General features: G+C 42.3%; 3 protein-coding genes and 1 pseudogene across 3 annotated transcripts; 2 read left to right on the top strand and 2 right to left on the bottom strand.

Moving 5' to 3' along the window:
- Window positions 1-20,508: 20,508 nt before the first annotated feature.
- Window positions 20,509-21,894, bottom strand: LOC125164769 (tripartite motif-containing protein 75-like). Its single transcript, XM_047857579.1, has one exon. The coding sequence runs from the start codon at window positions 21,892-21,894 to the stop codon at window positions 20,509-20,511; it is 1,386 nt and encodes a 461-aa protein (XP_047713535.1).
- Window positions 21,895-25,586: 3,692 nt separating this feature from the next.
- Window positions 25,587-50,386, bottom strand: LOC125164768 (protein FAM133B-like; annotated as a pseudogene).
- Window positions 50,387-50,476: 90 nt separating this feature from the next.
- LOC125164163 (tripartite motif-containing protein 60-like) lies at window positions 50,477-58,311 on the top strand. Its single transcript, XM_047856700.1, has 3 exons — window positions 50,477-50,565; window positions 50,758-50,909; window positions 56,429-58,311. Exon 3 carries the CDS (start codon window positions 56,716-56,718, stop codon window positions 58,129-58,131), a length of 1,416 nt encoding a protein of 471 aa, XP_047712656.1. The 5' UTR covers window positions 50,477-50,565; window positions 50,758-50,909; window positions 56,429-56,715; the 3' UTR covers window positions 58,132-58,311.
- Window positions 58,312-64,062: 5,751 nt separating this feature from the next.
- Window positions 64,063-65,475, top strand: LOC125164767 (tripartite motif-containing protein 75-like). The gene has a single exon (XM_047857578.1). It carries the CDS (start codon window positions 64,063-64,065, stop codon window positions 65,473-65,475), a length of 1,413 nt encoding a protein of 470 aa, XP_047713534.1.
- The last annotated feature ends 6,364 nt before the right edge of the window (window positions 65,476-71,839 follow it).

The raw sequence follows: 71,839 nt of genomic DNA, 5'->3' as shown, positions 1-71,839 counted from the left end.
GTGTACAGATTTTTTCATTTTCAAAGTTTTTTGTTTCTTTCTGGCCCTGAAATCCTATTGACTTGTTGAAGACATTAGGTCACTGTCTTGTAGATTCACATTGATATGTTGTTTTTTCCTAGAGCCGTTAACCTGTTCCTCCTCTACTCCTGATATTTACCGTAAACTGAAAGGTAGCTACAAAGGCTTGTTGAATTCAGAGTCAACTTTTTTGCAGCAGGATGCTTTATGGTTGATGCAGGATAGTTCATAAGGCATTAGAATAACAAAAAGCCTGCACATAATGTCTAGTTGCTCTAGTGACACTAGAATTGCTCAGTGCATTAGGATGGTGACCGGCCAAGAGCTCAATTGTAAATTCTCAGCGGAGGTGCAAGCCAGCTCAGGAAGGTGACACTTTAGACACTATTAGGTGTCCTGGGGCACCTGGGTGTCTCAGTCAATTAAGCATCTGACTCTTGGTTTCAGCTCAGGTCATGATCTCGGGGTTGTGGGATGGAGCCCCTTGTTGGGTCCTGTGCTGATAACAAGGAGCCTGCTTGGCATTCTTTCTCTCCCTCTCTGTCTGCCCCTCCCTCACTCACACCTTCTCACTCTCTTTCAAAATAAATAAATAAAGTGCTAAAAGTTTTAAGTACTGAAAAGAAGAAAGGAAATTGTCATTATTTGCAAATACTATGACTGTCTTTTAGGAAACTTGGAATCTAAAGAGAAATTATAAAGACTTAAGGGGATTTTAATAAAATTACTTTATTTTAAAAAAATCAACCCATTACATATATTTTAAGTAAACCCATATGTGAGCAACAGACAGAAAAATATAATGTTTACATTTTTTTTAATGTTTACTCATTTTTTGAGAGAGAGACAGAGTGTGAGCAGGGGAGGGGCAGAGAGAGAAGGAGACACAGAATCCGAAGCAGGCTCCAGGCTCTGAACCGACAGCACAGAGCAGCACAGAGCCCAATGCGGGGCTTGAATTCACAAACTGTGAGATCATGACCCAAGCCGAAGTCAGATGTTTAACCAACTGAGACACCCAGGTGCCCCGAAAAATATAATATTTAAAGCAAACCTTTTATGGGGGCCTCGGTGGCTCAGTCGGTTGAGCGTCTGACTTCGGCTCAGGTCATGATCTCGTGGTCTATGAGTTCAAGCCCTGCCTCGGGCTCTGTGCTGGCAGCTCAGAGCCTGGAGCCTGTTTCTGATTCTCTCTCTCTCTCTCTCTCTCTCTCTGCCCCTCCCCACTCATGTTCTGTCTGTCTCTCTCTCTCTGTCAAAAATAAATAAACATTAAAAAAAAAAAAAGCAAACCTTTTATAATTGCACCAAAATGTAAAATAGCTAGGAATGAATCTACCCATTAAGTGCAAAGGTTTCATGAACAAAATCATTAAGCCATTAAATGCAAGTTTTGTGAATAAAATCATAAAACATTTGGTGAAAAAGATTAAAGAAGACCGTTATAAATGCAAAAGCATAAGCATTCATGATTTGGAAGACTTAACATAGTAAAGATGTCAATTCTTTCCAATTTGGATTACAGCCTCAGTGAAATCCCCAATAAAACCCACAAGAATGTTATTAAAATGATAATATGATTTTATTTATTTATTTTTTTGTTTAACTATGTTCAAGGGAGTAAGCTAGAGGGACAAATCACTGTGGAAAGCATTAATCTAGAGCAGTGGATAGTTCATAGGCTCTTCAGAAAATATCTATTATATTTAAACTATTTCCATACAGTCTTTCCCTTAATGTTCGCAACACATTTAAAAACACTGAGATTAAAAAAAAAAACAAAAAACAAAAAACAAAAACCACTGAGGTATATGTGCTGATATAGAACAAAAGTAAATGAAAAATAGGCAGTTGTAGAACCCATAGATTGCTCTCATTTGAAGATATAAAAGGGGAATGTTCTATACCTAATATATAAATTATATACACATTTGCTTTTATATGTAGAGGCTATTTGGGAAGGTTTATCAAAAAGCCATTAAGTAGGATTCCTGTAGAAAGGCGAATAGAGGAGAGGAGTCACTGCATAACATTTCTACCAGGAGAGACTTTTCTATAAAATACAATGTTATCATTTGACCTTTAAAAACTTTTATGGAAGATAGTTCTGGAGTGCAGGCATTTGTGCTTTTGATTCAAGAAAATCTTTATGTTCTCAGAGTAGATGACTACCTTTTTTTTTTAAACCTTTTTTGTTTTGTTTATTTAAGAAAATTTGGAAAATAGGGAAATATATAAAGGAAATCTAAATTATTCATAGAACTTCTAAGAATACTACTGCAACTAACTTTGTATATACTTTAGGTAATTCCACACTCATGTAAACATATATATTTTAAGTGGATCAGATACTTCTGGATCATTTTCCCCCAAAGTCATCCTTAGAACTTCTCTGTTTTGGGGCTCACTCGTGATTTATATTCTCATCATCACGCAACTCCCTACTCAAATCTTCCTCATCCCATGTACTGAACATGAAATAAAAGAAGCAAGGCTAAGGAAGACCCTTGTCTCAGATCATTCTTCTATTCGCAAGAATCATGGCAAATGTATCAGATGGAAGGATTAATGCTGGAAATCGTTAACTCAGTTTGTTCCACGGTTCCATATAAAAAGTATGGTCTCCAGGCTGTACTATGTCTTGTGTCTCAAAACAGAACTAGCAAGCAGGTGGTTTGCTCGAGAAAGCAGAATGTGTGGGTCCCAAACTATTCATTTGCATCTAAATCTTCACTAGAAACTTGAGGATTATCAGTGCTGTCTGGTCCCTTGTTGTTCGCTCCATGCTTGCATATGATCTGACTGAATGTGGGCTATAATCCATATGTGTTAGGGGTCCTTAAAGGGGTCCTATCCTCACGTAAGGGCCCAAACCTTCATTCTGTGGCTCTTCTTCTCCAGTCTGCATTGCAGCTGCCGTAGGTGGGAAAAGGGCTATTATCCTTATGTTCCAGGCTGCTAGTCAGAGTCCACGGACAGTGAGCACCCTACAGGTTTGATGGATGAATATATGAATGATGGAGTTGTAAATGAAGGGGATGTCATACAGGTGTTATACATATTAACATAAGGATCCTGCAAAAGATCACATCTGGAGGTGGAGATTCGGGGTTACTGTACTCCTAAGAGGTCAGGAGCACCAGGAAGATTTATTTAAGTAGCTTTCAAGGGGCACCTGGGTGGCTCAGTCCATTAAGCACGGACTCTTTCATTTATTTATTGATTTTTTTAAGTTTATTTACTTTTGAAAGAGTGAAGAGAGAGTGAGAGACAGAGTGGAAGCAAGGCAGGGGCAGAGAGAAAGGGAGACACAGAATCTGAAGCAGGTTCCCGGCTCTGAGCTGTGAGTGCAGAGCCCGACACGGGGCTTGAACACATGAGGCGCGAGATCATGACCTGAGCGGAAGTCGGAGGCTTAACTGACTGAGCCACTCGGGCACCCCAGGCACGGGCTCTTGATTTGGGCTCTGGTCATAACCATTGTGAGAGAGTCCCAGGTAGCTCCGCGCTGCTTGGGATTCTCTCTCTCCCTCTCTCTCTGCCCACCGCCCCCCCCCCCGCCACCACTTGATCTCTCTAAATAAATACATAAACTTTAATTTTTTTTTTAATGTTTATTTATTTTTGAAGGAGAGAGAGACAGAGCACGAGCAGGGGAAAGGCAGAGAGAGAGGGAGACACAGAATCCAAAGCAGGCTCCAGGCTCCAAATTGTCAGCACAGAGCTGCACTCGGGGCTGGAACTCATCAACACCAGTTCATGACCTGAGCAGAAGTCAGAGGCTTAACCGACTGAGTCACCCACGTGCCCCAAATACATAAGCTTTAAAAATAAATAAATAAATTGCATTCAAAGCCTCCCAAAGCTATAAGCCAACCCCAAAGTCCGATCTGTATGCCCCATGACCTGTAAGCCAATCTCTGGGTCACTGGGTTTGAGGCTGAGAAAGCTTTATTACTGGAAAGGCAGCTCAACTAGGAGGCTGGGTAACTGTCCCAAGTCTGCCTTGTTTTATCGCCCCTGGGAACAGTTTATATAAGACCACCAAAGTGTGTGGAGGTTAGGGCAGGAACAGAATGCACCTCAAAGCTTCTCGAGGGAGTCTTCAAACTTCTCCGGGTGATCTTGAAACTTCCCAAGGTTATGTGCTGTCCTCAGTATCCTGGTGCCACGTCCGGGGACGGGGGTAATGTCCTGGTTCCTTATATGTTAACCTCATGTCTGATATCAGTTCTGCAAGATAGACTTTTGCAGCCGGCATCCCACCCTTGGTCTCTGTAATTAACATCAAGGTAAAGAATGAAAGGACAAGGTTAAGAATTCTGGGCAGGTGGTGAAGGAATGTGCCTCCTTGCAGCGTGTGAAGTTACCATGCAGGGAGAGCTTAGTTCAGTTGAAATGAATACAGAAGCATACACCCGGACTCAAAGGCAAAATTCTAGGCATTCCCTCCAGGGAAGCTGCCTCCTATACCTGTCCTGGCACTGCCCCGTCACAGCCTTCTCCAACATCCCTTCGAGACCCCCACCTCCACAAGGAGCAGGGAAAGGAGAGAAGTTGCATTGTAAAACCAAATCACGTCAGATTCTGAGCGTAACAGTGAACGAAGAACGTGGACCATGTTGTGTCCCGGTCGTGCGTCAGGCAAGACTAAGTGCTCTTCGAAGAAGGAAGGAGCCTGAAGTCCCGGGTGGGTGGAACCGACAGTACCCCCACCCCCCACCCCCCACCTCCCCGAGGCAGCTCCCGACCCAGCACAGAGCCAAGGCCTGAGCGCTTCGCGGGCCACAGGTGAGCGGGGACTCAAGGAAGGGACCAGAAGGAGAGGCGAAGCAGAGCAGGAGCAAGGGCCGGGGCGAGCAAGCTTGCAGACCAGGGACTGGGGTGGCCCGTGCGGGAGCCTCACCGAGGTGGATGAAGGCGGGAATGCGGAAACTGACCTAGTTGCCGTGATCTGGGAGGCTTCAGACAGGTCCGGAAGGGCTCGGTTGGGGTTATTTGTCAAATATTGTCTAGCCTGGAGAGTGGATAATTTAGTGGGTTCAGAGAAGGAGTCAGTAGGGGAAGGGGGCAGCTGTGGGTGTACATGTGACCCGACATCTGCTGCTCACCTGGACCCCACCTGAGGGAGATGTGGGAAAGGCCCAGGAGCTTCTGCTGAGCACCTGCTGTGTGCCAGGCGCCGTGTTCATGGCTGTTCCATTTTCTTTCTTAATATAATCCCTATTTAGGGTTTAATCTATGTGTATGTGTGATTACTTAATTGAAGATAAATATTTGCTGATATTTTCATATGTGCACACGTTCCCTTTTTACCCTGGAGCAAACTATGGAGTTTATTTTGCTGAAAATCATGAAGTGTTCCAAGAATTGAAAGTGAATTTGTCCAATATGAACCACATTTTGACAGTGTTAAGAATGATCAGCAAGTCTACAACTAAACGGTCCAAATAAGGATGATGAAGAATTTTCCAATGCCACCAAGCAATTTTCCAATTCTCAGTGGACACTGTCTGGGTATCCTACATATCTGACTCAGTTCTGACCCTCTCCACCTGGACATCATATCCAATTCCACAGGTTAAGCACTCAATCCACAAGACTGGCCTCACATCAGATGCCATGCACAAGTCTAGTCCTTCTAGGCACGTTGGCTATAAATTTGAGGTTCCTATGACTCCCTCTTCTGGTTCCATTAAGTTGCTAGAGCAGCCTACAGAACTCAGAAACATGTACTTATTATAAAGGATACAGATGAACGTCCGGATGAAAGGGCATCTAGGGGGAGGTCCCTGAGTGGGTCATTAGTGGCTGTGGAACTGGGGTGTGCCACCTTCCCAGCGTGCGGATGTATTCACCAAACCAGAAACTCATCAAGTCTTGCTGAAGATTTTATAATTATAGCCAGCTCCCACCCTTCCTAGAGATCAAGAGAAAGTTCCAACACTCTAAAATCACTTGATCTTTTTGGTGACTAGACCCACCCTAAGTCGCCTCATTGGCATAAACTCAAGTGTGCCCAATAGGGTGTTGTTGGTTTTTTTTTTCAACTACCCACAGACACACCTATCGCTCAGGACATTCCGAAGATTTAGGAGCTCCGTTCCAGTAATAAGAGACTAAGACCAAATATGTTTCTTATTCCACAGAAGAGAAATGGAAATACTCTAGAAAATCTTAAAATCCCTACTACCAAATTCTTGTTTACAACGAAATTTTCCAAGAGGTGTATCTCTATTTGTGTTTATACTCACATCAAACTAAAAGGGAAGGTGAGTGTAATTGTCCTTGTTCCCTGTGTCCCCGAAAGAGTTGGGAATCAAGGAACCAGTCCCAAATGATTCAGATTTTCTGAGATCAGAGCTGAAATCCAAGCCACATAGCATACAAGTAGATGGGACCCAAATGCCTACCTGGTCTTCCCTCAATTTCAGCTTATCTCAGTGTGGGAGATGGGGGAGTTGAGTAGAGAGTGGGGCCAGGGAAGAAGACAAAGGGCTTGAGATGGAGGAGAATGGGGACAGGTTTGGAATAATTGTGAGGAAGAGAGAAGGGACTGAGAGGATGGGAGAGCTTTGAAATGAAAGGAAAAGAAAGGGATGTTAAGGAAGAGAGTAAGAAACTGGCTTGGTTAGCATACAGCAGAGACACTGAAACAGAATTTAAAAAGTCTCTTCCCAAATATCATATGACTTCACTCATGAGGACTTTAAGATACAAACCAGGGGCGCCTGGGTGGCGCAGTCGGTTAAGCGTCCGATTTCAGCCAGGTCACGATCTCGCGGTCCGTGAGTTCGAGCCCCGAGCCCCGCGTCGGGCTCTGAGCTGATGGCTCAGAGCCTGGAGCCTGTTTCCGATTCTGTGTCTCCCTCTCTCTCTGCCCCTCCCCCGTTCATGCTCTGTCTCTCTCTGTCCCAAAAATAAATAAACGTTGAAAAAAAAAAATTAAAAAAAAAAAAAGATACAAACCAGATGAACATAAGGGAAGGGAAGCAAAAATAATATAAAAATAGGGAGGGGACAAAACATAAAAGACTCTTACATATAGAGAACAAACAGAGGGTTACTGGACGGGTTGTGGGAGGGGGGATGGGCTAAATGGGTCAGGGGCACTAAGGACTCTACTTCTGAAATCATTGTTGCACTATATGCTAACTAACTTGGATGTAAATTAAACAATAATAAATGTATTAAAAATAAATAAATAAAAGGCTTAGAAGGAAAAAAAGTCTCTTCCAAAAAAATTTAAATTATAAAATATTTTAGCCATAATTATAGGGAGAATATTATAATGACCCGATCTACCAAGCACCCAACCACTGTAATTGCAAACTTTTTGCCGGTCTTTATCTGTGGTGCTGTCATTCTTTTGCCATTATTTTGAAGGAAGTCTTCAGACATGATATGGTTTCCCTTGTAAGCATTTCATTATGCATTTTTTTAAAAAAAGGCTCTTGGGGCGCCTGGGTGGCTCAGTCCATTGAGCGACTTCGGCTCAGGTCATGATCTCACCCCACTTAGGGCTCTGTGCTGACAGCTCAGAGCCTGGAGCCTGCTTGGGATTCTGTGTCTCTCTTTCTCTCTGCCCCTCCCCCACTCATGCTCTGTCTCTCTCTGTCTCAGAAATAAACATTAAAAAAAAATTTAAAACTAAAAATTAAAAAAAATACTTCATTTTTATACCTTTAATATCGTTAATTATCTCTAATTAAAATAATTATCACTAATTTTAATAATGTCTATTTTTATTATTTTTCAAATGTATGTTTTATTTCAAGTATAATTTATCATTAATGTTTTTTAAAATTTTTTTAACATGTATTCATTTTTGAGAGTGAGAGAGACAGAGCATGAGCGGGAGAGGGGCAGAGAGAGAGGGAGACACAGAATTAGAAGCAGGCTCTAGTCTCCAAGCTGTCTGCACAAAGCCCGACGCGGGGCTTGAACTCACAGATGGCAAGATCATGACTTGAGCCACTCAGCCGACTGAGCCACCCAGGCGCCCCTATCATTAATGTTTTTTAATCATTAGACATCCAACATCTGAAATTGAATTACGATGTATTTTGAAATAGTACCGAATTAGGTCAATACACAACAATGGTTTAGGATGTCTTTCAAATCTACTTTACATGTTTGTTTATTTTGAGGGGAGGGGAGAGGGGCAGAGAGATCAAGAATCTCAAGCAGGCTCCCTGCTGTGAGCACAGAGCCTAATGCAGGGCTCCACCTCTTGAACCAAACCACAAGGTCATGATCTGAGCGGAAATTAAGAGTCTAATGCTTAACCTATGAACCACCCAGTTGCCTCAAATCTACTTTAATTCCTAAATTCCTGCATGTTTTTTTTTCTTTTACTTTTGTGTTAAAGAAACATGGTTGATTTTCTAGTAGAGTTTATGATAATCTGAAAACCCCACTAGTCTTTTCCATGTGAGTTAAAGACAGCTACAGTCTCCCTCTGCAGTATTTATGGCAACAAAAAAAGGTTAACACATTTCAGGCATTTTGACACTAGATCCTAAAACCGCTCACCACAAACTTACTATGCCAGAAGTAGAAAAAGTGTCATATTTGATATGAGGAAACCAAACTGTCCTCCTTAATTTCAGTCCATTTAATTCTCTTTCTTTTTTTTTTTTTTTAAGCTTCTTTATTTATTTTGAGAGAGACAGAGAGAGAGAAAGAGAGAGAGAACCAGCGGGGGAGGGGCAGAGAGAGCCGGGGACAGAGGAACCGAAGCGGGCTCTGTGCTGACAACAGAAAGCCCAATGTGGGGCTTAAAGTCACAAACCTGGAGATCATGACCTGAGCCGAAAAAGTTGGATGCTTAACCCACTGAGCCACCCAGGCACCCCCTTTATTTTATTCTCTGTAAAGTCCTAGGTTCTGAGGGATATGATGCTGGCAGGCATTTTTGGTAGATAGATGTGAGAGGCACAGATGTGTGGACCGTTGGTATATGCAAAGAATCTGCCTGGAAATGCTACTATAGCACTATTTGCAAGGAATGGATGTTGGCAGTTGCATCATCAGCTAATTCAGGCGGTATATAGGATCTACCACCAGGCCATTGGATTGGACTTTTTCTGGATTATGAGTAGGGAGGGGTTTCATTTTATAACTTGAACGATAGATTATATTTGTTTACACTTACGGATATGTTTACAAGGAAACTTATGCCTTATTTCTGTATTGGAGCTCCTTGAAAAGTCTTTTGCAATCCATGTAGTCAGAGATGAGTCCTATGTTCTTGGAAGATACTTCTAATAAAAAGTATTGCGACTCCAGGGGTGCCTGTGGAGGACAGTCGGTTGAGCATCTGACTCTGATTTTGGCTCAGGTCATGATCTCGAGGTTCATTGGTTCAAGTCCCATGTCAGGCTCTGTGCTGGCAGTGAGGAGCCTGCTTGGGATTCTCTCTCTCTCTCTCTCTCTCTGTGCTCCTCCCCTGCTCATGCTCTCTCTCTCTCTCTCAAAATCACTAAGCAAACTTAAAAAAAAAAGTGCAACTCCATTTTTGATATTTCAGTGCTGCTAATTTTAAGCCTCACCCGATTCTCTTCCTCTTCTGACTGACATCTGGGTGAACTGTTTAAGTAACGCCTGGTTCTCCCTCCTTCGGCACAGGTGAGATGTTCAAACCAAACATAATATGTCCTTCTAGAACTGGCACTGCAGCCCCACCCTCTCAACACACAGACCCCAAACTTGTCTTCTTTCCCTGTTTTCTAAAACCATTTTTGAACCTTCAATGGGTAGCCATCTTGCTCCCATAAAGTCTTGTGAATAATGAACCTTTTCAAATCTCCTGGTCTGTGTAACATTGGTTACATTGGTTTTGACATTTGGACCAAATTTTGAGAGGGATGGTCATATCAATACTGAGGATACTGTACAATATCTTTTTAAAAACTAAGGAATTTTTGTTATTTGTGTCCAACTACCAGAAGACAGTCTTGTCACTCTGTTTCCAGAAACTTACCTGTAATATGGCATTTACCGTGCCTGTTCATGAGGAAGATGTAGAAATCAATATAAATTATTTTGCAGTTCTAAAATAATTAATCAGACTTCAAGAAACACCTACCACAAAAAAAATCTCATTCAGGCTTTTGATGGAAGAGGCAGTAAAAGCTTGAAAAATGGATGAGATCGATCTACACGGATGGATATTTAAAAACTTCAGATATTGGGGCACCTGCATGGCTCAGTTGGTTGGGCATCAGACTTTGGCTAAGGTCATGATCTTGCGGTTCATGAGTTTGAGCCCCACATCGGGCTCACTGCTGCCAGCCTGTCAGTGCATAGCCTACTTCAAATCCTCTGTCCCCCTCTGTCTGCCCCTTCCCTTGCCTGCACTCTCCCCCACCAAAAAAAAAAAAAAAAAAAAAGCCCACAAAATTCCAGATATGGGTGCCTGGGTGGCTCAGTCAGTTAAGCATCTGACTTCAGGTCAGGTCATGATCTTGTGGTTTGTGGGTTGGAGTCCCTCATCGGGCTCTGTGCTGACAGTTCAGAGCCTGGAGTCTTCTTCTGATTCTGTGTTTCCCTCTCTCTCTGCCCCTCCCCTACTCATGCTCTGTCTCTCTCTCTCTCTCTCTCAAAAATAAACATTAAAAAAACATTTTTAAACTCCAGATATATTTCAGTGAAAAAAGCAACATGCAGAAAACTGCACAAACTTGCTCTCATTGATGTAAATACAAACGAAAGAGTGTTTCTTTGTTTGTATATTGGTGTATGCATAAGACATTGGTGGAGGAATACTGAAGGAGCTTTTTAAAATTTATTTACTTACTGTTTAATTTACAACCAAGTTAGTTAGCATATAGTGTAACAATGATTTCAGGAGTAGATTCCTTAATGTCCTTTACCCATTTAGCCCATCCCCCCTCCCACAACCCATCCAGTAACCCTCTGTTTGTTCTCTGTATTTAAGAATCTTTTATGTTTTGTCCCCTCCCTGTTTTTATACTATTTTTGCTTCCCTTCCCTTATGTTCATCTGTTTTGTATCTTAAAGTCCTCATATGAGTGAAGTCATATGATATTTGTCTTTCTCTGACTGACTAATTTTGCTTACCATAATACCCTCTGGTTCCATCCACATAGTTGGAGATGGCAAGATTTCATTCTTTTAGATGGCCAAGTAATACTCCACTGTATGTGTGCATATATATATATATATATATATATATATATACACCACTTCTTCTTTATCCATTCATTCCATTCATCTATCAATGTTCATTTGGGCTTTTCCCATACTTTGGCTATTGTTAATAGTACTTCTATAAACATGCATAAACATGCTGCTATAAACATGCATGTGCCCCTTCGAAATAGCATACCTATATCTCTTGGATAAATATCTAGTAGTGCAATTGCTGGGTCGTAGGGTAGTTTTATTTTTAATTTTTTGAGGAAACTCCATACTGTTTTCCAGAGTGCCTACACCAGTTTTCATTCCCACCAGCAGTGCAAAAGAGATCCTCTCTCTCCACATCTTTGCCAACATCTGTTGTTGCCTGAGTTGTTAATGTGAGCCATTCTGACAGGTGTGAGGTCATATCTCATTGTGGTTTTCATTTGTATTTTCCTGATGATGAGTGATGTTGAGCATTTTTTCATGACCATCTGGATGTCTTCTTTGGAGAAGTGTCTATTCATGTCTTTTGCCCATTTCTTCACTGGATTATTTGTTTTTTGAGTGTTGAGTTTGATAAGTTCTTTATGGATTTTGGATATTAACCCTTTGAAGGAACTTCTTAAAAAAATGTAAAAATGTAAAAAAAAAAAAAAAATATATATATATATATATATATATATATATACACAGTAAGCTCTACACCCAACATGGGGCTTGAACTCATGACCCTGAAGTCAAGAGTTGCATGTTCCACCAACTGAGCCGGCCAGCTGCCCCTAAAAGACATGAATTGTAATGCTAGAGAGAAGCCAGAGGGAATAATGTATTTCATGTCTTCTTAGTCTCCTTTGATCTAGAAGAGTTTTGAGTCTTTCTACTTCATTTAAAATCTTTTTTTAATTTTTATTTATTTTTGAGAGAGAGAAAGAGCATGGGGGGGGGGTGGGCAGAAAAGAGGGAGATACAGAATCAGAAGAAGGCTCCAGACTGTGAGCTCTCAGCACAGAGCCCAATGCAGGGCTCAAACCCATGAACCACAAGATCATGACCTGAACCAAAGTCAGACGATTAACCGACTGAGACACCTAGGCACCCCTGTCTGTCTATTTCATGCTATTGATATCTTTGAGAAGTGCAGGGTAGTCATTTTGTGAATTGTCCTTCAGATGGATTTGTCTAATGTTCCCTCCCAATTTGGTTCAGGCGTGCCTCTGAGCAGAATCAGCAGAGAACTGATGCTAAACACTCGGTGCATCATATCAGAAGGCACAGGCTGCGGTCACCATCATCACTGGAAATAAAAGCTGAGGTCACTGTGGCTGAGCTGGTGCCTGCCAGAGGGTTCTCCACTGAAAAATTACTGTTATTCTTCCAAATTAATCTTGACAAAGTTTTCATTAAACATGGGGATGGACTAAAGCCTCTCATCCATGCAAAAACTCCAAACATTTCTCTCCCGGGCCTTCTTCCTCAGGAAGCTGCAGAAGAATATAATCTTGCAGGACAACGGACTAGCCTCCAAAAGAGAAGCACGTGGGAAGCTGGGAAAGGGAAATCGCCTCCAGGGAGCCGCCAAAGGAATCCTCCGGGTGACGTCTGGGAGGCAGCCCGTGACAGCTTCTCTGGATCAGAGCTGGTCAGAGGCTCCCCAAGGGGCTTCCGCAAGATCGACATGCTGGAAAGCCAGGTGCATTGGAATGAATGGAGGGCATATTTAGACAATTTTGAATATAGTTTGGAAATAAAATAAGCACAAGGAAGTGGAGGAAAAAACAAATAAATGAGACAATGGAAAATATGGGAGATTATGGGAAAATACCGTGTGCGTAGAACAGAAAAATAATCAGTACATCTTACATGGCTCACATTTGAATGGTATTGAAATATGTTATGGACTGAATTATATGATCCTCCCCATATTTTGAAGCCTTGACCCCCTAGTACCTTAGAATGCAACTGTATTTTGGAAAGAGGGCCTTTAAAGATGTAATTCAGGTAAAATAGGGTCATAAAGATGGAAACTTAATCAAGTATGACTTGTGTCCTCAGAAGAAGAGAAGGAGACACTAGGGTGAGAGTACACATACAAGAAAAGGCCAAATGTGGGCACAGGAAGAAGGCAGCCATCTGTAACCTAAGAAGAGAGTTCTTAGGAGAAACCAAACCTGTTATATACCTTGATCTTGGAATTTTAGCCTTGAGAAAAGTGAGAGAAAAAATTTGTTTTTAAGCCACCGTGAGGTGGTTTTTGTTATGTCAGTCCTAGCAAACTAATACAAAATATAAAAGTAGTAGAAAGGTAGAAAAATAATTTTTTAAAGAAAAAACTAATTTAGGACTGTCCGAAATCCTCATTTTTCCAAGTAGGATGTTAACAGATAATGCATCAAACTCAATATGCATAGGTAACACTATTAGCATGATATTTGGATTCTAAACTGGAAGGAACAAAGGAAGGAAGGAAGGAAAGGAGGGAGGAAAGGGAGGAGCAGAAAAAGGAAGAAAGAATAAGGAAGAAAGGAGAATGAAAAAGAAAGAAAGAAAGAAAGAAAGAGAAAGAAAGAAAAAGAAGGAAGGGAGGAAGGAAGACAGCTGTGCTGTCAGATCAGAGACATTGACTTTTTCTTATCAGCCAAGTTGCTTTCCTGCCTTCTATATACCTGTATACCTCAGCTTCTTTATCTGTAAAATGTTTTCAATGCTTTTGTTAAAAAACCTTTTTTTAATGTTTATTTTTGAGAGGGAGAGAGACAGAGCATGACCGGGAGAGGGGCAGAGAGATGGAGACACAGAATCCAAGGCAGGCTTCAGGCTCCACATTGTCAGCACAGAGCCGACACAGGGCTCAAACTCACAAACCGTGAGATCATGACCTAAGGTGAAGTTGGACGCCTAACCGACTGAACCACCCAAGTGCCCCAATCTGTAAAATGCTTTGAAAGCCTACATCACAGAAAAGGGTTTACTGAATGTGTTAACAGATAAGTAGAGCATTCTGAATAAAAATAGTTAATAATTGCCCAAGTATTCTCTTGTAGCTGCTTCTTATATTCTTCTCCTTAAAGTATAAATGTGATACTTATATAATTATTAAGTCCTCTGTGTCCTACTTAAAGCCTGCATAAGGTAGCACCCTAGGGACAAATGACTGTACACTTTAGGGAGGAGGTCAATTCAGGAAAAACTAAAGTGATGTAGATGAAAATGTCTCAAAGAAAACTGAAGGGGTAAATTCCACTGAGGTGTGCCCTCTGGTGATAATTTATTTTATTGCATATATTCTCAAAGTACCTGTAAAATTACACTTTCTCTACTTAATTCCTGTCGCAACCCTTGTAGAAGTGCAGAGACTACAACTGAGATTACAATATGCACTTGACTCATAAGACATATTCTCTGGACAGGCAAAATTAACCTTCACCAATCAGTTTGGAGAACTGGGTGCCCAATTCCCAATATACCTACCTAAATTTGACACTGATAAGTATATAAAAATTCATCTTTGGAAATGAGAAAAATGGTTGGTAAGAAAGAAACAATTCTGTTGTCTAAGAATTTTTTCAATTTCTACTTATCATAACATTTTTGTACATTAAGCATTATTAACATTCTTTTATATAAGACAGAGATCAGTTTCTGATTTTTAAGTGATAACATTACAATACCCACCAGAATTCCTGGGCCAGTTTCAATGACTGGATTTTATTTGTTTATTTATTTGTTTATTTGCAATTTGTGTACTTCTTTTTATTTTAGGGAAAAAGAGTGAGGGGGAAAGGGAGGCAGAGAGATAGAAACAGTGAATCCCAGGCAGGCTCCGTGCTCAGTGCGGAGCCTGATGTGGCCCCCATCCCACCACCCTGGGATCGTGACCTGAGTCAAAATCAAGGGGTCCAATTCCAAACCCAAGAGACTGGCCTCCTAAGCATTTCTGTTGACATTTTTCCTAGGGGGTTGGTGAAATGAGGATGTGGGGAGGCCAGATGGAGGCTACTGTTGTTTTGTAGGTGAAGAATGCTGTAGACCTGATCCAGACTGACACCAATGGATTACAAAGTGGAGATGTATACACTGGCGATTGATTGCCTGTGGAGAATGAGGGAGTGCAAGGAGTCTCCAGGTTCATGATTTGGACATTTGGGTGATTTGAGTTACCATCTGGAAGTAGGAAAACACTACAGAAGAGTAGGTTTGGGGAGAAATTGAAGTTAAATATTGGTCACATTGGGCTATTACACTGGATTTCATTGAGAAACCCCAGCAGAGAAGTTCAGTATGCAGTTGGAAGTCCTGACATTTATGGGATAGGTCTTAGCTAGAGGTAGTGAGTAGCCACCGCGATACAAAGTAAAGCGATTGGACTAGATGAAATCCCGATAGGATTTTGACAAAGGAACAGAGAAAGGCACATGGCCCTTTTAAATATTCTGACGCTGCACAATTGCCAAAGGGTCTTCCTTTGCTTATCTTTCAACCGGAAAAATAAACCAATGCATTATACGTGAATCTATTCCTGTTGCTTTCCAAAACAGTATAAATACACCCACACGTGGACACCCTCACACAGGCACAGATGCTATTTCTGGTTCACTCTGAAGGGAGTAACAATCAAGAAGCTACATAGGTTGGTGGAAAAAGACCTAAGCTCTTTAACCAGATTGTTGGGGTTAGATCCACCACTTACAAGATTGGGTTCAGAGCTGGCTGTAGAATGGCTATAATATTAATGTGGTGAAAACTAAGTAACTTAATAAAAACCAGGTGCTTAAAATACTGCCTGGCACTTGGAATGCACAAATGACATATCAGCTATTACTATTTTTTTTTAATTTTTTTTTCAACGTTTATTTATTTTTGGGACAGAGAGAGACAGAGCATGAACGGGGGAGGGGCAGAGAGAGAGGGAGACACAGAATCTGAAACAGGCTCCAGGCTCTGAGCCATCAGCCCAGAGCCCGACGCGGGGCTCGAACTCCCGGGCCGCGAGATCGTGACCTGGCTGAAGTCAGATGCTTAACCCACTGCACCACCCAGGCGCCCCAGCTATTACTATTTTGAGTGGTAAATTCCTTCATCTGTGATACGGTAGAGAAACTAGATGCAATGGTTCTATCTTGATATGCAGAAGGCTGAACATATTACTCATGACACTGTCTTAAAAATTATTGTTATTTCCATATCAAATATATTTTCTGGACCAAAAGACTTAAAGAATCATGTTTTTTTGTCTCTTCCTTTCTTTTTTTAAAAAAAATTTTTAACGTTCATTTTTGAGAAAGAGAGAGAGACAGAGCATGAGTGGGGGAGAGGCAGAGAGAGAAGGAGACACAGAATCTGAAGCAGGTTCCAGGCTCTGAGCTGTCAGCACAGAGCCTGATGCAAGGCTTGAACTCATGAACCATGAGATCATGACCTGAGCCAAAGTCGGATGCTTAATCAACTAAAGCACCCTGGCGCCCTGTCTCTTCCTTTCTTAACAAGAAGCCCTTTGTCATTACCTCTTTCAGTGCTCCAAAACTATTTCCAAATGTTATCAGTAATCTGGTGTTCAACAGTGAAGTAGTTTCTATACATAACTTTAGGTTTTTTTTGATCTTTTGTGAAGTTGATCTTGCCGACTGTTCTCAGAAAGCACCTTTCAGTCTGACAGGTTAACTTTTCCCCTCTGAGAAGTGGGTGATTCCCAGATTTCTTTCCCCAGCTCTTTTCTCTGTTGACACTTTTCTTTCCTTATCCCAAGTCTCCTTACCCCAGAACAGGCTCCAACAGACAGTTACATCCTGTCGCACTGCATGGATATTCTTGGGAGCAGTGTGTGCAAGCTTACCCAGACTTCCCAATATGCTTAACAGCAAAACCTCTTGGTTAGGATAGACAGGAAGCTCTGATATGTTCTACCCAGGGTTCTTGGTGACTTTATTCACACAGAAGCTGAAAACTATCAGAGGCGTATTGTTAACCCTGGCTGGTCTTTTTCCTGATCTCATAAACACCAGCTAGGCGTCTCTTTTTTTTTTTTTTTTTAATTTTTTTTTTAACGTTTATTTATTTTTGAGACAGAGAGAGAGACAGAGCATGAACAGGGGAGGGTCAGAGAGAGGGAAACACAGAATCCGAAACAGGCTCCAGGCTCTGAGCTGTCAGCACAGAGCCCGATGCGGGGCTCGAACTCACGGAACGTGAGATCATGACCTGAGCCGAAGTCGGCCGCTTAACCGACTGAGCCACCCAGGCGCCCCAGGCGTCTCATTTTTAATAACTCATGCATGAGACTTTTTATGGCTCTCTCTACATGTAAGGCCCTAAGCCAGAAGCCTGAAGTACAGAGATCGCATTTGGAGCCCCCATCATCAGAGAACTGACAGTCCAGAGAATGGAGAAACATAAGCTATATAATTTAAGGACTTCCTCAATGTGGATGGCTGTCCATTCAAGGAATAAGATAAAACAAATTGCTTCCTCAACCTAGGTCATCAGGCTCCTAAGCATTATGATTCTTAAGTTTTTTCTTTATCTTCCCAGGAACATACTATTAATATACAAATATGTAAGCCTAGGAATTTTTTGTTTTTTTCATTTATGTTACAATACAAACACGCTATGTCCTTTGCTTTAACACTTAAGTATATCTAGAAATAGTTTTGATATTTGCATATGTAGATCTATTTCTCCTATCATTTCATTAATTTATTTAACTTTTTTAATGTTTATTTTTGAAAGACACTGGGGGGGTGGGGAGGGGCAGAGAGAGAGAGGGAGACACAGAATGTGAAGCAGGCTCCAGGCTCTGAGCTGTCAGCACAGAGCCTGACACTGGACTCGAACTCATGAACAGAGAGATCATGACCTGACTTGAAGTCAGACGCTCAACCAACTGAGCCACCCAGGCACCCCATATTTCTTCTATAATTTTAAAACATTCACTGCCTCCTTGATATAAAGACAAATGGGATGTACTTGTGGTAGAGGTGTTTTGTTTTTTGTTTGTTTTTTCGAAGAACCAGTCATGTAATATTGTTATTTATAAATATTAGAAATGCAAAAACAATTACAATACCTTCTGCAACTTTTCCAGGAGAGATGGGGAACCACAAATACAGTATTATAATTTTAGAAAACAAGGGTAAATGTCTTATGGTAGTTGGAAAACAAAAACAAATATACCATGGTTCTTGGGATCAGAGTATCCCAAGAACTAACCCGGGATTATATAATATTCTAAATGCAGTTACAGTTACTGCACATGGGCAGAACCCCATTCCATCCGTCAAAACTTAGCTTTGGCTTCAAGACTGCTAATGCCACTAAAGGGAAGCAAGAAATTCTTCTCTACCCTCAAGGTCCTTCAGCTGGACTAAGAATTAAACTTAACATGAGACAGATTAACAGGAGGAAAAAAAAAGCGTGCACACAGAGACCCAATATTAAAAATGAAACCTAAAGAAATGGCAAAAGCAGGCACTTTTTATACATTTTAGACAAAGAGGCAGTAAATTTGTGAGGAGTTGGGGGCACCTGGGTGGCTCAGTTGGTTAAGCATCCAACTCCTGATTTCGGCTCAGGTCATGATCTCATAGTTTGTGAGTTTGAGCCCCTCATCGGACTCTATACTGACAGTGAAGCTTGGGATTCTCTCCCTCTCTCTCTCTTCCCTTCCCCTGCTCACTCTCTTTAATTTAAAAAATAAAATAAAATTAAAAAAATAAAGGGGTACCTTGGTGGCTCAGTCGGTTGGGCATCCGACTTCTGCTCGTCATGATCTCATGGTTTGCCAGTTCCAGCCCCCAATCAGGCTCTCTGTGGTCAGCACAGAGCCCACTCCCTCTCTTTCTGTCCCTCCCCTGCTTGTGCTCTCTCTCTCTCTCTCTCTCTCTCTCAAAAATAAATAAATATTTAAGATAAATAAATAACTTTTTGAGGAGTTGACAGGACAAAGAAAACTTATATTTGAGAGTTTCAATTAGTAAGAAATTCTAAACAGAATTTGGGCTAAGGTAGTAAATTAGTGAAAAGTAACAAGGGTACTTTATACAGCCTTTTTGGCTCTAAATTTCCCATCTCTGGTGATAAGTATGGCTCTTTATCTCCTGGTACAGGGATGGGAGGGAATCTTTTACATGGGAGATTAATTTCCTGCTTTCAGGGGCACAGGAAGGTGTGAGTGTCCTTCTTGCATGGCTGTGTTTTAATTGGCTATTTCTTTATTTATTTTTGAGAGAGAGAGAGAGAGAGGGAGAGAGAGAGTGTGTGTGCGTGTGAGCAAGCAAGTGAGGTGCAGAGCCTGGAGTGGGACTTGTGCTCACCCAGAGCAGGGCCTGAGTTTACAAGATGTGAGATCATGACCTGAGCCAAGTCAGATGCTTAACTGACCGAGTCACCCAGGTGCCCCCCCCCCTTTTTTTTTTAATTTAATTTTATTTATTTTTTTTAATTTTTTTTTCAGCTTTTATTTATTTTTGGGACAGAGAGAAACAGAGCATGAACGGGGGAGGGGCAGAGAGAGAGGGAGACACAGAATCTGAAACAGGCTCCAGGCTCTGAGCCATCAGCCCAGAGCCTGACGCGGGGCTCGAACCCACGGACCGCGAGATCGTGACCTGGCTGAAGTCGGACGCTTAACCGACTGCGCCACCCAGGCGCCCCTTTTTTTAATTTTAGAGACAGAATGCGAGTGGGGTTGGGCGGGGAGAGGGGAAAGGGGCAGGGAGAGAGAGAGGGAGGGAGAGAGAAAGACAGAGACAGAGACAGAGTGAGACTCTTAAGCAGGCTCCACAATCAGCTCAGAGCCCAACATGGGGCTCAATCCCATGATGGCCCTGGGATCATGACCTGAACCAAAATTGACAGTCCAACTGAGCCACCCAGGTGCCCCTAAGTAGCTTTAATGTGAAATAACTAATATGCCATTTGATATATTTTGGGGTGGCTTGCCCTGGCTCCTATACCACAAACACACCAAGTGAGTATCAAATGGTTTATTACTCACATAGTGAGCCTCTTTGTGGAGAGCATTGTGGCTACCAATCCAAAATGGCTTGAGAGAAGGGACAAAGATGACCCGCTGGGGGTTCTTTTGGTGGTTGAGGAGAGGCACTGGGGGTAAGAGCCTCTGCAGCAGGGACTTTCTTAATTAGAACCACCTCACCAAGTCCAGTGAAGGAACATCCAGTCTGTCCTAACAGCCTATCCAGGTGCGGGGCAGGGGGTGGAGCCAGAGGGGTGAGGGTTAAAAGACATCAGCTTCAAACATCAAAAATGAACTCAGACTCTTCAATGCAAGCATTTTCCACTAACATAGGGAGAAGATGGAACAGACAGAATGATTTACAAGGTGGTTCAGGATTCATCTTTGACTAGACTTATCGTAAGCGATTTTGAAGAAGGCCCAATGGAAAAATAAGGCATAAGTTTTTCTGAAAAAAATTCACTGAACGTATATAAATGTGAATTATTACTCAAATTGTAAAACGAAATTTCTCCTAACTCATAGTCCAGAAAAATGCCAATGTGCTTGAGGTTTACTGAATCCTCTGTGCCATCCGTAGTGGTCCAGAACTGGATTTGCCAGCAGCCATTGTTTGGCACTGGTGATATAAGAGCCCTTCTGGGGAAAGACTCCTTACACACACCCAAGGACCATTCGCCTAGGCCTCTTATTTCTACCTGCCAAAAATGCCTGCCAGCATCAAATCCCTCACAACTCAGGACAGCTGGGTAAGAAGTAAATGTTTGGGGATTTCGAGCACCACTCGGTTTCATCTTTTGAAACGTTGCCGTCTTCCTATCTTGCGAGATAAGAAGGTTGTGATGAGCAGTTTCGGGATCGAGGGTCAAATCGACCTGAAATGTGCTGATCACTTTCTGCAGCCCAAAATACTGTGGGGGGAGACTGCAAATCTCCTTCCTTAATTTATATGAAAAGGCTGCTGGGGTCTCTAGGTGTTCGTACATGTTGTGGATACTTTCAATGCCGGTCAGTAAATCTAGGTCTGTCTGCAAACACTTCTCGGTTATTGCACTAAGCAGACTCCTGAGTGTGGAATGGTAGTCTGACATCTGGTTTTTGCCTTCAATTACTTTTTCTTGAACACGGTTCTCTTCAATTAATAACCTAATATGAATTGCACCCTGCTCCTTTCCCAAGAAATGCCTAAATTGTTCAAATTCAGAGTGCAGTTTGTATCTTCGGTTTTCGACCTTCCGTCTCAACTGAAATAATTTTGAGACTTGCATTTTTAACCCCTTTTCGGCATCTTCAACCTGCTTCTTCAGGGGCTCAATGTAGCTTTTGAGCTTCTTCCTGTGGTGGGCCGCAGCTTGCTCAATGGGCGTCAGGGGGTGGTCCTGGTGGTCGGAGGAGGCTTTGCACTGGGGACACAGCAGCTCCAGGTCCTTCTCACAGAACAGGGCCAGGACCTGATTGTGCTTCTCACACAGGGGTCTCTCGTCCTGCAGTTTCCTCTTGCTCCTGGCGCCGGGAAGCTGCCGGACAAAACCAGTCACGTGACATAACTGCGTGTTCCTCCTGAAGTTCCTGTCGGGGCAGTGGTGGAGGCAGACAGGACAGGGGAGGATGTGCTGGAGATCCTCCCAGCACTGCTGGATGCAATGGAGACAGAAGTTGTGCCCGCAGGCAATGGTCACTGGGTCTCTCAGGTAATCCAGGCAGAGGGGGCAGCTGGCCTCTGCGTGGAGCTCAGCCAGGGAGGCTGCAAAGGCCATTGCGTGGTCAGGGTGTGTGTCTGAGGAAACTCCCTTCAGAAAGGCCTGGATCTCTGGGAGCTAGGAAAGTCAGCAGCCGATGGCTCTTCGGCCTTCTCTCTGTTCCTTCAAAAGCTGCCAGGAGGTGCAGGTTTCCCGGATGTGCAACACACTGTAGCCACTCGAGCCTGTTTCCGCTCCTTTCCCTTCAGCTCTGCAGCAGCTGCCAGGAGTTACAGCCCCCAATCAGTCTCTGCTTCTGGCACTTTTGTAACCTTTACTCAATGGCTGGAAATCGAAGCTTGCTATGTAATCCTCTTCTAAGGAAAGAGCCACAACTCCAGGTAGCAATGGAAATCAATGACGTGGGGACACAGTTAGCAAAATCCAGATGCGAGCAAGTCTGTGGGACAATTCACCAGGTTCCTTCAAGAGAATAGTGAGGAAAAAAAGAATATATATTAAAGAGATAAGGAGCACATATATCATTGGCAATGTTTTATGAGGTTTATTTCCGGTACTCGAATACATAAAAATTAAAAAAAGATAATTGTGGTTATTTGCATAACTAATAGTGGATATTTGATGATTTAAAAAAAGGGGAATAATATGGTTTTGTTAATGAAGAGACTCTACATATACTTGAAGGAGACATAGTTTAATATTTACTTATAAACCCTATGATATCTAGGATTTGCTTCACAATAATGAGGGGTAGGGAAGAGTGGGGGCATAATTACTGGGTGCATACATGAGATGTTGGCTGAACTGTGCCCTCCCCAATTCATGGTTAAGCCCTAACTCCCAGTACCTCAGACTGTGACCCTACTTTTTAAAATAATGTCTTCTTTTTTTTAAGCTTATTTATTTATAAGTAATCTCTACACCCAACGTGGGGCTTGAACTCATGACCCTGAGATTAAGAATCACACGCTCTTCTGACTAAGCCAGGCAGGCACCCCGGTAACCCTATTTTGTGGTAAGGTCTATAAAGCAACGATTAAGTTAACCATGAGGCTGGTCAGGTGAAGCCTAATACAATATGACTGGTGTCCTTACACAAGGAAGAGACACAGGTATGGGCAGGCGTACAGGAAAAGCCAGGTGAGTAGGAGGCCATCTGTAAGCCAGTGAGGCTAAGGAGAAACCGAAGCTGATGCCACTTTGATCTTCAACCTCCAGCCTCTGAATTGTGACAGAACACATTTTTGTTGTTTATGTCAACTGGCGTGTGGTATTTGGCTATGGAGCCCCAGGAAACTGACACATTGGGTTCATCATACTATTTTTCGATTTTATAAGCTTAGCATGTTCTATATAAAAACATTTTTTAAAAGGCTAACCATTGTTTTCAGTGTGCACTGCCCCCTCCTAGCCAAGCCAGTCTGTCTCTTCCTTCTTTCAGCTGTAGCCCTTATAACTCTCCCCTCCATCCCAAAGTGTCAGATCCCTTCAGCCTGTCTCCTAGGGAAACTTGAGATTCAGGCAGACTTAGGGGCGCCTGGGTGGCTCAGTCGGTTAAGCGGCCGACTTCGGCTCAGATCATGATCTCACGGTCCGTGAGTTCGAGCCCTGTGTCGGGCTCTGTGCTGACAGCTCAGAGCCTGGAGCCTGTTTCAGATTCTGTGTCTTCCTCTCTCTGACCCTCCCCCATTCATGCTCTGTCTCTCTCTGTCTCAAAAATAAATAAGCGTTAAAAAAAAAATTAAAAAAAAATAAAACACAGGATAAAGGGGCGCCTGGGTGGCTCGATCGGTTAAGTGTCCGACTTTGACTCAGGTCATGATCTCTCGATTCTTGAATTCAAGTTCAGAGCCTGTAGCCTGCTTCAGATTCTGTGTCTCCCTCTCTTTCTATCCCTCCCCTCTCCCCCCCGCTTGCTCTCTCTCTCTCTCAAAAATAAATAAACATTAAAAAACACAGGATAAGGGGCGCCTGGGTGGCGCAGTCGGTTAAGCGTCCGACTTCAGCCAGGTCATGATCTCGCGGTCCGTGAGTTTGAGCCCCGCGTCAGGCTCTGGGCTGATGGCTCAGAGCCTGGAGCCTGTTTCCGATTCTGTGTCTCCCTCTCTCTCTGCCCCTCCCCCGTTCATGCTCTGTCTCTCTCTGTCCCAAAAATAAATAAACGTTGAAAAAAAATAAAAAAAATAAAAAAAAAAAACACAGGATAAAAATAGAATTCAATTTGGCAAGGTGAATATCTCATAAAAACCTGCTAATTATTTTAAGTGGCAATAATGGTATTAGACATCACTTAAAAAAGATCTTCTAGGTGATATACAAGGAACTGTCTGCAGATGAAATCTGAAGATGCCTAGGGATTTGCCTCAAACTGATAGCACAGGAGAATTGCTGGGACTATACGTAGATTGGAAATTAATTTATAATTGTACACGGGGGTGTCCTGGTACATGGGAGTTCATTATAATTTTTCCTACTATTATAGGTAAATGAACTGTTCTGTAATTAAAGCTTTTTTTCCTAAAGGCTAATCTTCCCTTTCTAACCTAGGCAACTTCTACTACCTCCTTTGAGCTTTCTCTCCATCTCAAAGCCCCCTGGTCCCTGCAGTCCTCTCCTCTGTGATCCTAATCCGCCCACATGCTCTTTCCATCCAACCACCTCAGCCCCACCCCCACCTTCCCTGGCCACAGTCCTCTAACCCCACAGAAATCTCCGGATTGAGGCTGAGGAAAGGTCTCACTGCCTGGATGTTGTGAGGGTCTGATTTCACCTGTGTCATCTGGGGCTAGTTGCTTGATCCCCAACCCTTTCAGGGACACCTGAAACAAGGGTAACTATCCTCATCTTCCCTTTTTATTTACGTGTAAGTATAAATACAAATCGAGATCAACCTTTTAGATGTTTTGGTTTTAAATAATAGGAACTTGGCGTGACACAGAATTCCACTGTTTGTAACGCTCTTCCCTTAATTGGCTTGCTTCATTATAGATTTCCTGATTATTCTTAACATGGTCCTCAAAATTAGATTAATATTGGATAAACTCATGTTAAAATCCCTGGAACACCTAATAAATCTTGTGATTATCACCCAAAGAAATTCCGTATAGTTGATCACGACATAAAAAGAAATTGGGTGTATATGTGTCCATATGAAAGTATCAGCAAATACTTAATTGATCTTCAGTTAAGTAATCACACACATATATAAACACTTCACCAAAGTTCACCGGTTAAGAAAATGGAACCGCAGGGGCACCTGGGTGGCTCAGCCGGTTAGGCGTCTGACTTCAGCTCAGGTCATGATCTCATGGTCCGTGGGTTCGAGCCCAGCATCAGGCTCTGTGCTGATAGCTCAGAGCCTGGAGACTGCTTCAGATTCTGTGTCTCCCTCTTTCTGCTCCTTTCCTGCTCCCACTCTGTCTCTTCCTCTCAAAAATAAACATTAAAAAAATTTTTTTTAAAAAAGAAGAAAATAGAACCGCAATGAGCACGGCGTCTGGCACACAGCAGGTGCTCAGCAGAAGCCCCTGGGACTTTCCCACACCTCCCGCAGGTGGGGTCCAGGTGAGCAGCCAATGTCAAGTCACATGCACACCCACAGCTGCCCCCTTCCCCTACTGACTCCTTCTCTGAACCCACTAAATTATCCACTCTGCCGGCTACAAAATCTCTTGTAAATGAACCCAACCGAGCCCTTCCGGACCTGTCTGAAGCCTCCCAGATCACTGCAACTCGGTCAGTCCCCGCCCTCATCCACCTCGGTGAGGCGGCCGCACAGGCCACCCCAGTCCCTGGTCTGCAGCTTGCTCGCCCTGGCCCTTGCTCCTGTTCTGCTTCGCCTCTCCTTCTGGTCCCTTCCCTGAGTGCCCGCTCACCTGTGGCCCGAGACACGCTTGCGTGCCCACTGCAGGATCAGGTCTTTGCTCTGTGCTGGGTCAGGAGCTGTGCTGAGTTCTTAAGGCCTCAGGGGCTGCTGTAGGCTCCACCCACCCGGGACTGCAGGCTCCTCCCTTCCTGGCCTAGCACTTAGTCTTGCCTGCTCTGCGTGGGAGGATGCAACATAGTCCATGTTTTCTGTTAACTGTTGTGTTAAGAATCTGACTCGGTTTAGCTTTATAATCCTGTAGGGAGTTTCCCATCCTTTGTCCGTTTGGGAAGACCCCAGGTGCAATCAACCTCGGGGAAATGACAGGCTCCTGACACTTCCCATCTTCCTCTCCGATTGCATCTTCTGGGCAAAAGCTAGATTTGATTGTCCTTTGTTCCCACCTCCTTCTACTCCTGTACTTAAACTCCCCTCTAATTCCATCAGTGATCAGGTTTCTGAATCCACTGAATGCTTTGAAAAATCCTCGTGTCGTTTCTCTCAATTAGATGCATGATTTGCTGAGCAGATGTGGCTTTTTCTTCATCAGCCTATTCTAATATCTTCAGCCCTTTAAAGGAGGTGTTTCCAGAAACCGTCCTTACTCTGTTTTCTAATTCACAAACTCATTCTGTAATTCTCAACCTCCATAGGCTCATAAGCAACAGACAAGCTTTCAGTAGCAGCTTCTTTGTGCTCATTCAGGAGGTAGAGGCTTTTTAAGGAGTTTGATGAATCTTTCCAAATAGTTTATACATAATAAAAGCAAATATTTATATGCTTTATATGTGTTTTTGTATAGAACATTCTTCTTTGTGTATCTCCAAATGAGAGCAACCTATATATTCAATGGCTATGTTTCATCTGTTTTTGTCCTGTATGAGCACATATATTTCATTTAAAAAAAATATTTATTTAAGTAATCTCTACACCAAACATGGGGCTTGAACTCATGACCCCAAGATCAAGAGTTGCATACTTTTCTGAGCCATCCAGGCACCCTACATATACTTCATTTTAAAATGTGTTGGCATTAAAAAAATTTTTTTTAATGTTTATTATTTTTGAGAGATAAACAGAGAGCAAGCAGGGGAGGGGCAGTGAGAGAGAGGGAGACACAGAATCAGAAACAGGCTCCAGGCTCTGAGCTCTCAGCACAGAACCTGACATGGGGCTCCAACCCACAGACTGCAAGATCATGACCTGAGCTGAAGTCAGTAACTTAACGGACTGAGCCACCCAGGTACCCTAAAATGTGTTGGCATTTTTAAATAAAAATAAAATAAACTTTTGGGGTCATCTGGGTGGCTCAGTCAGTTGAACGTCTGGCTCTTGATTTCAGATCAGGTCATGATCCCAATGTCATAGGATCAAACCCCAAGTCAGGTTCTGCACTGAGTGTGGAGACTGCTTAAGATTCTCTCCCCCCCCCCCAAAAAAAACCAAACCAGAAAACAAAACAAAAATAATAAATACAAATAAAATACAAAGAAAATGTGTTGGCATTTTATTATTTTTTTTTAATTTTTTATTTATTTTTGACAGAGAGAGAGAGACAGAGCATGAGTGGGGGAGGGGCAGAGAGAGGGAGACACAGAATCTGAAACAGGCTCCAGGCTCCGAGCTGTCAGCACAGAGCCCGACGCGGGGCTCGAACTCACGAACTGTGAGATCATGACCTGAGCCGAAGTCGGATGCTCAGCCGACTGAGCCACCCAGGCTCCCCAAATGTGTTGGCATTTTAAAGGAAAAGCCTCAATGGGAAATATTATAAATATGATGAATGTTTTCTGAAGAACCCCTTCCCCCCCAAAAAAGAACCCCTTCCTTCCCCATTTTCCTAACATGAAAGAAGTTTGAATTTCATGCTGGGGGGCTGGGGAAGATGGTTCTTTGGAACAGTAGTCTGCATCTCCTTGGTTTGCTTTGCTTTCCTTGCTTCTCGACTTATTGGCCTGTCCCGAGGTGAGCAGAACTAGCTTGGACCCTTTTACAGACTTAGCAAGCCAGCCAGGTCACAGCCAGCTGGCCTGCATCAGGGATTCCCAAGCAACTGCCAGGACAATTTGTTCCAGGGGCTTCCTCTTGGACTTGACTTCTTTGACTTGCCCCTGCACTAGGCTGCTGGGATAAGAATTCAACAAACTGTGAGCTCATGGACCCTAAAGTAAGGTAAGTCATTCCTACATGTACAACCAGGAACTCCCTTCCCTTCTGTACTGGCTTTTCCTTGGGGAACAAAAGATGTTTGTTTGCATTTGTCCTGGGCACCCTGCTGGAGAGGGGAATCATCGTTGGAGTTTTACCCATGTTAGATTTGTTTCATAAAAGGGAGATATTTGGAAATTGGACTTTAATGATCTCTACAATATTAGTGACTCTTAGCTTTCTTCCTCCCCTTCTGTTTTCTCCAAATAGAGGGGTTTGGTTTGGGTCTCTTAGCTGGTTTAGAGAGCCATTTAGTTCAGTTGGTGAAAATCCGACTTTTGGCGAAGAATGAATACTCACAGAGGTACTCTGGGCTTCATTTTGTTTGTTGATGCAGCTTGTGGTACTTTGGACGAAACCAACCATGTTCTTTTTTTTTTATTATTTATGGGGAGAGAACAATGGGGGAGAGGAAGAGAGAGGGGAACAGAATCTGAAGGGGCTCTGTGCTGATCGGCTGACAGCAGTGAGCCCGGTGTGGGGCTCAAACTCACGAAGAGAGAGATCATGACCCGAGCTGAAGTCAAACCAACTAAGCCACCCAGGTGCCCCTAAAACCAGCTATGTTCTAATTGGAAAATGGGAAATGACTAATTAATGGATCTATAAATTGTAATGCTATCTTGCAATTAGGTTTGTTTTGTAAAAAAGAGATATTTGGAAATTGGGTCTTTAATGTCCTCTCCAAAAATATTAATGAAATAAAGGCTAGATTTGGTTTATATCTTGTTTGTGTATATGTGTCTGTAAGAGTTTTAAATGTGAGATATTTTCTCTATTGCTCAAAATTAATTTCGAAAGGAGCTCTATTTAATTGTTTTAAAAGCAAGTGCTTATAAAAATTGGGCATTTTAAAACTCAGAAAGACAGAAACTAACCCAAATGTTTTTCAAGTTCACATAATCTGGGATGATGTTTGGAGAACTAAAATTCAAAGGTGTTGATTTAATTAAAATAGACATGTCTTTAGAGTTATCAGCATTAAATATAAAACTTTCATTTTACCAAAGTTGACTAAATGTCAAATAAACTCATGTTATCTTTGTTGTAATTTGTCAGCAAAAATGACTTCAAATGGTGGTTAATTTTTTCTGCCTCACAAAGTTTTCATGGGTAATTATGTTTTTTCACTGTTTATTTATTTATTTTGAGAGAGAGAACCCAAGCAGGAGCACAAATGGGGGGGGGGGGGTGGGTTGCAGAGACAGAGAGGGAAACAGAGAACCCCAAGTAGGTTCTGCACTGTCAGTGCACACCCTGACTCAAGGCTCCATCTCAGGAACCGTGAGATCATGACCTGAGCTGAAATCAAGAGTCACCTGGGTGGCTCAGTTGGTTAAGCGGCTCAGGTCATGATGTCACAGTTTGTGAGTTAGAGCCCTGAGTCTGTCTCTTTGCAGACAGCTTGGAGCCTGCTAAGGAATCTGTGTCTCCCTTGTTCTTTGCCCCTCCCCCACTTGTGTGTGTGCACGTGTGCTCTCTCTCTCTCTCTCTCTCTCAAAAATAAACACTAAAAAAAAAAAAAGAGTTGGGTGCTTAACCCACTGAGCCACCAAGGTTCCCCTTCATGGGTAATTGTTAAGAGCAAATATGTTAAAGAGCGCCTGGGTGGCTCAGCCGGTTGAGCTTCCGACTTCGGCTCAGGTCATGATCTTGCCGTCTGTGAGTTCGAGCCCTGGGTTGGGCTCTGTGCTGACAGCTCAGAGCCTGGAGTCTGCTTCAGATTCCGGGTCTCCCTCTCTCTCTGACCTTCCCCCTCATGCTCTGTCTCTCTCTGTCTCCAAAATCAATAAACACTAAAAAAAAAAAAAAAAAAGAGCAAATATGTTAAATAAATAAAAAGGTTTATAGGTAGACTTTTTAATAGCTTCCAAAATCTTTGGTGACCTGAAACTTTGAAGTTTGGCTAGGTTAAATGGTAAATTCAGTTGAATTCATTGGATATATAAGTCTTTTCCAAATAAAATAAAATACTGAAACATTCATTCCTGAACATAGGTTTATCTGCTTTTTGGCTTCTTATTACAGAGAAACTAAAGATAAATTTAGGTCTGCTGGTGAACATGTTTTATGCTTTATTGAAAGTTGTACCATGAAAAAACACATTTCTAGAAATCAAGAAATATCTCCATAAATTTTCCAGAGTTCTAAAGAATTCTGGCATAATGGTTCAAAATTGGTTACTATTTAGTTTTCACTGGAGATTAAGGTTTTAAAAGTTAAAATTCCGTTAAATGTAATTGAGACTGTGAGAAATGATAAGGAAAGCAACTTTCTATGCAGGGAAAATAAGAGGTTTGTAAGAAAGCTGTAAGAATGTGAGAATACATTTTTATTGAAGGGGGAAAAAAGTGATTTTGTCCTAAATTGAGACTGATTGTTTAGAGAGGGAAGCCTTATGACAAAATCTAATGAAAAAGAAAACTGTAGAAAGTTTGTGAAGGAGAATCTTTGGAAAAGAATGGTATGTGTGCATGGTCAGGACTGAATAAAATTGGAGTAAATGAGTATTAACAGTACACTAGTAAGAGATTGGAATTTGGTTTTTCTCTCTGTTAAGATGACAACGTTTTCTTGGACTGTTGGTTTACTCTTAATAAGAAATTATGAACAAAGGGTGATTTTGTTTTTGTTTTTGTTTTTTAATCTACCCCAGAACAAAATGTCTATGTTTTGTCTTCATCAGGTCTTTGATTACTTAAGAAAACTAAATCTTCTCAATATTAAAGGACCTAAGTTTTGCTAACAACTAGATATCCTTCTGTACAATCTCTTATTGCCACCTGGGCTAAATAGATAATTAAACATTAAGTTTCATAATGAGCTATAATCCTACTTAGGTATGTGTTTTAATCTGATTTTTTAAAAACTTTCTCATAGTTTTTTTTTTTTTTTTAATGTTTATTTATTTTTGAGGGAGAGAGAAAGAGACCAAGTGCAATGGGGGAGAGGCAGAGAGAGAGGGAGACAGAATCCAAAGCAGGCTCTAGGCTCTGAGCTGTCAGCACAGAGCCTGATGCAGGGCTCGAACCCACAAACTGTGAGATCATGTCCTGAGCCAAAGTAGGACATTTAACCGACCCAGGTGCCCCACTTTCTCATAGTTTTTTAATTAAATGTTTATTTATTTATTTTTCAAGAGAGAGAGAGCACACACACATGCACAAACAGGGGAGGGGGACAGAGAGAGAGAGAAACAGAGAGAGAATCCCAAGCAGGTTCTATGCTGTCAGCATAGAGCCCAACACAGGGCTTGATCTTGTGAACCTTGAGATCATGACTTCAGCCAAAATCTAGAGTCGGACAGTCACTTAACCAACTGAGCCACCCAAGTGCCCCTAAACTTTCTGATATTTTTAACAAACTTATGAAAAAATTCAAATTCTAAATAAAGTCTTTTTAACCAATTAGGCTTGTTTATTTTGTATGTTAAATTACATGGGAAGCATTGTCAAAGAAATGATGATAAATCTTCTTAGCTTATATTGTGTGGTTAAATGCTGTAACTATTCCAAAAATTATATAAAATTCCTCAAGTTTTAATGTGCCCTGATATAAGGTAATCACATGTACTCTTAATTGTTAAAATGCTGTGTGTCAAAAAATAACCAAATTTCTTGGGGCGCCTGGGTGGCGCAGTCGGTTGAGCATCCGACTTCAGCCAGGTCACGATCTCGCGGTCCGGGAGTTCGAGCCCCGCGTCAGACTCTGGGCTGATGGCTCAGAGCCTGGAGCCTGTTTCCGATTCTGTGTCTCCCTCTCTCTCTGCCCCTCCCCCGTTCATGCTCTGTCTCTCTCTGTCCCAAAAATAAATAAACGTTGAAAAAAAAAAATTAAAAAAAAAAAAATAACCAAATTTCCTTATCAACTAAAATGTAATGAAATCCCATCAGATTTTTAACCATGGCCATTTTGAAGCTTTTGTCATTTACAATTATTATTTCACGCTGATACACTTACAAATGTGTTTCAGTTTTAAGGAGATTCATGAAAAAGGACTTTTGACAAACACAAGATTCTCATATCTTTAAGATCATAAAACTAAACTAAGAATTTCCGGAATTAATGGAAAAACTGCATTCAAACAGAACAAGAGGGGCACGTGGGTGGCTCAGTCAGTTGAGTCTGACTTCGGCTCAGGTCATGATCTCACAGTTTGTGGGTTCAAGCCCCACGTCGGGCTCTGTGCTGACAGCTCGGAACCTGGAGCCTGCTTTGGATTCTGTGTCTGTCTCTCACCTGTTCACACTCTCTCTCTCTCTCAAAAATAAATAAACATAAAAAAAATTTTTTTTTAAAAAGAACACGAATTAGTAACATTAGAACAAGAATTAGTAACAAGAATTAGTAACAGGAACAAGAATTGAGAAAGATGATTATGGTTTTTATTACTTTTGTCTGAAACATTGACAGCTCTCTAATGTTTGCTTTTCCAGTTTAAGGAAACTGGAAAGTAAACACATTGACATGTTGATGATTTCTCCCTACCTGAACCATCCAGAATTCAGAAACTCTCAGTGAGTATTCTTTCATGGCAATTATAGTCTTTTGCTTAAGTTCAATGAAAATCTTCTCCTTGTAAAAGAACACCATTGAAAACATTGGTAAGATTACCAAGGCTTTGACTGGAATGTCATATTTGAGAGGCATGCAGAGACTCAGATATGACCAGACAACTTTAAAGAAATAAAGTTGAGTTCGGGAGCCAATAGAACCCCTCAGAAATTTTGGCTTGATACATTGCTTACAGAGCTCCCAGCAGCCTTACCAAGTGAGTAAAGAAGATAACTTCTTGGCAAATGCAGGAATCTCAGGATATTTTGGAGACCTCTAGAAGGGAGGAGTTCACCCAAAGCTATAGGTATGGCAAGTATTTGGCTTGGCTTCTGGCCTTGGGAGGCTATTAGAAAGTTCAATCTGAAATTGCTTATTCAAATGTTCCGGCAGGGGTGTCTGGGTGGCTCAGTTGATTAAGCATCAGGCTCTTGATTTCAGCTCTGGTCTTGATCTCACAGTCGTGGGATAGGAGCCCTGTGTCTGGCTCCACAATGAATGTGGAGCCTGCTCAGAATTCTCTCTCCCTCTTCCTCTGCCCTTCCGCCAGTGGCACATGTGTGCCCACTTTTTCTCTCAAAAACAAAAAACAAAGCAAAACAAAAAAACAAAAAACATTCCAGCAAAGCAGAATGAAAAGATCTATGTGGTATTCTCGCCACACTTATGTAAATAATTAGGCCAGGTGTATTAAAATTAAATTTATTTTACAAATAAGTTAGTCTTAATCTGGCTATCTGATAAATATGAGGGTGATTTCAGAGAGAAAAATTATGTTTCGAAAACATACCTTTGTGGATGCTAGAGGATGTTAGATTCTAGTTCTGGTTGTCTTTGAGTGTTGGTTGTTTGCCTATTAAACTGGGTTCGAACCTGAATTCTTCTTCCTACTTATCTAGCTGTGACTGTCCAAACTAAGGTTTCCAATTTTCTCCCTTCTCTTGACTTGAAATCACTGAGAACTAAAACTGCTGTCTTTCCTACACCCCTGCAAACTGAAGCTGGACAATGTGAGAGGAATGTCAGAGAAATTGTTGCAATAGCTCCCATCACTCTGTGGGCCACTCAGAAGGATCACCAGAGTCATTGGCACTATGAACCAGAAAAATCCGTCAGATTATGTCTGCCTGCACTCACTCCATCTGAGGATGCTTTGAGTGCAGCACCTAAAAATCCTTTTATTGGCAGCATTTAGACTCAGACACTAGATTTATAATTTGCTCCATGCTGTGTTTTTCTATTGTTTCCTTAGAAATGCCTCTTATTAATTACCCAGGTGCTTGCTGAACAAGGCAGAGTCTATATGATAGCCAACACCACCTGCTGCACTTACGTTTTTTCCTCAGAAGAACCCATATTGACAAAATTAGACAACAGACTACTTGCCTCCAACAAACCTTGGAACGTGAATCAGAATAGGAAACTGGTTCTCAAGGCCCTTTCCCTGGATTTCTATAAGAATTTATTTGAGGGGCGCCTGGGTGGCTCAGTCGGTTAAGCGTCCGACTTCGGCTCAGGTCACGATCTCGCGGTCCGTGAGTTCGAGCCCCGCGTCGGGCTCTGTGCTGACCGCTCAGAGCCTGGAGCCTGTTTCAGATTCTGCGTCTCCCTCTCTCTCTGACCCTCCCCTGTTCATGCTCTGTCTCTCTCTGTCTCAAAAATAAATAAACGTTAAAAAAAAAAAAAAAAAAGAATTTATTTGATTTTAGGGGTGCCTGAGTGGCTCAGTTGGTTAAGCGTCTGATTCTTGATTTTGACTCAGGTCATGATCTCATGGTTTGGGAGTTCAAGCCCCACATCAGCACAAAGCCTGCTTGGGATTCTCTCTCTCCCTCTCTCTCTGCCCCTCTTCCTTGTGCTCTCTCTCTCTCTCTCTCAAAATAAATCAATAAACTTATAAAATAAATAAATGAACTTAAAAAAAAGAGAATTCATTCAATTTTAGGGGGACAAATGCCTCAGGTTGCTTTTTTTTTTTTAATTTTTTTTCAACGTTTATTTATTTTTGGGACAGAGAGAGACAGAGCATGAACGGGGGAGGGGCAGAGAGAGAGGGAGACACAGAATCGGAAACAGGCTGCAGGCTCTGAGCCATCAGCCCAGAGCCTGACGCGGGGCTCGAACTCCCGAACCGCGAGATCGTGACCTGGCTGAAGTCGGACGCTTAACCAACTGCGCCACCCAGGCGCCCCCCTCAGGTTGCTCCTAAGACCCCAATGGCAAAAAGAGCGTTCTGGAATATTTCATAAGTCTGGTCAAATTGTTCTATTCCACAATTGCCTCTCTTTGACCCTGTCCAACAAGAAGCAGTCAGATGAGAGATGATGTCCCCTTGTCCTGATCCCTCAAGATTATGGAACAGAACGTTGATGTTGGGGAATTATAACTTAGCATGACTAACTCCACGTTGCTTCTGTTTCCCTGCTACTGTGCCCTGGAGCTTAGAAACTTCTACTTGGCCCTGCATATAGACATGTTGCAGCTAAGATTTGCAAACTTCTGCTTTTCACCTGAAATATATCTCGCCCAAGGAGATAAGGGAGTACATGTAGAAATGACTATGCTATATTTAAGATTCACAGAAATGGTATGACTAGATTCCTCTACAATAAGGTCAATTGACTAGAGACAAAGAACTTACACACCTTCCTCAGATATAATCAGAGGTCAGTCATCTTTTGGCTCCCTCCCCTTCCCACTTTTCCTAACATAAAAGAAGCTCAAATTTCATGCGGGAGGGAGATGGTTCTTTGGGACAATAGTCTGCCATCTCACAGGTTTGCTGGCTTTCCAGATAAAGTCACTTGCTTTGCCCCCGGCATCTTGCCTCTTGACTTATTGGCTTGTCATGTAGTGTGAGCAGAGGAAGCTTGGACTTGGGTGACATAGCTACATTTTACTGACTAACCACGTTATATGTGCTGTTTCAAGTGTTTGTCTAAAAATCTAATTGAAAAATAAATAAATAAATAAATAAATAAACAAACAATTGAATCTCTGTAGCTAACTTCTGAAGCAGCAACTATTATTATCTTCAATATACAGAACTGAGAAATGAGCTTACAATGGGTAACTTAGGCAAAGTCCAATATGATTGTGTTCTTATAAGAACAGGAAGAGGCATTGTGGATGCATGGGTACATAGAAAAAGCCATGTGAAGACACAGGCATAAGCAGGCCATTGGCAAGCCAAAGAGAGAGGCCTCTGAAGCAAACGAACCCACAACACCTTGATTTGGACTCCTGGCCTCCAGAACTGGGAGAAAGTAAAGGTCTGTGGTCTTTTGTTTGACCGCCTTGATGATTAATACAGGTATCGCCACTCTTTTGAATGCTGCTTAGCTGAATGGTGTGAATGCTATCACACTGTAATTTTATCTTATTTTTATTTATTATTTTTTAAGTAAAATAGCTATTTATTCGGCTCCTTGTCATGCCAAAATGTTTTGTGCATATACCACTATAATTAGCATGTCCTCTGTAACAGGTAAAATTGTACATCAAATTATATTTCATGTTACCTGATTATATAAAAAATGTAAAGCGAAAATGATTTATCAATTCCTTTTAACGTTACTAGTAAACAATTCAGCAGTGGAAATGAAGCACAAAATCTTTGTAAAAGATGACACAGGGAAAAGGGTGCCTGGGTGCTCAGTCGGTTAAGTGTCTGACTTCAGCTCAGGTCATGATCTCACGGTCTGTGAGTTCCAGCCCCGTGTCGGGCTCTGTGCCGACAGCTCAGAGCCTGGAGTCTGCTTCGGATTCTGCGTCTCCCTCCCTCTCTGAACTCTCCCTGCTTGAGCTTGGTTTCTGTCTCTCTCTCAAAAATAAATAAACATTAAAAATTTGTTTTTAAAAATAAAAAAAAATATGACACAGGAAGAGCAATAATGTAATTCTCATTTAAATTGTCATTATTTGTTATGAATATACAAAGACAAATTTCTCAAATGTTATATTCACTAAGATTCTGGCAATAGCTTCATGTAACAAGACACAGCATCCCAGGCCTGCCACTCATCTTGTTTATGGTAAGTCTCAGCTTCAATACGAAGCTGTCTAAAGAAAAAAAAAAAGTCAAAAGCCTGCTTTTTTTACATGCTAAGTATCTCGGGAAGCATGCCATTAAACACAGTATGGATTTTAGGTAGCAAGAATAAGGAGTTAATAAAAGCTAAACCCGGCAGCCTAAACAAAAGGCATACAGAAATAAAATAACGATCACCGGGTGCATAAAATGTTCCTGACTCGTTAAAACTAACAGCATAAAACATGCATTTTAGAACATTTCGCTGTCAAGTGCAAAAAGTACCAGTGTCTATTTGCAATGATTCCTCTCCAAAGCCAGAGCGTAGTCAAAATTAATTCAAATGCTGTAACACATTCTAATGCTAAAAAAAATACAGTATCGGGGCACCTGGGTGGCTCAGTCGGTTAAGCGGCCGACTTTGGCTCAGGTCATGATCTCGCGGTCATGAGTTTGAGCCCCGCGTTGGGCTCTGTGCTGACAGTTCAGAGCCTGGAGCCTGTTTCAGATTCTGTGTCTCCCTCTCTCTGACCCTCCCCTGTTCATGCTCTGTCTCTCTCTGTCTCAAAAATAAATAAACGTTAAAAAAAAATAAAAAAAAAAATACAGTATCATTGAAGCGGAGATAAATCCCAGAGCTTTTGGGGCTTTGTCGTGCTGCAAAGGGCTGTCACTCTGGTTCATTGAAAGCAGCAAATGACAAGAGTCCAAGGATGTCTAAGGGCAAGACTGCTGTACCCACAGTTCTGACCTCCCCATGAAGCATGGCTACTGTGTCCACAAACATAGGATGTACGAAGAGAAAAGGCACGCTATTCTGCTAGCTAAAGAGAAAGATTGCGAACCACCCCTCCCCACCCTAAAAGCTCCTTCCCAGGTAAAAAAGTATTTAAGAGGAGAAAACTAAAATATGCTTATCTACAAAGTAAGGATTTTGAAACATCAATGTAATCCCTATTTCAAAATGTTAACTAGAGTCATCTGATCATTTCTGATTATATCTTAATGATATATCCAGATTCGATTTCTGTTGATTTATCATTAGATACTTCTAGTCAAAAATATTAACTTTATCCCCAAATATCTTAGCCAGTAGTGCAACTGCAATGTATTATCTCCCAGAGTCGTTAAGCACTGGAAGAGAAAAAAAACAGATGTTCAAGCAGCAGGCAACAGTTACGGCCCTTTCACACAACGGCATCTGAGTGGCTACTGAACAGTCCAGGAATAATTGTAAAGACAAGAAAATTCATGCATTTTAGTAATTATGTCATAATTTTCACAGTTGAAATTTTCTTAGACATTGCACTTTGTAAGGGAATCCTGATTTTTCTTAATGTTATGGTGAGTCAGGACTTGAACTAGGAGCCTTCTTTTTCTTCTCACAGTGTTCCTTTAATGTTTATTTATTTTTGAGAGAGAGAGAGACAGAGAGTGAGAGGCAGAGGGGCAGAGAGAGAAGGAGTTACAGAATCCGAAGAAGGCTCCAGGCTCTGAGCTGTCAGCACGGAGCCCGACGCGGGGCTCGAGCTCACGGACCGCGAGATCATGACCTGAGCTGAAGCTGGATGCTAAACCGACTGAGCCACCCAGACGCCCCTTCTCACTGTGTCTTATGGTTCTTTTTCTTTTTTGTTTTTTCTTTTTCTCATTCTTCACTGCGTTTCTTCTTTTTTGCTCATACTTCTTATTTATTTATTTATTTGCCGGGATATTTCATTTATTTATTTATTTATTTATTTATTGCTGGCATATTTTATTTTATTTATTTATTTTTAAATATAATTTATTGTCAAATTGGCTAACATATAGTGTGTACAGTGTGCTCTTGGTTTTTGGTGTAGATTCCCATGGTTCATCACTTACATACAACACCCAGTGTTCGTCCCAACAAGTGCCCTCCTCGATGTCCAGCACCCATATTACCTTCTCCCCCACCCTCCCATGCTAGTACTTCTTCAGTATGATCTGATTCTGATAAGGACTCAGATGATAAAGGTGTATCTCCAGGATACATCTTTCTTTTCCTGCTGACTCCTTTAATGTCCTTTCCTTTCTCAGTTGGATCCTTTGACTTCTTTTTCTTTGTTTAAACTATCCTTACTGTCCGATTCCGTTTCTGACATGGAGCTTTCAGAAGATTTACGGGAATGGTTCTTCTTTTTCTCTTTTTTCTTTCTCCTTGTTTTTCATCTTCATCTTCAGCATCTGAAGAACTGCTGGAAGAATCAGAGCTTGGTGAAGAAGACGACGAGTACCTACCAGATTTCTTCTTTTCTCTTTTCTTTTTCTGTCTGTTTTTGGATGAGCTCTCACTGCCACTTAATAATTTTTCCCTGTGTTTTTCTAGTTCTTTCTTCAAGTTCTCATTCATTTTTTCTTCAAATTCAGCCAATGTCTTAGGGTCTTTCTTTTTCTTCTCTAGCTGTTCTTTTCTTTTCATTTTTTTAATATTTATTTTTGAGAAAGAGAGAGACAGAGAGAGCACACGCACACACGCACAAATCGGGGAGAGGCAGAGAGAGAGGAAGACACAGAGTCTGAAGCAGGCTCCAGGCTCTGAGCTGTCGGCACAGAACTGGATGCGGAACTTGAACTCATGAACTGTGAGATCATGACCCGAGCCGAACTCAGATGCTTAACTGACTGAGCCACCCAGGTATCCCTCCAGCTGTTCTTTTACTTCTTCCCAGGTAGGCCTTGATCGATTCAGATAATCTTGGATTGTTGGCCCTGAAGACTGGATTGGATCCCTGATCTGGCCACTGCTATCGGGCCATACAGGCCACCCAATCGTCCCGCTTCCCCAGGGTGCAGGACTAAACACACGGTCAGACACCAAGGGAGCCAGAGAGGCGGCCAAAGTGGGTGCCCCGCAGGTCCTCTGTCACACTGCAGTTTTAAATTATAATCTCCTGATTACTAATGAACTTCATCGTCTTTTTATTTTTTTGTGGAGTATTAATGATTTCTCTACTCTGATATACCTTCTATAATATACCCATTTTTATATCAGGTTTTGTCTTAGCTCCAGCTGCTATAACAAAATACCATATGCCAGATGGCTTACACATTTACTTCTCATAGTTCTGGAAGCTAGAAATCTGAGATCAGGGTGCTAACATGCTCTGGTTTTAGGGAGGGCCCTTTTCCTGGCTTGGTGATGGCCACCTTCTTACTCTCTGTGCAAATGGCCTTTCCAGGTGCAACAGGTTTCTCTCCTCTTATTGGAGGACTAATCCCATTGTGAGGGCTTCACCATCATGACCTTATCTAAACCTAATTAACTTCCAAAAGCCCCACCTCCAAGTACCATCATATTCCAAGTAAGGGCTCAACATTTGAATTTTGGGGAGAAACACACGTTCAATCTATAATAGGTTTTCTTTTTCTTATAGACCAATAAAAAATTTTGAAATGTTCTAGAAATTGGGGCGCCAGGGTGGCTCAGTCAGTTGAGCGTCCGACTTCGGCTCAGGTCATGATCTCGAGGTTTGTGAGTTCGAGCCCTGCCTCGGGCTCTGTGTTGACAGCTCAGAGCCTGGAGCCTGCTTCGGATTCTGTGTCTCCCTCTCTCTCTGCCCTTCCCCTGCTCATGCTCTGTCTCTCTCTGTCCCAAAAATAAATAAAACATTAAAAAAAATGTTCTAGAAATGAATCTTTAATCATATACACTGCTGATATCATCTTTGATTTATAGCTTCCCTGTTTAGTCTTCATATATATATTTTTTATGAAAAAAATTAATTTGGTAGAATGTGTCCATTCTTTCCCTTAGAGATTACTTCTTCTCTTCTATTGAATATATTATTCCCAGTCAGAGTTAAAGAGATATTCTCATTCATCAGTGAAATGACTGCCCCCACCCTACCCCAGTATATGCTGGGTACATCTGACTCTGGCCAGGGCTGTTACATTGAGAAAAATGGAAAGCTTTGACTTTACTCACGTATGGCCAACACATGAGGCCAACTGTTGTTTCTATCAGGAAACAGCTACCATTGAAAAGATAGTTTATTATTTACATTTGTCAAGAGGAGAGGGCATACCACATCATGCAGAGTCATGCAGAATTACCAGGGTTAGTCAGGAGGCAATAGAAAAAGCCTAGGCTTGAGCCTTTATTGGAGTTTTCAAGGGAATGAATGGGTGATGCAGCTGAACAGGTTTAGGATTGGTGCCTTCAGATAGGGGTGGTTTCTCTTTGTCCAGTACCTGGGGTGATTTCAGGGGCAGTGTTCAGAGCTTCAAGAGCCCTAATAAAAGCAGGCTTGATGCTGGACTGGTCTCAGAAGTGGTTGGTTTACATATCAAAGCCAGAGTCTCAGGCAAATTGTTTGTTCTCTCTAGGGATTAAGTAACCAAAGGAGAGGCAGTCCCTTCCTGGATACACACACACACACACACACACACACACACACACAACGGAATATTATCCAGTCACTAAAAAAAGATTTAGTGACATTTGTATCACATGTGACACATTTGTGACAACATGGATGAAACTTGAGAGCATTACGCTGTGTCTGAAATAAATCAGATGGAGAAAGGCAAATACTATAGGATCTCATTTACAAGTGAAATCTTAACCAAAAAAAAAAAAAAAAAATCCAAAGTCATAGAAAACAAGATCAGACTTGTAGTTACCAGAGAAGGGGTGGTGGGGAGGGAGGAAGGTGGAGGAAGGTGGTCAAAGGTACAAACTTATAAGGTACATAAGTGCTGGAGATGAAATGTGCATCCTGATGACTATAGCTGACACGGCTGTAGGATATATTTGAGAGTTAAGAGAGAGTTGATGATAGATATTAACTAAACTTACCATGGTAATCAGTTCATAATATATGTAATATATTTACATAACATATGTAAATTATGTTGAATACCTTAAACTTATATAGACTATAAATCAATTATATCTTAAAAACTGGGGGAAAATATGATTGAAATGCTGACTACTAGAGAAATTAATTATATTTTTATAAAAAGAGTTCTCAAAACTTTTATCCTTTGCTTTCCTAAAATAACAGAGTTATGAGTAGTAAAACAGCACACACATCTATTCCATAATTTAAGATATAATTATTATGAGTTAATCACTGGTCATGTAGTATGAAATATGAGACAAGTAGACTGAACACTAAAATATATGCCATTTTGGGGTATCTGGGTGGCTCAGTAGGTTGAGCATCCAACTCTTGATTTTGGCTCAGGTCATGATCCCAGGATTGTGGGATCAAACCCTGCATTGGGCTCCATGCTGGGTATGGGAACTGCTTAAGATTCTCTCTCTCTCTCTCTCTCTCTCCCCCTCTGCCCCTCTTCCTTGCTTTCTTGCTCTCACTCTCATAATATAATATAATATAATATAATATAATATAATATATATAATATGATATAAAAATGTATGCAATTTAAATGAGTAAATTTCTTTTTTTTTAATCTTTTTTTTTAAATGTTTATTTATTTTTGAGATGGGGGAGAAAGAGAGAGAGAGAGAGAGAGAGAGAGAGAGAGAGAGAGAATGAGCAGGGGAGGGGCAGAGAGAGACAGAGACACAGAATCTGAAGCAGGCTCTAGGCTCTGAGTTGTCAGCACAGAGCCTGACATGGGGCTCGAACCCGTGGACCGTGAGATCATGGCCTGAGCTGAAGTCAGATGCCCAACCAACTGAGCCACCCAGGCGCCCCCTAAATGAGTAAATTTCAGGAGAAAAACAGCATTATAGTTTTTCTTTTACTCAAATTTTATAAATTTTGCTAGAGTGTAAATTTGACACCTATGAATTAGTTAGGAAGATTAGTCACCCAACTCTGCAAATGTCTTAGTTATTAAACTTAGCTACTCAGTTCTGTCTTGGTTTATTGTGTGAAAAGAGAATTTTGTCAGCCCTTTTTGGAGGATCCCATACAACTGATTCAATTTCCATTTTGTGAAATACACCCTCCTAATCTCTTTCTGGGATTCTTCTATACGAAGTGAGTTTTTAAATAATGGTCTAAACACTTCCAAGTTCTTCCTGATTTCCATTTCTCCAACAAAGCAGAAGGCTGAAGACTTCTGCCTAAATCTGTGTCTTCCAACCATTGTCAACATGGACTTCTAAGACACTTAACAAACTGTTGAATTTACAGGACACGTGTATATATAACATGAGGTGAAGTCATAAAGTACATTTACTGGCATTGATAAAACGTGAATGGTAAATAAAACATGCTCAATTTGAAGTCTTTGCTTTTAGAACTGCAAAATTGCAATTTCTAGTTGATTCCCTTGTCATTTCCATGAAACAATACAAATTCTATATTCTCATTAGTTATTGATATAGAAGAATAAAAAGTGACTCTCTTGATGTTGAAAACATAAAACACTAACTCTTGAAATCATGTTATCCAAAACATAACAGAGATTATACATTATCTTAAGGACATTCCATAGTACAGAAAGAAAATATAACAACATACAGGGTTCCAACGAGTTCACAACTCATCTGTGATTTGACAGATAGTAAGAGAGTTTGAAGTAGGTCCAATAGAGATGTCAGGCCAAAGTTTTTGTGTGAAAGTATCGGTGAAGGTATAAATATAAGACCTATATTACTCATATTAAAAAATGAGACCTCTCCAACTCATGATCCAGAAAAAGCCAGTCCATGTGTTTTGGACCCCATCACCCACTTGAATCCTGAGTTTGCCAGCAGTATCTCTTTGGTGATAAGGATGTAAAAGCATTTTTTTAAAATGTTCATTTATTTTTGAGAGAGAGAGAGAGAGAGAGAGAGAGACAGAGCATGAGTGGGGGAGGGGCAGAGAGAGAGGGAGACACAGAATCTGAAGTGGGCTCCAGGCTCTGAGCTGTCAGAACAGAGACTGATGCAGGGCTCCAACTCACAAACCGTGAGATCATGAGCTGAATCAAAGTCAGATGCTTAACTCACTTAAGCACCCAGGCACTTCTGCAAAAGCATTTCTGAAGAAGAGTCTGAACAAACCTATGGAAAATCCATAGGGCCTCTTTCCATCTGCCCCTCAGCATCAAACCCTCCAAAATTCAGGACAGTAGGGTAAAAAGTAGATGTGTTGGGATTATATGGAAAGTTTGTGTCTTTCCATATTTCGTACTTGTTTTGTCTTCTGACATAAGTCTATGGGCAGTTTTAGGATCTAGTGTTAAATCCACCTTAATGTGTTGATAATATTTTTTCAGGACAAAAATGTGAAAGAGATAACTCTCTTTAATTAATATAAAAAACTTCAGGAGTTTTTAGGTTTTTATGTCTGTTATGTATGTATATGTCCAATACCTATCGGTAAATATAAGTCTGCCTGGACACACTTCTTTGCTATTTCACATAGCATTGTTGTTTGCCGGGAGCCTATCCATCCAGACTTCCCGATGGCACAGCCTGAGTGGTTGGCAGAAGGGCAACGCATAGCGATCCTCCGAATGGGAAGCTACTGGTATCCCTTCTCTTACTCATCATGGCCATCCCCATGGTCCAACTGGCATTGATGATTCAAAATAAACCAATGGGGGCAAACTCGGGGATATTTTCTGGGGATGACCCCCAGGACAAAAAAGAAACCTTATATGCAACCGGTACCACCCCTGCCTACCCGTCCCCTACCTAAAGGAAAGATAGCCCCATATATTTCCCAGCCAAGGAGGAGGACTAATGGGTTAAAAATCCCCACTCCGGCAACAAAGGAATGTATCTATGGATACAAGTTACTCCAACCCCTAGGCCCACTTGGCCCCCAGCAGGCTTTCAAGATGGTAACTGGACCTGGTGGGTTAGGGTACAGAATGGTTCATTAGTTCCTAGGTATACATTGTCTCTCTGGGAGCGCATAAGGCTGGGTTCCCAGGGCCCTCTTGGCTCCCTCCCAGCACCCCGGACCAAAGGGAATACTTTTGGTCCTTGTACCGCAAATGGCTCAAAGGAACAATTAAGAAGTCATGTCTCTGTAAATGTTCCACTTGAGGTGTTGAGAGTTAGAGGACCTTTCACGAAAATAGCGAAGCAAACGCTTTATAAACTATAAATAAATGTAGACACATGATGAAAATAATATGAAGAAATTAATCAATAAGCAAAGCGCAGGAGGGAACGTTACAAGAAAATAACCATGATGTTCCTTAATGGGTGATTGCACAAAGGAACGTTTTTAGAATTAGGTAAAGCCGAGAAACATAGATGACGCACGCTACAAGGAAATTGCTAACAAATATAATGCCACGTTTGCCACAATAAAGCGGCCAGTCTAACAAGCTGTTATTTTGTTATTTTTGTTATTTTGTTATTTGTTATTTTCGTCGACCCCGCTCATCCTTCGGGAACCCCTGGACCTGCTGGAGCTGGACTCTGGCAGTTGTTGTTTTGTTTCGTTTTCTTTTTCTTTTAGGATTGGAACTATGATCTGAATAATGGCCTTTGTTTTCAATTAGTTATTCTTCAAGATCCTTCTTTTCCATCAAAAATAAATTTTTAAAAAGGGCATCCTATTCCTCTTCCAGTAAAATGCTGTAGTTCTTCATATTCAGAGTGTAATTCCCCCCTCTACTTTTTCACCTTCCACCTTAAGGCAAGTACTTTTGAGACTTGGATTTCTAACTGCCTTTCAACATTTTCAACCTGCTTCTTCAGGGGCTCACTGTAGCCTTTGAACTGCTTCCTTGTAACCAGCTGCAGCTTGCTCAGTGGGTGTCAGGGTGTGGTCCTGGAGGTCAGAGGAGACCCTGCACTGGGGACACAATAGCTCCAGATCCTTCTCACAGAACACAGCCAGAATCTGCACTTCTCACACAAGGGTTTTGTTAGTGGAAACTGGGTTTGCCTCTTGGTGGGTATTGAGCCAAAAGACACAAACAAGCCAAAGGATAAGGAAAAGAAAGGGTTTTACCTGCAACAAGAGAACACCAGGGATGTTTCCCAAAGCCGTGTTTCCCCAAACAACAAAATTAGGGAAGTTTTAAGTTAGGGGTTCATGCATATTCATGAAGGGGCTGGGCAAAGGAGAGTTCAGTATAGAAGTTGGGCAAAAGTCTTCCCCCTGTTGCTCTTTATCTCTCTCTCAAGATTAATAAAAATAAACTTAAAAAAAAAAAAAAGAAGAAAGGATTGGGGCAAAAGACATCCTAAATTGACAGAGTCCAGGTCCTAGCTGATTGAAGTTACAAGGGCCAGCAAGGGTCAGCGTCATCAATTCTCTGCTCCAGTTAGTCTGGTATTTGAGTGTTCAAAGGGGGTTAAATCCTGCAAAAAACGACCCAAGAACATGTGTTAGATAAATCTTTGCTTTTGAAACTGCACTGGGAGTTTTTACCATTGATTTATCATCTCGGTTACGGTTAGGTTATTTCCCAGCTAGGTAGAGACTGTTTTTGCATTTTCTTTGTTCCCTTAAAATCCTTAACTACTGAGGTTTTTGCATTTCTTTGTAATTCCGACACCTCCTAGGAAGTTCCGCAAGAAGTGTGCTCGAGCAAGTCAGGCAAAGATCATACAATGGCCGGAGGCCTAAAATGTCCTTTCTTAGGTCTCAAAGCCAAGTCTCCTCTTTCTTTTTCCAGGGACCCCTAACTCTTTCCGCTTAGTCTCTCTTCCCTTTTGTTCCTTGTGGTGGGAAGCTGCTTAACAATATCATACACGGGACAAAAGTGGGTGTTCCTCTTTAAGTCCCTGTCAGGGCAGTGGTGGAGACAGATGAAACAGGGGACATGTCTTATAGGTCTTCCCAGCACTAGTGGATGCAGGAGCCACAGAAGTTGTGCCTGTGGTCAAGGGTCATTGGGTCTCTCAGATAATCCAGGCAGATGGGGCAGCTGGCCTCTGCTTGGAGCTGCGCAGGTTGGCTTTATAGGTCATTGTGCAGAGTGGGTTTCTTTCTGAGGTTTCCATCTTAAAAAAGGACTGATTTCACAATATATGTGAATCAAACCTCATGCTGTATACCTTAAACTTACACAGTGATGTATGTCAATTATTTCACAACAAACTGGAAAACATTTTCAAAAACGTCAGGGGCTGGTGAGGTGGGGCTGGTTCTCCAGGAGCTAAGGAAAAACGAGAAGCTGGTGAATCCTCAACTTCTCCTTTTGAAATCAGTACATAGTAAGCTACAGTCCCTGAAGTTTGGTTCTGCTCTTTTCCTTTATTTCCAGAGGAATCTTCCCAAGAAGAGCCACAGATCTCCAGATAACTAATCTTCCTGTATTTACTGGCCCACATGAATTGAAGGTCACTATGGAGTCCTGTTGGTCAGAAAAGAACCCAAATTGCAAGTACTATATTGTTCCTAGGGACAAGATATTCCCTTTTTATTTTTATTTATTTATTTTTATTTTATTTTTTTAAATTTACATCCAAGTTAGTTAGCATATAGTGCAACAATGATTTCAAGGGTAGATTCCTTAATGTCCCTTACCCATTTAGCCCATCCCCCTTCCCACAGTCCCTCTAGTAACCCTCTGTTTGTTCTCCATATGTAAGAGTCTCTTATGTTTTTGTCCCCCTCCCTGTTTTTATATTACTTTTGCTTCCCTTCCCTTGTGTTTATCTATTCTGTGTCTTAAAGTCCTCATATGAGTGAAGTCATATATTTGTCTTTCTCTAATTTCGCTTAGCATAATACCCTCTAGTTCCATCCACATAGTTGCAAATGGCAAGATTTCATTCTTTTTGATTGCCGAGTAATACTCCATGGTATGTATATACTACCTCTTTATCCATTCATCCATTGATGGACATTTGGGCCCTTTCCATACGTTGGCTATTGTGGATAGTGCTACTATAAACATTGGGTGCATGTGCCCCTTCGAAACAGCATGCCTGTATCCCTTGGATAAATACCTAGCATGTGCCCCTTCAAAAGAGGATACCTGTATCCCTTGGATAAATACCTAATAATGCAATTGCTGGGTCCTAAGGTAGTTCTGTTTTTAATTTTTTGAGGAACCTGCATACTGTTTTCCAGAGTGGCTACACCAGCTTGCATTCCCACCAGCAGTGTAAGAGAGCCTCTTTCTCCACATCCCTGCTGTTGTCCACATCCACATCTGTTGTTGTCTGAGTTGTTAATGTGAGCCATTCTGAGAGGTGTAAGGTGGTATCTCATTGTGGTTTTGATTTGTATTTCCCTGATGATGAGTGATGTTGAGCATTTTTTCATGTGTCGGTTGGCCACCTGGATGTCTTCAAGATATTCCCTTTTTAAAAGGATGCTCATGGGCACCTGGGTGGCTCAGTCAGTTGAGCGTCCGACTTCAGCTCAGATCAGGATCTCACTGTCTGTGAGTTCGGGCCCCATGTCAGGCTCTGTGCTGACAGCTCAGAGCCTGGAGCCTGTTTTGAATTCTGTGTCTCTGACTCTTTCTGCCCAACCCCCCCGCCCCCATGGTCTGTCTCTCACTCTCTCTCTCTGTCAAAAATAAATAAACATTAAAAAAAAATTTTAAAGGATGTCCAGTGAAACATTTATTCTTCCTTCGTGACATGAACAGCACTTCATGTTGGCCAAATAATAAGGAAAATTACTACCAAAGATATATTCCACTAGTTTTTAAAATAAGGTAGGGGCAGGGCACCTGGGTAACTCAGTCGATTAAGTCTCCAACTCTTGATTTTGGCTCAGGTCATGATCTCAGAGTGTGTGTGTTTGAGCCCCGGGCTGGGCTCTGTGCTGACAGCGTGGAGCCTGCTTGGGATTTTCTGTCTCCCTCTCTCTGCCCATCCCCTGCTCATGTGCTCTCTCTCTCTCTCTCTCTCTCAAAATACATAAATAAACATTTAGTAAAATAAAATAAGGCAGGGGCACCTGGCTGGCTCAGTTGGTAGAACATCTGACTCTTGATCTCAGGGTTGTGATCAATTCAAGCCCCATATTGGGCATGGAGCCAACCTAAAAATAATAAAATAAAATAAAATAAAATAAAATAAAATAAAATAAAATAAAATAAAATAAAATAAAATAAAATAAAGTAAAATAAAATAAAAATAAATAAAAAAGCAGAAACCATTATTATTTTACAATCCCAAATTTATTAAAAAGTTTAGGCAATGACCAGTATGCCTACTAACATCACAAAAAGTGAGGAAAAAAACTAAGAACAAAACAAGCATTATTGACCTCATGAAGAGAGCACATAACAGAGTGAAAAGATTTTCCTTTAATCAGGAACACAAATACCTGCACCCAAAAATATTGCTGTGAAACTTCTTTAAAATTAAAATTGTCTACTGAATGTCATGAAAACAATTCATGTGTGAAAATGGCTACACAGTGACTTCATGTGTTCTAGTCCATTCCCTAGAATCTGGACATTACCTGGAACAGCTTCTTGTGCAAACCTTCCAAATAACCTACTCATATGAGAATATATATTGCATGAGTTTGGGTATATGTATTTAAGAAATGGGAGCATCCTGTGTATTCTGTAAATTTTTCTTTGAATATTTTATCTAGGAGGTAGTCCATGTCCTCACATACAGTTCATTCTATTTTAAAATGTGTTGCACACTTGGGTAAATGTCTGGGAAATATTAAAATGTAATAAATGTTCTTTGGAGAGCTTTAGGGTGTGCTTCCCCCTCCATTGCTATCCCCCCAATATGTTTTCTTCAACTTGTTAGCTAAAAATACTCACTGGTTTATATGTATTTACTCACTGGTTTATATCTAAAGGCTACTGAAAGATAAAAATCAACAGCCAATGAAGGGATGAATAGGGCAAGATTCCAAAAGAGCTTCTGTCCTTTCAGAGTTTGGGGCCCAGCATGGTGGCTGGTGAACCTCTGGCTTACCAACCTGCAAGCTTTCCAAACTCCCCTCCTTCTTTGGGTTTTTGTGGAAGCTTCACTGCTTCGCGATTATTGGTCATTGGTGACTGATTCACGCTCCAGCCTCTCCCCCCATCGCCAGAAATCAGGGGTGGGACTGTATATTCCAACCCTCCATCCTTGGTCAGTTCCTCTGGCAACCAGCCCTGCCACCCCAAGATCTTTAGGGAATTTCTAAAAGTCACCTCGCTGCCATAAAATCAGTTATGGTTGAGCTTGTTATGAATAACAAAACACCCATTTCACCTTTACACGCTGAAGGAACTGAAGACAAGAGACTAAGCATTACAACAGAAGATACTTCCATTACTCTTATCACCCGCAAAGGTACAAGTGTTTCAGGGGCTGTGAGACAGAAACCATGCACAAAGACCAAAAATATATATGAGAAGTATATGTGGGACATCTGGATGATGACCACATGACAGTAGGCTATTCGTCTGAGAATCCAGCCGTCTGATTTCAATTGAAAGTAATACCTTAACTTTATTATTTCTTCTGCAAATACCTCTTTCGGTCCCACTTGGGTGCTAATTTATGAGTTCAGAAGTACTTAGTTACTAATCCTTCAGCCTTGAAGACTTTATCAAGTTGTCCAACTAATTCACCTTAAGAAGAACTTCAAGGAGAGACCTGGGTGAGCCTGAGTTGGTGGGGCATAATCCTCCTACAGGGTGGGACAGACCCACCCAAGCACTCACTGAGATGCAAATTGATCCAAAGAGGATTGTTTTTTCAACGCTAACTACACCCTCACCTACGACAAGTAATCTCAGTAATCCCACACTAGATGAAGTGGTTACAGCAGAACTCCTCACTCCTTCACAGTCTGGGAGGAGGGTGGGGTATCGAAGATTTTAAAAACCGCCTGCTGTATGGTTTGGCCTTATTTTGGCTCTCAAGTTTGTCACAGGAATATAAACATTAGCAACTCGAGTTAAATTGGGACTAATGCCTTTAATCACTTAGCCTTACAACCTCCAGCTACCCTCAGGATCTCTTCCCATTCTCCCCCTCCAGCAGGGTCATTGAGCATGCACATGCGCAGGCCCATAGCTGCCACCACTTCCGGGGGAACAGGCCAATCACAGCACGGAACAAATGTGAGTCTCTGACGCAGGAAACCGCGCTCTGCGGGGGGGATGTTGGGGTCGTTAATCTGTGGCCAGCCTGTCTTTGAACCGTGTGCGAGTGCGCAGAGCCTTGCTTGAGCCGCTGAACCGCTTGCTGCAGGTAAGCAGGAAGGGCCTTTCATCCTGAGGCTTAGCTGAGCAAGGGCTTACTGGGCCTCTTCTGGGCTCCATATGTGGGGGTGCTTGTGCACGACTGGGTCTCTCAGATTCTTGCAAGACTCTTTGAGAACTACAGGAATCTCCTTACAAGTGCCCCCTATCCCCCCCCCCAATTTTTTTTTTTTTTTTAAAGAAATACAGGATCCTGGGCCTGCCTCAGCTTAAATCCATGTAGTCGTCATGGAGGTGGTATGACTGCGTTACATGAGATTTTTATCGGGACGACAGTTTTCAAGTTGCAAAGTGGCCACGTGATCTCCAAAGAAGGATTGTTGGGGTGTGAAGGTAAGAACCTCCAACCCACAGTGCCAGCACCTCCCTGACATAGTCAGTGTCATCCTTTGCTCCTCATTTGTAGGCCTTGTAGGTACGGAATTTTCCTTTTTTTTTTAACTGTAAGGTGAGGCTCTGGTATGTTAAACATCATTTCAAGTCGCAGGGGTCAAATCTTGAGAGCTGAGGATCTACTACAAATTTAGTTTATTAGCCTAACATTTTTTTTTTTATTGAGTTCATACTAGCCAATATTTTTCAGCAGCCACAAGAATTAGAGAAGGTAATACAGCTTTGAGAAAAAATAGAGAAGAATTCAGACCATGAACCATAAGCTCCCATGTCATTAACAAAAAAAAGAATGTAAAACCACAAGTATGATCTGTGCTATGACCAAAAGATGTGTGGAGCCAGGAAATGAGAGTATGCCCCAGATGTTGGTGCCCTCTAAGTCTTATTATTCATACAAGTAATGAAAGAGGCTTGCTGTAGAGTTATGGAACTGATTGAAGGGATAGAGTAGAAGGCAGTAGTCACAATAGCAGGCTCTTTGTAGCTTGCACTGGGAAAATGGCCCCAAAGGTGTTTATTTCATCTCATGGCTTGAGTCTGGAAGAGGAGTTAGAGTACATAAGTATGTGCAAAGGGGAGGACCCACTGGGAATCTAGATCTGTGCAGGAACACCACCCACGTCCTTTTTATTTTAAATGAAATACGCTTACCGACTTAAGCTCAGGTCATGATCTCACGGATCATGAGTTTGAGCCCTGTGCCAGGCTCTGGGCTGACTGACAGCTCAGAGCCTGGAGGCTGCTTCCGATTCAGTATTTTCCTCTCTCTCTGCCCCTCCTCCACTCACCTTCTGTCTCTCTCCCCTTCAAAAATAAACGTTAAATGAAATACTCTTAAATTTTTTTTTCAGGGGCGCCTGGGTGGCTCCGTGGGTTAGGGGTTCGACTTCGGCTCAGGTCATGACCTCACGGTACGTGGGTTCCAGCCCCGAGTCAGGCTCTGTGCTGACAGTTCGGAGCCTGGAGCCTGCTTCAGATTCTGTGTCTCCCTCTGTCTGCTTCTCCCCCGCTTGTGCTCACAGGGGAAAAAAAAACCTTTTTTTCATGTTTATTTTTGAGAGAGCGAAAGCATGAATGGGGAAGAGGCAGAGAATGAGGGAGAGAGAATCCCAAGTAGGCTCGCATATCAGTGTAAAGCCTTACCCGCGGCTCAGTCCCATGAACTGTGAGATCATGACCTGAGCCAAGATCAAGAGTTGGCCTCTCAACCGAGTGAGCCACCCGGGTGCCCCTGAAATATTCTTTTTATTTATTTACTTATTTATTTTTAATGTTTATTTATTTTGAGAGAGAGAACGCATGAGTCTAAGTGGGGTGGGGGCAGAGAGAGAGAGGGAGATAGAGAATCCCAAGCTGTCTTAATGACGCTCAGTGCAGAGCCTGACACAGGGCTCTGGGATCCCACGACCCTGGGATTATGACCTGAGCCAAAATCAAGAGTTGAACACTTAACTAACTGAGCCACCCAGGCACCCTTGAAATATTCTTATTTATTTTATTTATTTTTTAATATTTATTATTTTTGAGAGGGAGAGAGAGAGAAAGTGAGGAAGGGGCAGAGAGCTCGTAGGGGCAGAGGATCCGAAGCAGGCTCTGTACTGACAGTAGAGAACCCAATGTGGGGCTCAAACTCACGAACCATGAGGTCATTACCTGGGCCAAACTTGGGCCGAAGTCTGACACTTAACTGACTGAGCCAGCCAGGTGCCCCAAAACACGGCATTTTAAACAAAGATTAGGGATTCTCGTCGTGACAGTGTTATTCATGAAAAGTTAGACTGGAATATCAGAAAAACTTGAAGACACATTATCACTACTTTATGTTTCTTTTTATTGTGTGGGAGAGGAAAATTATCCCTCTACCCCTCTAGGTTCTTGGCTGAAACCCCATCTGTAATAAAAGGCAAATTAACAGGAGAAAATAATTTAATTATGTACTCCATCTGTACATAAGGGAGATTCACAAAGAGATGAGACTCAAAAAAGGTAGCGTGAGTGTAAGTGGGCAGCTCATCCTGAACTAAGGAAAGAGATATAGGTCTAAGGCTTCAAAGGGGAGGAAGGCAATTCATAGGACACTGAAAAGAGAAAGTATCTGGTAAATGAAGTTTGCCCCGCCCAGGTGAAAAAGTTTTCTAGTAATAGTTCTCTTCTTGGCACAGGCCCCCATTCTATTGTAAATTGCCCTTTCAAAAGGGTAGCTTCTGGTCTGTTTTTAGAGCTTCTGTGTCTGCTATTTCTCCAAATAATCAGCTCAAAATCATCCTTATGATTTGGCATCCTTATGCCAAAGAGGCATATTTTTGAATGACATATAATGCCATCCTCCAATCGCAATATAATAAAAAAAATTTTTTTAATGTAATAATACCTTGCTGCTTCAAAATTAGAATCTGGGGCGCCTGGGTGGATCACCTGGTTAAGCATCTCACTCTTGATTTCAGCTCAAGTCAAGATTTCTTGGTCATGAGATCAAGCCCTGCATCGGGTTCTTTTCTGACAGCATGGAGCCTGCTTGGGATTCTCTCTCTCCCTCTCTGTCTACCTCTCCCCCGCTCACACATGCACTTGCTCTCTCTCTCTCAAATAAATAAACATTTAAAACAATTAGAATCTATTCAAACTTTCTCTGCCGAACCACCATGAGCAGTTAGCATCTTTTTTACTCATTAAAGGGGAAACAATAATAAGATATATTAACAATAACAATAAGATATATAGTGGTTTTTAGACTAAGACAATGTTATAGTATATACTTTAATAGATTACATGATATAATAAATATCTAGGCAGTTGGGTCAGATTTCTAAGAGCTTTCTTCACTTTGAAACTTTATAAGATTTTCTAATAATACTTATGTCTATGGGTTCCCAAGACTACCCTACATTCAGACATTGCTACAAGGACTCCGGGCTCAGAGTAAAATGTACTCACAGCTATGACTGATTATAGTGAATGGATACAAAGCAAAATCAGCGAAAGGAAAAGGTGCATGAGTTGAAGTCTGGAGGAGACCATGGCAAACAGCCAACAGTTCTTACCCAGTTAAGTCACATAGGACTCATTTAATTCCTTTAGCGACAAGTTATGATAATGTGTGAATTGTCTATCAGAGAAGCTCTTAGATGCTTATTTTTTCTTTGGAAACAGGTCATGAGGTCAGCCTCTGCTTAGGATGTATCAAATTTCCAGATTATCAGAAGGAATGCTGGTAGCTAGCATAAACCACATTAGTTACACTGATACTTTAGGCTCGGTGAGCCATTGTTATCAGAGAAGGATGGGAACCCTTCCAAAATCCAAGTTCTCAGATAGAAGCCAAGGGCCAACCTTGCAAGCAGGCCCTTCTAAGGACAGCAAGCAGTCTTAGGCCTATTATGATCACTCTTTTCTGCACAATAGCACTTACTGAGCATCTGTTCTGGTCAGGCAGTGCCTGCCACCCCCATGAGCTTAGATGTATTCACCAACCTGGAATTCTCCAACCCGGTTTTTATCTAGGTCTCATTACATTTACATGGTTGATTAAATCACTGGCCTTGGGTGATTACCTCGATCTCATCTGTGCCTCTCCTCAGGAGGATACAGGATAGGGCTGATGGTCCCGACCCTCTAATCATCCCTGGATCTTTTTGGTGGCATGCCTGCTTCTGCAGCTATCTAGGGGTCCTTAGCCATCACTCAGCTCATTAGCGTACAGAGTGCATCCTTATCACTATGGGGTGAGTCCAAGGGTGTTAAGAGCCCTATGTCAGGAACCTGGGACAAAGGCCAAATATATATTTCTTATGTCACCCAGAAAAGTGTAGTGTGCTTAATGGCTTAGTATGCTAGTAGTTGATAGCATTTAATATTATGACTTTGGATAAGCCTGTTCAATTCTCATAAATTTAAGTTTCACAGCTGTAATTGAAGATTTTAACTCTCAAGTGTCAAGGCTCAGCATTTTACCCTACTTGAAACGAGTAAGTTAGCCTGTTGATGTTTCATTGTTGCTGCCAGATGACACAACTCCTGGGTCAGAGACAAGACTCAGTTACCACTGGCACAGCCAATAGCATGAGCATCAGGTTGGTGTCAGTTTCCCATCTCTCCCAAGTCTCACCAGCTGGATGCTGTGTACACTGTGGGTTTGTGACAGAGCCAAAGAACCCTGAGTTTGGGGGATCCACTTTTATAGCAAGCATGTTCTTGGGGCGCCTGGATGGCTCAGTCGGTTAACCGTATGATTTCGGCTCAGGTCATGATCTCGCGGTTCATGGGTTCGAGCCCCACATCAGGCTCTGTGCTGACAGCTCAGAGCCTGAAGCCTTTAGAATAATAATAGATTCACAGGAATTTTGAGAAACAGTACAGAGAGGTTTCATGTATCTATCATCCACATTCCCATGTTTCCAAATACTGTATCGAAACCAGGAATTTGATCTTGGTCAAATGACTGTCTAGTTTTATGCCACTTATCACATGTAGATTCACATAGTGGCCACCACAATCAAGTTATAGATAGAACCCATTCCATCACTAATGAGTGTCTTTCATGCTGCCTTATTATAGACACACCCATCACCCACATGATACCAAAACTGTGCCACCCACATTTTTTTTTTTTTTTTCCTTTTTAGAAAGTGCAAGGGGGGAAAGGCAGAAGGAGAGAGAATCTTAAGCAGGCTCCACACTCAGAGTGGAGCCCGACACGGGGCTCAATCCCACAACCCTGGGATCATAACCTGACCCGAAATGAAGAGTTGGATGCTCAACTGATTGAGCCACCCAGGTCCACCCCTTTTTTTAAGTCATATTTAAGAGTAACATTCAAAGATCACAACTCCTTCAGTACTAAAGTACATATTTGCTAAGAGTAGGATATCTTCTTATGTAGCTATGAGGCAATTGTTGAATTCAGGAAGTTTGATTTTTGCTACTGTTGTCTAATGAATAGTCCATATTCACATTTTTGCCATGCTCTGTCCACTTTAGAGCAATGTATATGTCTAGCTAGACTCTAGAAAGCTAAGATCACAAATTTAACTTGTTTCTTTAGTTTCTTAACGTAGAAGAAACTTCAGTGCCATTGTATACAGTTTAAGACCATGGACTTGTGGAACGTTCTGCGGTTTGGATTTTAGTGATTGTATCTTTGTGATTAAATTTAGGAATTGCTTTTTCTTTTTTTGCAGGGGGAGCATAAATACTCCGTAAGTGATGTTTTTCTCATTGCAGGCCATCAGTTTATCCCTTCATTGGTCAGGAGGTATTCTTTAGGATTCTGCATTATAAAGGCACTTATTTTTCATATAATTGTTAACAGTGATATTTTGAGATTTTTGTGAATATATCATTACCCAGGAAATTTCGCATAATAGTTTTTGCAGTTATTGATGATTCTTGCCTAAATTAATTATTATATTGTGATAGCACGTCTAAGAGATTTTATAACTGAAAACTTTTCTCACTCATAGGAATGAATGGTTGCTTGCTTGGACCCGTGGCTACTTTGTTGAAGAAGAAAGTCATTAATCTTAAATTTAGGTGAGTTAATCCGTGAGAGAGCTGCAATCAGTGAATCTTTCTTGCCCTCAAGCTACAGGACAGGACACTACGCAAGACTTCAGTGGCTGCCATCAGAAGCTGGGCCAGTGGAACCTAAAGCTTCGAGGTCTGGGGGAGATCTACTCGCTGGGTCTTGAGCTTACGGCAGGCCTTGCCAAGGGGAACATTCTTACCCACCACCTTCATTCTCTGCTCAATGGAGTTTGTAACAGCCCTGGTACACCTCCAGGAAGAGTCTAACTGCCCCATCTGTCTGGACTACTTGAAAGACCCAGTGACTATAAACTGTGGGCACAACTTCTGTCGCTCCTGCATCAACATGATGTGGAAGGATCTAGAAGATACCTTCCCCTGTCCTGTCTGCCGTTTTTGCTTTCGTAACAAAAACTTACGGAGCAACCGCCAGCTCAGTAATTTGACTGAAATTGCTAAACTACTGCAGGTCAGAAGGAGCAAGAGAAAAAGGCAGGAAGAATATTCCGTGTGTGAGAAACACAATCAGTTTCTGACCCTTTTTTGCGGGAAGGACCTAGAGGTTTTATGTACACAGTGCAGCCTCTCTGTTCAACACCAGAAACACTACATTTGCCCCATTAAGAAAGCTGCCTCTTATCACCGGAAAATTCTAGAATATAGCATTGAGCCCTTGCAGAACAATGTGGAACGAGTTGAAAAAGTGATTTCTCTGCAAGCCAGCAAAATTGTGGAACTGAAAAAGAAGGTAGAGTATAGGAGAGAAGAAATCATTTCTGAATTTGAGCAACTTCGACTGTTTCTGCAAAATCAGCAAGAGGCTCTTCTTAGGCAGATGAAAGATGAAGAGATGGACATTTTAACGAAACTAAATGCCAACCGTGTAACATTTTCAGACCATGTTTCCACATTAAAACATCTACTGAAGGAGGTAGAGTGCAAGTGTGGGCAACCGGAACTGGAATTACTGACACATGTGAAAGGTATCTACCACAGGTATCAAAACCTAAAACGTCCTGAGCTCTTTTTATTCCGATTAAAGAAATACGGACTTAGCCTTCCTCCACAATACTCTGGCTTGGGCAAAATTATCAAGCCATTTCAAGTAGATGTGATTCTAGATCTTGAAACAGCACACCCTCGGCTTATTGTCTCTGAGGATAGAAAAATGGTGCATTATGGAAAGAGAAGAAAATACCTTTGTTATAACCCAAGGAGATTTTACCTCTGCCCTGCTGTCCTGGGCTCTAAGAGATTTAGTTCTGGCCGGCATTACTGGGAGGTCATAGTGGGAAACAAGCCTAAATGGACGTTGGGAGTGTGTCAAGACTGTTTTCCTAGGAATTGGAGGAATCAGCCAGTAGCTGAGGGTGGGTTCTGGGCAATTGGGAGATATATTGAAAGCATTTATGTTATGTTGGGTCCTAAGAGAAGCCAGCTTCTGCCCACAGTAAGACCCACTAAGATTGGCATTTTTTTGGACTATGAGTTGGGTGAGGTTTCCTTTTACAATATGAATGATAGATCTCTTCTCTATACTTTTAATGATTCTTTTACAGAAGCTGTTTGTCCCTATTTCTATGTTGGAATAGATTCTGAACCTCTTAAAATCTCTTCAGTAACAGATGATGAAAGATGAAGTACCTGGGAAAGAAACAATGCTGTTTCAGTATCTAGGGATAACTAGTAAATTTAGTCTCAGCAATTCTGGATTCTTGTGGTTTACCGCTGAAAACCAGAAGAGATTTTTCTCCTTCATTTTAAGCAACTATAAAACATGAGAGTAACACCAATTTTATAGATGTTTATAGATGCTTTTAGTTTCTAAGATAAAGTATTTGAAGATTATGCTAGTTAACAAATTTAATAAAATATTTCTGTTGAAATTACCTATAATAAGATGTCTTTATTTTTTACTTTTTAATGTTTGTTTATTTTTGAGAGAGAGAGAGACAGAGTGCGAGCAGGGGAGGGGCAGAGAGAGAGGGAGACACAGAATCTGAAGCAGGCTCCAGGCTCCGAGCTGTCAGCACAGAGCCTGATATGGGGCTTGAACCCACAAACTGTGAGATCATGACCTGAGCAGAAGTCAGATGCCTAACAGACGGAGCCACTCAGGTGCCCCAACATGTCTTTTAATTCTAGTCATTCCTTTACAGTTAAATAAGTTACTTTCTTTTTTTTTTTTTTTTTTTTTTTTTACATTTATTATTTTTGATAGAGACAGAGCACAAGTGGGGGGAGGGCAGAGAGAAGGAGACACGGAATCCGGAGCAGGCTCCAGGCTCTGAGCTGTCAGCACAGAGCCCCAGGTAGGGCTTGAGCTCACAAACTGAGATCATGACCTGAGCCTAAGTTGGATGCTTAACCAACTGAGCCACCCAAGCGTCCCTACTTCCATAATTCTTAATAATCATATTCTCCTCTCTCTCTTTCTTTCTTTCTTTCTTTCTTTCTTCTTTTAAATTTACTTATTTATTTTTGTGTAAGAGTAAGTGCCAGCAGAGGAGGGGTAGAGAGAGAGGGAGAGCGAGAAGCCCTAATCCCAAGACCATGATATGATGACCTGAGCCAATATCAAAAGTCAGATGCCTAATTGACTAGGACACCCAGGCTCCCTTCTTGTCTTTACTGTGTTTGTTACCAGTTGACACAAATGACTGTATCTATAGAGATTTTGCTCTTTAAAAGCCCTTTCCCTACACTCATTTATATAGATTATAGATAATCTATGTCCCAGTGAACATGATTCTGCATCTCATGTTGCAATCTGAACAAAGTATCCTATGTGTATAGCTGTCTCTTTCCCCACTATCCTGGGAATTGCCCTCTGTTCTAGAATTCCTTGGTTTAATCCCATGTCTCCCTGCTTGTTTCATCTTTAAATTTGGGGTGTCATCTTTATGTTTTAAAATTTGGGTGATTTGGCACATTTCAAAACGATTTTATTCTACGTATGTTGAGGTGACAGTTAACATTTGAAGTCATACAACCTAATTTTCAAAACATACTATTGTTTTTGAGAAGTCTCATACCATCTGATTCTTGATACTTTGGCTACCATTGTTTTATGATTTTTAAAGACCTTTTTTATTCCTAGTTGGTTTTTTTTTTTTTAAGTTCATTTATTTATTTTAAGGGGGGCATAGAGCAAAAGAGAGAGAGGATCTCAGGCAGGCTCCGCACCTCCAGCTCAGTGCCCGATGTGGGACTCAAACTCAACGAACCGTGAGATCATGACCTGAGCCAAAATCAAGAGTTGGATACTCGACTGACTGAGCCACCTGGGCACCCCTATTCCTAGTGTTTTGAGCTTTGTCCATTTATTTTGCTGAGTGGTGAGATACTTGGTCAGGATTCTCCAGGGAAATAACCAAACAGATGTGTATTTTTAGAGAAAGATTTATCTTAAGGACTTGGCTTAAATGATTATGGAGACTGGCAAATCTATGACCACTGGCATGGCAGATTTTAAAACCAGCAACCTGGAGATCAGGGAAGATTCTATGCTGCAGTTCAAGTACAAAGGTCATCCCATAATAGAAATCTTTCTTGACTCACGGTAGGTCAGACTTTTGCTCTATTCACCCTTCAATAGACTGAATGAGACTCTCTCACATTAAAAAGTCCACCAATTTAAATGTCAATCTCATCCAAAAACACCCTCAGAGAAACATCCAGAATAATGTTTGACCACATATTTGGCACTGAGGCCCAGCAAAGTAACACATAAAATTAACCATCATGGATATCTTCAATTTGAAATTGTACGAGGTGAGAAAAACTAAGATTCCTATCCTTGAGCAGTGTACTTCCTAGAGTAGAAGAAACAGATAATCAAATAATAAATATAAAGAATTGATAAAGCAAGGTAGAAGCTAATAAAGCTCGATGGGTAGGTACAGAGCATGGGAGTACTGTGGGTGGGGGAGGGTGAGCTACCTGAAGTTGGGTGGTCCGCGTAGGTATTTAACATTTTTTCTTTAATGTTTATTTTTGAAGGAAAGAGAGCAGGAGCAGGGGAGGAGAGAGAGGGAGACACAGAATCCGAAACAGCCCTCAGGCTATGAGTTGTCAGCACGGCCTGATGCTGCACTCCAACTCACAAACCACAAGATCATGACCTGAGCTGAAGTTGGTCGCCTAACAGACTGAGCCACCCAGGCACCCCTGTGTAGGCATTTTAGAGAACATGGAATCAGAGCAGAACTCTGGATGAGGGAAGAGCAGTGGTGGAGCATTGCAGAGAGACCGGCTGGAGCAAATGTTACGGAGAAGGGATTGGCAGAAGGGACCTGGGCCAACACTGGAGCCTGTTAGTGGAGTAGAATGAGTGCAAGGAGAGTCTAAGTGAGGTCAGAGAGGTGAGTTGTGGGGAAAAGGGAGAAAAACCAGCCTTGGTAGGGTCACATAGGCCATTTGAGGTATTTTAGTCTGTGAAATAAATGGGAGTCCTTAGAGGCTTTGGTGGTGGGAGAGAGTAACTTTACCAGACTTTCCTGTTCAACAATCTCTCCTCTCTATCTACATTGGCCTACATGCTCTTCCTGGAGCATAGCAGGTTCTTTTTTTTTTTTTTTTTTTCAACGTTTATTTATTTTTGGGACAGAGACAGAGTATGAACAGGGGAGGGGCAGAGAGAGAGGGAGACACAGAATCGGAAACAGGCTCCAGGCTCCGAGCCATCAGCCCAGAGCCTGATGCGGGGCTCGAACTCACGGACCGCGAGATCGTGACCTGGCTGAAGTCGGACGCTTAACCGACTGCACCACCCAGGCGCCCGCAGGTTCTTTCTTAATATTTCTTTTTTTTTTCTTTCTTAATATTTCTTTTTAAAAAAAAATTTTTTTTTCAACGTTTATTTATTTTTGGGACAGAGAGAGACTGAGCATGAACGGGGGAGGGGCAGAGAGAGAGGGAGACACAGAATCGGAAACAGGCTCCAGGCTCTGAGCCATCAGCCCAGAGCCCGACTCGGGGCTCGAACTCACGGACCGCGAGATCGTGACCTGGCTGAAGTCGGACGCTTAACCGACTGCGCCACCCAGGCGCCCCTCTTTCTTAATATTTCTTAATGTTACTTGTTGAAGAATTAGGGACGCCTGGCTGGCTTAGTTGGTTGAGCGCCAACTTCAGCTTAGGTCATGATCTCATGGTTTGTGAGTTCAAACCCTATGTCAGGCTCTGTGCTGACAGCTCAGAGCCTGGAGCCTGCTTCGGATCCTGTGTCTCCCTCTCTCTCTGCCTCTCCCCGCTGACACTCTGTCTCTGTCTCTCTCAAAAATATATATTCAAATTAGACTATGTAATTAACATTGTCCCTGCTGGCTTGATTTAATCACAGGTAATAAACTTCCCAACTCTATCCAGGGTGGCACCTGGGCCAGACCTTGCCCTCCCTCTTGGAGGGAGGACCCACCACTCTTTGGTGGGTGGGGTCTCCATGACTCCACCTTGCTAGTAGGATATTTACATATATGCAATGGTCACATCACTGACCCAGCAATCTCCTGCAAAACTGTCTTCTGAGAACTCTTTTAGAGACCGGCCTCACAGACCTCCCATAGTCACCTGCTCCAGGTAAGCCCAGAGATGGTATAACGTAGGTACAGGAGGCTGGAGCATGGTAAGACTGGTGGCGTCCTGATGCCTCTTCTGTATAGTGCCTAAGATCAAACCTTAAGGCAAAGCAAACTTGGATTCAGGTTATTCTTTTTTAAAGTTTATTTATTTATTTTGAGAGAGAGACAAGTGGGGGGTGGGGGAGGGGCAGAGACAGAGAGAGGGAGAGAGAGAAAATCCCAAGCAGACTCTGAACAGACAGTGCAGAGCCCGAGGCCAGGCTTGAACTCATGAACTGGGAGATAATGACCTGAGCCAAAACCAAGACTCAATGCTTAACTGACTGAGCCACCCAGGTGCCCCAGGATTCAGGTTAAGAACCATTCTTGTATTATGGTTTATTTTATTCAATGACCCTTGTCCTAGGTCATATAAATACTGCTAAAAATACAGACACCATGATCCCAGCCAGTCCTAGAGGTTCCCAATATCTGTGTGACAAAGCCTCCAGAGGTGCTGATCTGAAGCCCAGTGTGGAATCCTTTCCAGGATCTTAGTGAGGGGTGGTTTGTGAATAGGTGGGGAGTGGAGGGATGAGAGCTATGGGGCCAGGATCCCTAGTACTCAGGTCCTGTATAAACTTGATCTTCCTTAATCTCACCGTCTGCTTACAGATGCGCAGAGAGTATAAGCAGGTTTGGCCAAAGTCACTAAGTTCTTAAGGGAGGCCCAGAAACTTGGCCAAGCTTAGTCATTCAACAGCTCTAGCCTAGGACTTAGGAGATACTTGCAGATACAGTCATCGTGGGGATAACATGGAGATTATAGATCTGTGGGGAATGCAGATCTCCAAAAAGCACATTAATCTGCAACATCAGAGTTGAAAGAAAAATCATGGTACAGACTCTGGTGTTGTGGCAGTGGTGAGTGAGGTGATCCAACATGGAGGTCACTTCTCAGCCTTTTGGCCTCCTTGAGATATCAGTAACAGCTTCAAAGAAAAAGCTCCATGCCCTCTTCTCAGGATCCTGTCCTAACAAGTACTCACTACTTGGTAGCTCACCATTCACTTCAGAGAGTATTGTGTGTGTGTGTTTCTCAGCTTTTTCTCACACTGAATTCCTGATCTCCAATTTCATTCTGTGCATTATGTGAAAAATTAGTTTTCCAAGTTGGCAGGGTCCTCAGAGTAAATTTGATCTAGTCCAAATCCCATCTACTATGTACAGAGTTGGATATAGCTTCCAGTTGAGAAACTCAAGTGAAAAGAAAATTTTGATATATTATGAATTCAGTGCTGTCAGAAATGTCTGTGGTTTAAGCCAAAAAATACCAAGTTCTTTCAATAGATTTTTGACTATTGAAATGATTGAAGTGGAGATTTATACTTTGTTTACCTGAGTAGAGGTGAGGATATTAGAGATGAGGATATTATATAACATTCCCCAGGTCCCCCAGATAGTAGGTGACTACAGAGAAATCTCACCCAGGACCAAGAGATCTAGTCCACACGTTCTCCACAGTCCCATTTAGTCCCTCTTTGGTTGACGTGGGTGTAGGTGGAATCCTGGGGGTGGAGAAAAGACTCAGTGGTTGCTTTAAAGGTGGCAGTGAACAGGGCAATGAGATAAAGGGTAGCCTATTTTATATAAAGGAATATTTTATCATCCCCAGGAAGGAAAACACACTTAAAAATTATGTCTGCCTTCTGCCCAAGAGAATTGCTGACCTTGGCTTCACATCCCCTGGGCTGCCGAGGACAGCTGGCTGCCCAGCTCATCTGTGATCACCTGCAGGTGGTGAACAGAGCTCCTCTGGGCATCTACGACCGCACCTGAGGCCAGTGGCCTCCTGGGACAGCAAGGCTGCCCTCCTTTGACAAAAGGACATCCAGGACAGGAAAGGACAGTAAAATCTGAGGGTGTGCCTGCCTCTCACGGGAGGACTCCTGCAGGGCACCACCTCCAGAAGAGCCACGTCGGTCCAGAAAGACGTTTATCTCGGCCCAATGGCAGCGTCGTCAGCCCTGGCAGGACTCCAGGCACAAGCCAACTGCCCCATCTGTCTGGACTACCTGAGAGACCCCGTCACCACCGAATGTGGGCACAACTTCTGTCGCTGCTGCATCCGGCAATCCTGGGCTGATCTCAGCGACAGCTTCCCTTGCCCCGTCTGCCGCCACCCAGGCCGAGAGAGGCACTTGAGGAGCAACGCCCAGCTGGGAAGGGTGATCGACGTCGCCAAGCTCCTCCACATCAGCAGGAGCAAGAGGGAGAGGCAGGATGAGAGGCATCTGTGTGAGAAGCACAACCGGGTCCTGACCCTCTTCTGTGAGGAGGACCTACAGGTGTTGTGTCCCGCGTGCATGCGGCCCCCTGACCACCGGGGCCACCGGGTGAGGCCCGCGGAGGAGGCCGCCTCCCAGCACAGGCAAAGGCTCGGCAGTTACGTGGAGCCCCTGAAGAGGCAGCTGGCAGTCGTGCGGGAGCTGGTAGCCACCCAAGACAGGAGACTCTTAGAGCTGGGAGAGCAGGTGCAATGCCAGAGGCAGAAGTTAGCCTCTGAGTTTGAGCACCTGAACCGGTGTGTAGACCGGCAGCAAGAGGCAGTTCTGTCGAGGCTGGCCGAAGAGGAGAAGGACATTCAGCAGAAACTCTGTGCAAACATAACGGCGTTTTCAGACCACGTTTCCACCCTCCGAGGTCTCCTGAAGGAGGTGGCCGAGAGGAGTGTGATGTCAGACGTGAAACTGCTGACGGACCTGGGGGGTGTCTGTGGCCGGTGTGAGCACCAGGAGCCCCCAGCTCTCTACTCTTTCCAGTTAAGGAGAGAAGGCTGCAGTCTCCCCCCGCAGTACTTGGCTCTGCAGAAGATCATACAGAGGTTCCGACGAGAAGTTACCCTGGATCCTGAAACAGCACATCCTCATCTGCTTGTGTCTGAGGATAGGACGTCTGTGACATTCGTGAGGGAAAGGCCAAGCGTCCCTCAGCATCCAAAGAGACTTCTGACGGATCCCGTCGTCCTGGGTTCCGAGGGCTTCGACGGGGGCCGACACTACTGGGAGGTGCAGCTGGGTGACAAGAGCGAGTGGGCCGTGGGGGTCTGTGAGGACCCCCTCTCCTGGAAGGGACAGCGGCCCCTGTCAGGACAGAACAGACGCTGGACCGTTCAGCTGCAGGATGGTGCCTATGTGGCACAAGGGGCTGTTCCTGTCACTCTTGTGTTGAAGGAACAGCCCAGAGGGGTGGGCGTTTATCTGGACTGTGAGTTGGGGGAGATTTCCTTTTACAGTTTGAACGACAGGTCTCACATCCATTCGTTCACCGATGCGTTTTCTGAAGTACTAAAGCCTTACTTCTGTGTGGGGCGGGACCCTAAACCTCTTACCATCTGTGCGGTAAGGGATCTTGAAGGATGAATTGAGAGTGGGCTTCATTCTCTTTCTGTAATTTATGGACACTGGGTGGAATATTGGACAACTATCAGTGAATATAACACCCCCCAATTTTTTCTTTCTTGATCGTTGACTCTTTTTATTAATACAACTTGTATTTCTTTTCCCCATGGACATTCTGGAGAGCAAAGAGGAGCCCAGAGCTGAGCCAAAAGAGCACCTTGAGAGGGTTTCAGTGACCTGCTGGCCCCTCCTTGTGTTCCTTCCCCTCCAAATAAGGGCCACCTTTTCTCCTCTGCCTCCACTTGCTTGTTGGCTCAATTATGATTGTTCTCTGCCACCTTCCAGATTGCATTTAAGACAGCTGGAAATAAAAAGCACTTACAATAGGACAAAGTCAAATGAAGATAAAAAATGATATCAAACTATTAGTTGGAAGATGAGGGAAACACACACTGGAAACTTGGATAGAAAATGGTAATGGGAGATAAGCAAATCTCTATTTCAGTCCTGTTTTCACTGATGATAAATACTGATTTGGTATGAGTAAGGGTAGTGCAGTGACTCTTAGCCCAGTGGGTGATTGGTTTTTCCATGATTATTGAGCATTTACTAGTGCCAAGCCCTGTTCAGGATATAGAGATGTCTAACACTTTTTAATCCCCATCCTCAAGGTGCTCACAATTTAATCTGGTCCCGTTATAACTGTATGTACTGAGCATAGTCGTAAGTTTCTCTGTGTCTGATCCACCCACAGGCTCTTCTATGTTATGTGTCATGCTTCATGTAGTTGATGATATCTACCCAAAATTATTGGACTAGAGATGTATGTCCAAGCCAAAGATAGCCATCAGGCACTGGACTCAAGGGAAATCAAATATTCCTAGGGACATTTGATGTGAGATTGCCTGTTATATTTCTTCTGTATTGCATCAAAAATATATATATATTTTTTTAATGCTTATTTGATTTAAGGGCACCTGGGTGGCTCAGTCGGTTAAGTATTCAACTCTTGATTTAGACTCAGGTCATGATCTCACGATTGGTGAGATTGAGCTCCGTTTCGGGTTTTGTCCTGACATCTCAGAGCCTGCTTGGGATTCTCTCTCTCCCTCTCTCTCTGCCCCTCTGTTACAGAACCAGGTCGGAACGCTGGTGGAAAAACCAAGCAGCACTCAGAGATCTTGGTGGATCAAAGATTTATTTAACAGCAGCGGGCTCAGAGGAGACCGTTTCTCCAAAGATCTGAGCTCTGAATGAAGGAGGGAGGGTAATTTATATCCCCTTCCATATCTGTGGGGGGTTTTGCGGGTGGCAAACAGGGCAAGAAGAACCCGGAAGAGGGGTCTCTAAGCTAGAGACCAGAGTTTGTTTTAGTCCCATTGGCCATCTTATGGTGTAAAACTTTATTCATTTTCCCAACATTCCCCCCTTTGATGCCATTTTATTTTATTTTATTTTATTTATTTATATGCTATTTTATTTTATTTTATTTTATTTTATTTTATTTTTGAGACAGAGAAAGACAGAGCATGAGCAGGGGAGAGGCAGAGAGACAGGGAGACACAGAATCTGAAGCAGGCTCCAGGCTCTGAGCTGTCAGCACAGAGCCTGACGCGCAGCTTGAACTCACAGACTGTGAGATCATGACTTGAGCTGAAGTCGGACACTCAACCGACTGAGCCACCCAGGTGCCCCAATGCCATTTTTAAAATCTTTTATTAGGGGCGCCTGGGTGGCGCAGTCGGTTAAGCGTCCGACTTCAGCCAGGTCACGATCTCGTGGTCTGTGAGTTCGAGCCCCGCATCAGGCTCTGGGCTGATGGCTCAGAGCCTGGAGCCTGTTTCCGATTCTGTGTCTCCCTCTCTCTCTGCCCCTCCCCCGTTCATGCTCTGTCTCTCTCTGTCCCAAAAATAAATAAAAAACGTTGAAAAAAAAAACTTTAAAAAAATAAAATCTTTTATTAGGCATCACTTTTCAGCTCTAGGGGTTAGTACTCTCGGAGGGCTAAATTTGGCGAGCAACAGTGTTTTCAATAAAACGTACCAGGGTATTTAGTATACAGGGGCCAATGGTCACAAGTAAAATTATGGAAAGGAGGGGCCCTTCTAGGGCAGGGAGCCAGGATGCCCAGTGTGTGAGATCCCATCCTCTCCATTGACCGATATTTTCCTGTTGTCTACGTTGAATTCTTTCCTTGAGTTCTTTAACCTTAGTCCTGACTATTCCCGATTTCTTTACAAAATAGCAACATTCCTCCCCCAGAAAGATACAAGTCCCTCCTTTTTCTGAAGTGAGGAGGTTGAGGGCTTGCCTGTTTTGGAGGGTCACTGCCACCAGGGAGTTTAGTTGGCTTTGTCAGGTTACCAGGGAGTCTGCCATCGGTTCCATGTCCTAGTTGGTTGGTGCAGTCTCTATTAGCCCAACAGCAAGAAGCAAGATCACGGCTATGACACCAGTAAGGGGCAAGAGCTGGCAGAGTTGCATCCGAACCTCTCTCTGGGCTCAGTCCACACGTTGATTCCTCAAGCTTCTGCTGAACGTAGGCCAGCCAGTTTCTGGGGTGTGGCTGGAACAGGGCTGGTGATCCCAGGGGCCAGTGTCTTTTTGAGGGTCAGTTTAAGCGGGTTGACTGGATCTGGATCACTTCGTCAGGCTGAGGGCTCCTCTGAGTTGGCCTTCTTAACTCTGGAGTGATGGACCCTTGGGGTGATACCTGAAACTGAATCCTCTGTTTGGTTATATGTCTGTAAAGTCCACCTCCAAGTCTTTGAAAGGGGCGGATTTCTGGTAACTGTCAGATCAGGTTTAGGGAAGATACGGTTTGCATATTTAGAGATCCATCCTGTTTCCCAGTTGTTTAAATAATCATATGCCCATGGGGTCTTATTATTATCCCCACAGAATAACAAGCACAGAAGATTGCTTACACATGAAATACGGTGACAATTTTCTGAAGTTTACCTCAAGTTGTCTAGTTTAGGTAAACAACAAACATTTAAAGACAATCATAACTAGAATTTAACATCCATAATGGTGCATTGTTGAAATATAGTTTTTCTCTCGGAAAAAAACCCTTTCCAGAGATAGCCAAATTGAGGCCAATGCATTTGTAGAACAAGTCCAGTCTTTTATTATTATTATTATTATTATTATTATTATATGAAATTTATTGTCAAATTAGTTTCCATACAACACCCAGTGCTCATCCCAAAAGGTGCCCTCCTCAATACCCATCACCCACCCTCCCCTCCCTCCCACCCCCCCATCAACCCTCAGTTGAACAAGTCCAGTCTTAACAAACCTGGTCTCATCATTTACATAAGCTCAGCAAGAATAGCGATTGATCATGAGGATCTTTTAAAGCTTGCTTTCCTGGAACCTTTTATAAAGAATCTCCGGGTTGAACTTTTATTAGCCTCTTGAGGCCAGAAGCCAAGCCAAATACTTGCCATCAGACAGGCCTCCTGTAGAATTGGGCAAATTCCTGTTCATGAGGTCCCCAAGATATCTCCTGAGGTTCCTGCAACTGCCAGGAAGTGACCTTCTTTACTCACCTGGTGAGGCTGCTGGGAACTCTGTAAGCAAGGTATCAGGCCAGCATTTCCAAGGCGCTTTATGGCTCCATGTTTCATAAAGCCAACCTTAGTTCCTTAAAGCTGTCTGCTCGTATCTGAGTCTATGAATGTCACTCTCAAATAGACATTCCTGTCAAAGCCTTGGTAAAATAACCAGTATTTCCAATGGTGACCTGGTACAAGATGAACAGATTCTTAATGAACTTATGCAAACAATTGTAATTGCCATGAAAGAAAGAATACTCACTGAGAGTTTTTGAATTTCAGGGAAGTTATGTAGAGAGCAAAGATAAATGCTTCAGTTTACAAATGAATACTTTATGACATTTCTGTATATCATAGATATCTTAAGAGAAAGTTTCCTTAATCTAAAAGAGCAAACATTAGAGAACCAGCAATATTTTCAACAAGAATCACAAAACTGTAATCTTCCTCAGTTCATTTAATCCCATGTTCCTAATTCTTGTTCAATTTGAATGCAGATTTTTAGTTCTGGAAATTCTTACCCATTTTAGTATTAATCTTAAAGATGTCAAATACCTGGATTTGTCCACAAAGTCCTTTTTATAAATCTCCTTGAATAAGAAACACATTTTTTGAGAGAATAAGAGCAATTACAAATGACAAAATCTCAGAAATCGACATTGTTAAAGATCTGATGAGAGTTCATTATGATGCAATTGACAAAGAAATTCGGTTATTTCTGTGACACATAACACTTCAAGTAATCGGAATATTAAGTGACGACCTTATACCAAAACATTAAAACTTTAGGAATTGTATATATATTTGGGCAGTTACAGCATTAACCTGTGCAATACAACCTAAGGTTTACCATTGTACGACAGTGAGTTTCCAAGTAACTTAGCATCCCAAATAACAGGGCCTAACTGGTCAAAAAGACTTCCTTTACCATTTAAATCCTTGAAAGTTTGTTAAAACCTTAGGAAGTTATAATTACATCCTAAATAGGATTACAGATCATTACAAATCTTAAAATTTTATTTATTCAACCAAGGTGGCAATAAAAGATCCTAAAGGTGAATGTATAGCATTATATAGTTGTTACCAAAACCTAGCTCCTTTAACATTGAGAAGTTTTAACTAAGTAATCAAACACCTGATAAAGATGAAACCTGAAACTTTGGTTTTCTTGGAAGACAAACCTTTGTTTGCATTGTCTTATCAAGAGCAGATCAACAATCCAAGAAAACTTTGTCATTTGAGCAGAGAGAAAAGCAGAATTTCAACCTTATACCAGTGTACTTTTAAAATCCTATTCATCTCAACCTTAGTCCATCATGACCACACATAAAATTCCTTTCCAAAGATTTCCCCTTCATGAACCTTCTACAACTTTCCTTTGCCTTCAAACTTTGTCCCAAAGCCATTTCTCTCCAAATAACCAGTCTCATTGAAGACAGAATTACTTTCTTCTACCCTCAACAAAAATGTATTTTCATTCCTTATATCTTTCTTACATACCTCCTACTGTGGGACCCAAGGAATTTAACAAAAATCCTCTACCCCTGGACAAGCAAAGCAAGACTAACTCCATTTTGTGCTACACCCACTGTCTCTTGTGTAACCCCCACATGACCTACTTATTGCTTAAGACACTCCCCCACCCTAGTCAAGCCGCTGAGCACACCCTTACTGGAAACTGGCTCATATAGGAATATGGAACCCCTAACCGCCAAAGAATGTAAACCCCACCTTTTGCCCGCCAAACTTGAGCGCCAATTCTGACCAGAGTGATAGGCTAGTTCAAACAGTTACTATAGGATAAATTGTAATTCAATTGGCCACCTGCGTGTGGACTGACATGAATGTGCAAATTTCTGTGTGTGTTACAATCTCATTGGCCACTGGCCCCTATAAAACTGCTACGCCTCTTAACCTAGGGGTCCAAGTCCCTGCTCCTCTGTGTCGGGTATACTTGGGCCCAAGCTCGAGCCTGCAAATAAACCCTCGTGCGTTTGCATCGGTATCAGCTCCTTGGTGGTCTCTCGGATTCGAAATCGGGGGCATTACATTACTTTCCTACATACAGGGTTGCTTTCCTTATTTCCATCTGTCTTAAGTACACTTAGCAGAATTTTAACTCTTACAAAACCTTAGTCTCCAATTGAGGACTTAGTAACCAACTCAGAGGTGTTTACACCAGAACTTTTTTAGATGGTAAATTCATGAACCAATTAAGTACAAAGCATGTTTTCCAATAGGTCCAAATAACCTTAATTTCTCTGCAATAAGAAGTTAAAAGCACAAACCTATGTCCAGTAATCAAAGCTTTAGCGATTCTATTTGGAAAAGACCTAGATGTCCAAGGGGGTGCACTTTGCTCCTTAACCTTGAGGATGGGAGGAGGAGCCAATAGGGCCTGAGGCACTGAGGAGGGTATAGGAACCAGTTATGTAGACCACACCCAAGTTGGTGCAGAAACAGCAGGGGGAGGGGAAGGCAGAAGAGGTAAGGTGCCAGTAGAAGGCAGAAATGGAAAACCTAATTCAAAACCTTAACTCAGACAGAGGAGCAGACGCCATGTTTTTTTTCCCCCCACCAAAGTGGAAATATGAAGTCCACACACATGAGTGAGGGGTGGGGCAGAGAGAAAAAGAAGAAAGGATCTGAAGTAGGCTCCATGATAACAGCAGAAAGCCCAATGTGGGGCTCGGTCCCAGAAACCATGAGATTGCGACCTGAGCCAAAGTCTGACGCTCAACCAACTGAACCACCAGGCACCCCTCAATTGAATTTCTAAAGCATGCAACTCTGAGAACAGGCATTTAAGAAAAATTGTTTAAAAG

The sequence above is a fragment of the Prionailurus viverrinus genome, chromosome B1, assembly GCF_022837055.1.
Source record: "Prionailurus viverrinus isolate Anna chromosome B1, UM_Priviv_1.0, whole genome shotgun sequence".
In the NCBI taxonomy this organism is placed as follows: domain Eukaryota; kingdom Metazoa; phylum Chordata; class Mammalia; order Carnivora; family Felidae; genus Prionailurus; species Prionailurus viverrinus.
This window is presented reverse-complemented; position numbering and strand designations above follow the sequence as displayed.

Bases quoted from the DNA above. Each gene is read 5' to 3' on its own strand.
- LOC125164769 (XM_047857579.1), bottom strand. From the start codon at position 21,894: ATGGCCTTTGCAGCCTCCCTGGCTGAGCTCCACGCAGAGGCCAGCTGC.
- LOC125164163 (XM_047856700.1), top strand. From the start codon at position 56,716: ATGGAGTTTGTAACAGCCCTGGTACACCTCCAGGAAGAGTCTAACTGC.
- LOC125164767 (XM_047857578.1), top strand. From the start codon at position 64,063: ATGGCAGCGTCGTCAGCCCTGGCAGGACTCCAGGCACAAGCCAACTGC.